Raw genomic sequence first — 72,089 nt, 5'->3', positions numbered from 1 at the left:
GATTGGGCTGTGGCCAAAGGACCCTGGGGTCTCTTCCCAGCTCTTGCACCCTGGGTAGGCAGGGGTCAGGAGTTGACCTGGGTTCCCGCAAGGCTTAGACCCATTGGGAGGTGTCTGTGGCTTTCAGTGGGTTGAAGCCCTGTTCTCTCTGGATCTGACCCGGCAACCCAGGGCGACATAAGCCCTTCCCAGGCCCGTGCCCTGTGACTCAGCTCTTAGCCCTTTAACGCACCCTGTAACTCCCGCTGGTTTTCCTGGAGTACTGTATCCTCTCTCTGGAATCCCATTTCCCCTGCAGAAGTCACACATTCTGTTCCCTCCAATATAGAGTTGGGGAGATCTGAGTCCACTTCCCTGCTCTTGGGCTGCTCCCAGGCCACCAAGCAACAGCAACCTCCACCCTCATTGTCCCCTATACCTGGTCATTTCAAGACTATTACTGGAGGATTTCAGCATCTGATTCAGCTGTCCCTGCAAGAACATCCACACATGCATTGGTATGACTCATTGAATATAAGGCCCTTTGTAGATGTAGGTTTAAACCACTTCACATTTAATGATATAATAAGTTATTTGTGTCCTCAAATACAAGATATGTTGGACTGTTTTCCAGTCTCCTAGATATTGTAATACCTCCCTCCTCTGTGTTACCTGATCAGCTCATCCTCATTTTTTCAGTTCTCAACTCTGGTTAAGGTCTCTGGTTCCCCCCAATTGGCATTATTTTTGCTCCTTTAATTTGTTCTTGCCCCTATACTCAGCACCATTATGGTAGTTCTGTTTTATCTGTTTGCACATCTGTCTGATATCTTCAGGTCAGCGACTGTGTCTTCTCCCTTCTTAGGGCCAGCCCCTAACTGTAGCTCCTGATCTATATATTAAATGCTCAATAAAAGTCTGTGGAATGAATGAAACAGTCACACCACACTCAGTGAGTCACAGATATTACTTCAGCAATACAAACTCCTTTATATAATAAAGTTATTAAAGTCATTGAGAAAACATCAAGTTATCCAAAGAACAACATTGCAAGTGAACTAAAGGACTGTGTCTCAGATTACTTGATAACTCAGGGGATAAGAATTCCCCCAGTCCTTCTAATCTTATGTTGCTTTTGGAAGTGATCATAGCCCTGAGAAACAAAAAGGTCAGTGTACTGGGGGATCAGAGTGGAAGCCACAGTGGCTACTGGACAATCGAACCCTCACTGGACCCGAGCTATGGTTGTCACAGGAGCTGGGGGACTGGGGTTCTACTACATCAGGGTGGAGTGTTGCTGTGCTTTGATTGTCCCTACCAAAACCCATGCTGAATTTCATCCCCAGTGTCAGATATGAAGAGGTGGGACCCTCAAGAGGTGATTGGGGGGCTGGGGATGTGGCTCAAGTGGTAACGCGCTCGCCTGGCATGCGTGTGGCCCGGGTTCGATCCTCAGCACCACATACAAACAAAGATGTTGTGTCTGCTGAAAACTAAAAAATAAATATTAAAAAAAAATTCTCTCTCTCTCTTAAAAAAAAAAAGGTGATTGGGTCATGAGATGTCTGCCATAAATGGATTAATCCATTCATGGATTAATGGATCTGTTATAAAAGCCAGTTTGGCTGTGTCCCTTGTATGTGCCCCCTACACATCCTCATCAGGATTCTGCAGAGAGTCCCCATGAGCAAGAAGACCATCACTGGATACAGCCCCTCTACCTTGTACCTCTCAGGCTCTAGAACCATGAGCTAAGTAAATTCCTATTCTTTATAAAAATCCCTGACTCAGCTATTCAGTTCAAATAACAGAAAATAGACTAAAACAGGTAGATATCAAAAAAGTCACCTGCCCATTTTTGTTTAAAAGGATGCAAATTTTCTGACCATCTTTCACCAGGGAGGAATAATGAACATGTTTATCTTGTGCCTCATTCTGTTGTCATTCGAATGCCCAAGCCCGGAATTTGAAATTAAACTGTTTGCCCTTTGTGTCAAATCCAAACACCATCTTCAAGGAGATTCTGTCAAGGGCAGCATTGAGTTTGATCCAAGGAGGATCCTACTGGGCCACCTAGTTTGACCAAGACCTCCTTACTATAACGCAAGTTTCAATATTAGCCTCTGTCTCCCAGAGTACCCTCAGTGCCAGGGTAGCAGGGTCTAGAGGGGCTTGGTGCTCCATGGCTCCAACCACAGGAAAACTGAAATTAGCCTCATCATCTTTGAACCTATTCTCAACAGGTTTTGTTTCCTTTATTTTTAGTTTTAGGAATTTGATTGTCACAGGGTCCTGGTCAGGACTATTCTGGTCAAACATGCTAAGTTTCTCTCTCACTCTCAGTCTACTGTCTTTTAGTTCTCAGAGTTGATTCCAGAGGCACTTTATCACTCAGATACACCCCCAGCCATTTTTATTTATAATTTTGAGAGGGGATCTTGCTAAATACTTAGGGCCACGCTAAATTGCTGAGGCTGACCTTGAACTTGCAATCCTCCTGCCTCAGCTTCCTGAGTGGCTGGGATTACAGGTATGTGCCACCATTCCCAGCTCATGTTAGGTCTCTCTAAATTGGCATTTATAAGCAGTATTCTTGAGCTCCTTAGCAAATTTTTCCAGTTCCCTTCAGCAAAGCTGCCCTGTCCTATCCTGACACAGTGGGCACTGGCTCACTTGGGTCTATATTTGCATTTTGAAATGGATCACTCAGTAATTCTAGCCCAGATAAGAAGATGAGCATCTCTTGTTATGGAAAAAAAAAAAGAAGGTAGGGCACTGAGGGTCAGGCACTGAGGGCCTGCTGTGGAACCAGGCCTGTTTGGTCTGCAGCACAGAATGCCTGGTCACTGGCAAAATGAGTTTTACAAAAGAAACAGAGTTTATTCCCAAAGTGGCTGAGCATGGACCAGAAGACCAAGCCTCAAATATGCTTCCGTGAGGATGGTTTTTATTGTGAGATGAAAAAGCAAGATGAGTTAAGGTGTGGCGAAAGGTGATTGAAGCCATTGGATTAAAGGTGATATAAAATAAGTTGAAGGTAAGGGGGCTGGAGGTGTAACTCAGAGGTACAGCACTTGCCTAGCATACTATCTGCAAAAATAAAACTATAATAATAAAAACTTGTCAGGATAGAAATAAGCAGCATTGCTTTGCTTCACCATTGTACTCTTGATAAAGCAACTATTTTCAGTAGGTTCTCCTTTGAATCAGACAACTTCCTCATTTCCCAGTATTCTGCTAGTTATTTCTGATTGTCAGTATTGACAAGACAAATGACATGCCCAACTCTGTTGTGTCCTTTCCAGCCCACCTCCAGCTCTGGGTGGCAGTCTGGCTCTCATTCTTCACAGCTAAGTTTCCTGGGTTTTCTAAGAGGCTGCCTCCATGTGTCTCTTCCCATGCCTGTGTCCCACTCACTTTGGTGTCTATGCCTTCCACTGCCACTGGGTGACTGTTGACATGGCAATAAGAGGTGACCTTCACTGAGGTCCACCAGCTTCAATTCAAACGCTCCTCTTCCTCTGTGCCAGCTGCTGGTGCTGTTGATTACAGGGCAAACACCTGCCTTGGAGCTGAGGCAGCCATTTTTCTCACCAGTTCATATGATCACACCAGAAAGATTCCAGACATCCCACTCAGAGTTGCAGGCTAAGTTTATTGAAGAGACAGGAAAAGGGGAAAAAAGACACTGTGGAGGGAGAGAGTGGGTCCTCTCAGAAAGGGGGTTTTTAAGAATTTTTGAGTCCCATTTTTCTTGACTCCATTTCTCATGCTTCTTTTATCTGTTTATTACCCTTTGAATAGCTCTCAGCCAACCTGGGTTGTCCAGGTCACAAGAAGTGGTGGAGGTAGTTTTGGTGAAAAGGGAGGGTCCAGGTCACTTGTAGGGTGTGACATGATCTTGAAGCAAGTTTTTCTTTAAGGGGATGTAATTAATTATGGTTGTGGAAGGGGTTTTTGTTGGCAGGGGAGATCCTGGGGATCGTACCCAGGGGCACTTTATCACTGAGCCACGTCCACAGCTCTTGAGACGGGGTTTTGCTAAGTTGCTAGGGCCTCGCTAAGTTGCTGAGACTGGCCTTGAAACTGGGATCCCCCTGCCTCAGACTCCTGAGCTAATGGGATTACAGGCATGTGCCACCATCCTGTAACTTACCAAGCCTCCATCTTCCAGGTGCCTGCCTGTCAGATAAGGCTCCTGTGACTTTCAGTCTCCCTTCCTTGTCCCTGCCCTGCTCACCCATCATGGCTGACTAGCTACCTAACACCCTAGTCCCTGGGCTCTGTCTTTTCCTTTTACTCTTCTCAGCAACTGGCTCCTAAACCAGTAAAGTCATCCCTACCTTTTACTGACTCTACTCTCTCCTTTTTCTCTCCAAACTTTGTCCCTTTCATTAAAGATCTTCCTTCCCTCAGGGGAACCAGCTGGGGAGACCCATTCACCTTTATCTACTGGTCACTGTCTTAACTGCAGCTTCTGGTAAGTGGTAGTTCATGTCCATTTACTTTCTTCAGAACCTCTCTTCCTGTGCACTCTTCTGAGCCCAACACTGGCTCCCTCTGGCCTTTGCCCATGGTCTTCTAAGAACATTCTCTTCTGTTGTTTTCTTCCCTCACACTCTGGGCAGCCAGTTCTCACATTCTAGGTCTCTTTGTCTTAACCCTTTTTTGATAAAATAAAGGCAGACAGAAGGATGTCTCTGAGTGGGTATCTGTGAGATCAGAGCCCACATTAAGTACCTGGGCAGAAGAAGTTCTTTTGGGGGTCTTAGGACTAAAGATCCAGGCCGCACCCTACCTTATGGGCTATCACACTCTTTGGGATATTGGGATATCTTGTCTGGCCTTGATATGATCAGGAGGTGCATTCTGGCTTAACGTAGTTGTTTTATTTTTTTTTTTTTGTATATTAGTTTTGTTCTGTGTTTTTGATAGGGGCTAAGATATGAATTTGATGACTGCAGGGACAGTCCTATTATTATTTCACTGACTCTTCCTCCAGTCCAGTCATCAGAAAACCCTTTCACAAAATGAGTTCTGGAGATAACATTGAACATATCCAAATCCAGCATTCACCAATGTAAACTGCCCCTGGAATTCTTAGGGCTAGGATTTCCCTAGCTGCTTCATTTTGGGCAAAATTTTTTGTATTTATTGACAGAAATTTTTATATTCATTTTTGGCAAAAATTTTGTAATTATTTTTTATTGAGTTTACCTTCATATCTTATGGCACTTCTTAGATTAAATTCACTTTTGTGTTATGTGCACTTAAGTAGGTATTCTTTGTGTGTGTGTGTGTGTGTGCATGTGTGTGTGTTTGTGTGTGTGTGTGTGTGTGTGTGTGTGTGTGGTGCTGGGGATTGATCCCAGGGCCTTATACATGCAAGATGCAAGGCAGGCACTCTACCAACTGAGCTATATCCCCAGTCCCTTAAGTAGATATTTTTGTTTGACCAGCATGCCTAAATTAAAACATTTCAACAAATGGTTCTGGGAAAACTGGAAATTCATATGTAGCAAAATTAAATAAAATCTCTATCTGTCTAGATAGGGCAGAGGGGTGGGAGGGGAAGGGAGGGGGCAGGGGGTTAACAATGATGGTGGAATGTGATGGACATCATTATTCAAAGTACATGTATGAAGACATAAATTGGTGTGAACATACTTTATATACAAACAGATATGAAAAATTGTGTTCTATATGTGTAATAAGAATTGTGGTGTATTTCACTGTCATGTATTTAAAAAATAAAAGCAATTAAAAAAAAATCCCCAAAGCCTCTATCTCTCACCCTGAACAAAAATCAACTCAAACTAGAACAGAAACTCAGCATGTAATAGAAGAAAAAGTAGGCCCAAACCTCACCATGTTGGCTTAGGAACTGACTTTCTTCACAAGACTCCTAAAGCTCAAGAAGTAAAATCAAGAATCCATAAATGGGATAGACTCAAACTAAAAAGCTTCTTCATAGCAAAGGACACAGTAACAAGAAGGCAGAGCCTACAGAATGGGAGAAAATCTTTTCCACACACACATCAGAGCACTAATCTCCAGGATATATAAAGAACTCAAAAACTTAACACCTAAAATCCAAATAATCCAATAAATAAATGGGCTAAGGAACTCAACAGACACTTCACAGATTTTACACAATCGATCAATAAATATATGAAAAAATGTTCAACATCACTAGCAATTAGAGAAATGCAATCAAAACTACTCTAAGATTTCATCTCACTCCAGTCAGAATGGCCATTTTCAAGAATACAAGCTACAATAAGTGTTGGCTAGGATGTGTGGGGGGTGCTAGGGAAGAATGGAGGAATTTGGATTGGGGGGGCAGGGAAGGGGGGCATTTGAGGGTGGGAAGGATGGTGAAATGAGATGATCATTATTATCTTATGTACATGTATTATTGCACAAATTGTGTGACCCTGCATCATGTACAGATGGAGATATGAGAAGATGTGCTCCATTTGTGTACTATGAGTTGAAATACATTCTGCTGTCATGTATAACTAATTAGAACAAAAAGAAAGAAAGGCATGGCAGAAGAAAGATCTCACTCATGGCAGCCAGGAAGGACAGAGTTGGAGGCGGGGTTGAGGGGAATCAGGGATAAGAGGCACATCCTCAGTGAACTCTAACCTTGCCCCACCTGCCTATAGTTTCTACCTCCTCCTAGTAGTTAATTCATGCCATTAATCCTTCAAAATGGATTAATCCACTGATAAGATCAGAACCACTATGATCCAATCACTTCCCCAAAATCTGAACTCTGGACATTGCTCATTGGGGACCAAGCCCTCAACACATGAGCTTTGGGGGGACATTCCATATCTAAACAACAACAGTCATATAAACAGATGACTTTGGCTTGGTTCAGATTTTCATGAATATAGTTTGTATTCAACTCTCATTTTGTAAGTTAATATTACCATATTACTCTTTCTCATAAGTAAAATTTAATGTAATATACCTCACAAATGAGCTAATTTAAATTTGTTGGTAAGATAAAATTAAAGATGTCTAAAATTGTAAATATTTTTTTTTTTTTGCCTAGGTTGCTGGCCATTCAGGATTATATTGATCTGTTAGTTGTTTAAGATTCAATGTCCATTGCTTTCTGTTTTAAATACACTATCAATGTTTAGGTTTAACAAATAAATAAGGCATTGATTATGCTTGTCTGATATCTTGGTTTTCATGGGTAATCTAAAAATGGGTGAATTAGGTAAATATAGGGGATAAATGTTTATGTAGATGGAGATAAAACATCTGAGTCATTTATATATTACAATGCTGACAAATCAATTGCTAAATATAAATTCAAGCAGTCTTGGATTCCTAAAGTTAAAACAAGATTCTATCTATCTATTTTTTTTTATTATCCATTTTATTTATTTATTTATTTATTTATTTATTTGATTTTCTTTTTTTTGTTGGTTGTTCACAACATTACAAAACTCTTGACATATCATATTTCATACATTAGATTCAAGTGGATTATGAACTCCCAATTTTTACCCCAAATGCAGATTGCAGAATCACGTCGGTTACACATCCACAATTTTACATAATGCCCTATTAGTAACTGTTGTATTCTGATACCTTTCCTATCCTCTACTACCCCCCTCCATTTCCCTCCCATCTTCTCTCTCTACCCCATCTACTGTAATTCATTTCTCTCCTTGTTTATTTTCCCATTCTATCTATCTATTAATTAAATGTATTTTAAAAAACTGTTGGTATAAAGGAAAATAACTTACTATTGCTTTTCCCTGGATCTTTACTTAAAAATAAGGTTTCTCTACTGGCAGTGGTGCCCACCTATAATCCCAACAGCTCAGAAAGCTGGGCCAGGAGGATCTCAATGACAAAGCCAGCCTCAGCAATTCAGTTAGGCCCTAAACAATTTACTGAGACACTGTCTCTAAATATAATATAAAAAAGGGTTGGGGATGTTTGGCTCAGTGGTTGAAAATCCCTGGGTTCAATCCCTGGTACCGAAACCAACAAAAAGGTTTCTAAGAGTTTACGTTCTAATTAACATGTATTAAAGTGCAATTCTAGGGCTGGGATTGTGGTTCAGCGGTAAAGTGCTCCCCTAGCACAGGCGAGACCCGGGTTCCATCCTCAGCATCATATAAAAAATAAAGGCATTGTGTTGTGTCCATCTACACCTAAAAGATAAATATTACAAAGAAAAAGTCTGTTAAAATGCAATTCTATACAGAAAGAAAAAAGACAAAGACTTTAAGCTGCATTTTGATGAAAATACTGGAAAGTGTAGTATTTTATCTTGTTGGAAAGGAGTAATTTGTCTAAATCTTAAATGGATTGTTTCAAAATGTAAATTTACATGTAAGAGAGAAACAAGTCAGAACAACTTTTTACTTCAAACAAAATGTAAGGGGAAAAGATACAAAGAAAGGTACCAGGATGAGGATATATCTTTTAGAGAATGTTTTTGAATGAAGCAGGATTCTGTATAATAAAGTATGATTTTTGTCCTAATGTAAAATGACTGGATTGCTTCATATGGGAAGAAAAATAGGACAAAAGCTCAAAGGATAAAGGTGTAAACAAATTGCAGATTGTCTAAGCAGGTTGCAGGTTTCTGAAGGACAAATGTTATAAATGAAATGTACATGTAATTATGCTGGATGTAATTAAGAAAAAATGTTTGCAGGGCTTTCAAAAATAAAAATTTAATCCACTGAATTTAAAACCAGACTCTAGGTTTTTTATAATTGTTTGTTTTGGTACCAGGGATTGATCACAGGTGCACTTAACCATGGAGCCAAATTCACCCACTTTTTATTTTTTATTTTGAGATAGGGCCTTGCTAAGTTATTGAGGCTGACATTGAAACTGTGACCCTCCTGCCTCAAGGTCCTGAATCACTGTTGTGTACCAGTGGTCGGGGAGGGGGACTGGGCAGGTGATGTGGTGAGGGGTTGATGCCTACACAACCTTGCTGAATTTTGATCCCACCCTAATCTTGTTCATCTTTAAGGACAGAAGCCTGAAGACCAGAAGTCCTCCTCAAGTGGGCTGGCCAAAATGGGTTGGATATAGGATGGATGCCCGAGTGACCACCTGATAACCTCCAAATTTATTATAATTCCATCTGCATGGTAAAATGACACTCTCCAGTGCCATGAAGGTTGACAGTCGTCATGATGATGACCAGAAAGAAATATAAAAGGAGCAGAAAGAGGTGGTGCTCAAATTTCTAGAGGGGGAGGGATAGACTAGTAAAAAAAAAAAAAAAGGAATATTCTTATCTCATTTATTTTATCCTCTATCTCGGATTTTCCATACCCAAATGAGCCAAGAAACTGATTTTCAAGGCCTTGTCTTCTGTTTCTTTTATTCTTTGACCAACAATAAACCTTTTCTTGCTCCTGAGTTGGATATGGGTCTTATTTATTGGCTCTGTATTTCTAAGAGGGAAAAAGGACCCAGTTTGGGGTCAAAATTGGTAATAATTGCTGTAATTTTTTTGGTACCAGGGATTGAACCCAGGGGCACTTAACCACTGAGCCACATTCCAAGCCCTTTATTTATTTATTTTTTTTAGTTGTAGGTGGACACAATACATTTATTATTTTTATGTGGTGCTGACAATTGAATCCAGTGGGTCACAGATGTGAAGTGCTTTGCTACTGAGCCACAATTCCACCCCCTTTATTTTTTAAAATAATGGCTGTTCTTTATAGACAAACATGATTTTTCTTTTTTTTCTCTCCTCTTTTCTTTCTTTCTTTGTCTTTCCCTCTCTCTTTCTTTCTTTCTTTTGAGATGAAGTCTTGCTGTGTTGCCCAGGTAGGTCTCAAACTCCTGGATCAAGTGATCATACAACCTTGGCTCCCCAAGTGGGAGGGTACCTGCCACCATGCCTGGCTAGTTTCTATTGTTTGATCCATTCACATGTGAGTTCCAGTCTGATGCTCTGATACCAAATGTACTTTGAATTCAATCAGCTAAATGGGAGGCAACATTCTTTTCCAAGGTGTCTTTGTCAATGTATTATTTCTAAGAATCTAATATTTGCTTACAAATATACTATATATATATATATATATATATATATATATATATACCTAGTGGTAAAGCACATGTTCAGCATGCTTGAGGCCCTGGGTTTAATAATATAAAATAAAAATAAACAGAACACAAACCAGAAAAACAAAATATTTAATTGAAACAATTCCAAATATGGAAGTAAAACAAGCTGTGTTAGTACTTATGACCAGATTCCCGGTACATCTTTATTTCCAGTTTATTGATTATAAATTCAGATTGCTGTCTAGCTGCCAAGAAAGCTTTTATTTTGCATGGAGTACTGAAGTCCTTTCAAAACCATCCAGGGATGTTTGGGAAAAGAAAATGTCAAGTTGTTACCATGTAAGAGCGGTTGCCCATCATTGTTAGCCTCAGGGACCAATTAAAGCTGGGTTAAGAGACCTTTTTTGGGATCAGGTCTTTCTGTTGTCATGACTAGTTTTATAGTGAATTTTTTTAAGTATTAGATACCAATGAATCACTGGTACCTCTGAGTAACAGCTGAGTAATCTTCTGCAAATGACTGGGCACCCTTGTATTCCACTGCTTATCCTCCTCTGATACTGGCACTCCTTCTCCAGCTATTGCCTGGCACTGAAATGACTTACCGGCTCTCCAAACTCAGCTTCCAGGACACCTGGGGACATTCCATGGGGGAAGATATAGACACAAAAGTCTTAAGGAACACTAAGTTGCAGATGATACTCAGCATTCATGGATTTGTTCCTGCTTATCATTTCTTCCTCTTTCTTGACCCCACCTAGGAAGAAGAATATATTTACCAATTATTCAGTTCCTCATTAAATGAGGAAGAGAGGAAAGAAGAAAAGTTCCAAGGTAGCAAGTGATAACCTTTACTCTTCTGTTTTTTTAAATAGAAGAGTAAAGGTCACCTTTATTTTATTTTATATTTATTTTTATGTGGTGCTGAGGATCAGACCCAGTGCCTCACATGCACGAGGTAAGCACTCTGCCACTAAGCCACAATCCCAGCCCCACCTTTACTCTTTATCATGAGTGGTAACCTTTATCCTTTATCTGGAAACTGATTGCCAAGAGTAATATTAAAGATCACCATCACAGTTACTGTGCAGGTGCAGCTTGGTGGTAGAGCCCATGCTGTGCTTAACATTCAGGAGACCCTGGCTTCAATCCTAGCATGAAAACAACAACAACAAAAAAAACCAAATAAACAAAAAGGAACCAAAATAGAAAAACAACAAAAACCCCCAGATTTCCAGCACCTGTTTCTGCCCCCTGTAGTAAATGGCTAAAAAGAGGAAGAAAGGCCCTATAAAAGCATTTCAGATAGTGCCAGTTCAAACTGATTTTCATGTTGGATTATAGACAAATCAAGCCCCAGGCCTTTGTCACATGAACACCAGAACTACTAACTCACTAGAATAGTTCTCCAATTGTGTATTCCTATCATATATGATTAAAAACCTGATATTTTTTATTTTGATTCTATTTTTCTTTTTTTTTTTTTTTTTTTTTTTTTTTTTTTTTTTTTTAGTGAAGCTAGCCAATCCTTAAAAAACAAATACAAAATGACTTCCTTGGTATAATGAGAGCAATTAAGATTAGAGAAGGGAGGAAGAGCAGGAAGAAAAGACTAGCAATAAACAGAGACATGAAGGGGGAGGGAAAGGGAAAGAAAATGGGAATTACATGGAAATGGAGGGAGAGCCGCATTGTTATACAAAAATACATATAAGAGGCTGTGAGGGGAATGGGAAAATTAATAAGGAGAGAAATAAAATCTATTTTTCATTATGAGCCTGTTAAGATTGTGTTATACAAAGGGGGAAAGATGTGTTAAGCAACTTTATGCTGAAAAAGGTTTTTAGAAGGCTGCTGAGCTTCGTGCTATTAACCTATGTGACTTGTAAACATTTCTTTAATTTAAATAATTAGAATCAATCCTTCAAATTTGAAATAGTACTAGAACAAATCCTTCATGGATTTAAGATAGCACTCTTGCAGACATCAAAATCTACATGTGCTTGAGTCCGTTATATAAAATGGAATAGTATTTGCAGAATCTATACATCTTCCCATATATTTAGGTCATTTCAAGATCACTTTTAATACCCAATACAAAGTAAATATTTGGTAGATAATTGTTATACCACATATGCTCAGTGTAGACACAGTTTCCCTCCTGTATAAGGGTTCTCTAGAGAAACAGAATCAATAGGAAGTATAATTATAAAAGGGGGACTTATTAGATTGGCTTACAGGACCAGAAGCTGGATAGTCCACAATGGCCATGTGCAGGCTAGAGAGCTGGAAGAACCAATAGCTGCACAGTCCAAGAGGCTGAAGCCCCAGAACAAGAGGGATCAACAGTGCTACCCTAGTCTGAGAACAAAGGCTTCTGGAGAATAATCCCCAAATCCACAATTGGAAAATGCCAAAATGTAAAATATTTCTGCACATGTATATTTTGGAATATTCAACCTGTACATGTTTTCTGTATGTTGTTTATTTACATATTCTGTGCACATTTTTCTCTTGATCTGTATTCCCTTTTCTTATTGATTTATAAGAGTTTTTGTATGTGTGAGATTTCAATGTTTTCTATGACTTTTTTTTTCATTTTTCAAACCTATTTTAAACTGCATTAATTGTTTTAAAAGTAAGTGATATAAAATGAACATAAACAAGCATAGGTTCAAATATTGATACTTATATATCACAGTATGATTTTTTTTATAATCTGTTTTACTTATTTAATTAGTCTAAGCTACTTTATAGGTATCATCACCCTCTTTAAGCCTTTTATATGAACAGAAATTCTAACATACTCACATGATTGGCTGATTTAATTTTCTTTCATTTTTTGGGTGGATATTTTAAAAAAACTATTGATATTTAAAAATTTATATTGGTATACAAAATAAGGAAATTAGAAATATTTGTCATTCATTTTTTTAAACTTCCCAAAATTGAATACCAACCATGATGTAAAATTACATATTCCTTGAGTTTGATTATTCATTGTTTTTATAATAGTAACTTGAATAGCAGGTAGTTATTTCCTAGGGTGTTTAAACGTTGTAAAAATCACCCACAAGTGTGGCAAGTTATCAATATTTGAGTGACCAGTTTGCTTTCAGACTATTTTTTTAGATTGAAAGATTTAAAATTTTTAAAAAACAGAACAGTGAAATTGGTAAAGCAAGAAATCTGTGAGAATGAAATGGAATGATACAGGAAGTTCTCTTTTTAAATGCCCACAATATGTTGAGAATTCAGTAACATTGGATAAAGTAGTAATAATGAAAGTAATTCAGCTGGGCCTCAAAGTAACTCTGGGAGCTTCATACAGCCAGTGCATCCCATTTATTGGGCAAACAAAGAGGCAGAGACACTAATTAACCTTTTTAAGGCCACCCAGCTAATAAATCAAAGAACTTGTGTTCCTAACACCTGTGTCTGTGCAATACTGAAGGAGAAATGTGAAATCTTGCCTTATAAATAAATAGAAATCAAATATGGAGCCATAAGTTGTTCAAAAGGAAGATTAGGAAATAATTTCATAGTGCATTGCCATTGTAATGGGTTGTAATCACACTTATATTCCACAAATTTTCTATTTTAACATGGTAGAATGTATGTGTTCATCAATGTTATTATCATTTCATAGGATACGTTAGTAAAACACTTTGAACTTCTTTTTCCTTTCTTTTTTTGTGATGCTGAGGATACAACCAAGGGCTTTTCCCATGCTGAGCAAATGCTTTACCACTGAGCCGAATCATAGCCCTGCTCGTTTTTGGAGAATTGCTTATTACCCCAAACTGAGATGTTCAGCAGCACTGGCAATCTCTAGACACATGTAATTAATCAAAATAAAATAAAAGAGAATATTCAGTTCTGCAGCTGCACTGACCTGATCTCAAGTGCTCTGTAGTCATCTGGGACAGCATTTTTGATGGTGCTCATTTTTCTGTTATCACAGGAAGTTGTGGTGGCAGGGTGGTGCAGAATGGCTCATTTTCCTATGTTCTACTTTCTGTGTCCAGTGTCCCTTGATTCAGAGTGCAGAGGAGAGGTAGCTCTTGCTGGATTAACTTTCTCTCCACAGTTATTGCAGCTCAGCTTCCTCCCAGTTACCTCTTGAGGCTCAGCAACTCCCATAAAGATCCAGCCATTCATGAAATTTATTTGATATTAGGGACATTAAAGATGGCCCAAAACTGAGAAGGTGGATTTTAGGTTCATTCTGTGTATTAATTTGTAAATTACCTCTCTAAATCAGCACATTATTGAGTTTCTGCTTTGGAGCCCCCCCCTTTACTATCACCTGCCATACTTTCTCTGGTGTGTTAATCTACTAGGCAAATCTGATGGTGTAGCTCTCAGGCTAACTTTAAGTCTTTCTTGGATTCTCGTAACTTTTGAGATAAAGTTCAAATTCCAAATTTGGTGTCTGAGGGTCCTCGTGGACCTGGATACTCCCCATTCGCTTCAGTACCTTCACAATCCTTTCTTAACTGCTATGTCCCCACTGGAAGCCACACCTGGCATCTGCCCCTTTATCTAAGCTGTTACTATGCCCCCTGCTGGTCTCTAGTAGACATAGCAGTGGTTGAAGGACTTCACTTTTGCTGAAAAACCATCTCAGGGCAGATGGCTGTCGTATAAGTGCTTGACCTGTAGGCAGTTGGAAGTTATCGAGTAGTTATGATAGCTGGTGCTCAGGAAATACTGAACCAGTCACTGATCTTCAGTCTTCTTTTGTTTATAAGGATAACACCAGTACATATTTTTGTTTAAAAACAAGCAAAGGGATACATACACAGAATTAGACTCTTGAGTTTAACCACCTTCACCTTGGAAGGTGTTTGCAGATGGCCTGGTGTCTTTCTCTCACAGAATCCAATTTTTAAAAAAGTCTTTTTAATTATAGAGATTTTTTTTTTACATGCTGCAAAGCCAACAGGATGGACTAATGTGTTCTTGATCACTGACCATAAGTTAGATCTTCCTCGTCCACTTGGATCTGAACCTTCAGTTTTCCAAGACATACATTTTGTGTTGAGATTTATTCTGAAATGAACTGTCCTGTTTTCCCCCAGATATGATTTTTTTCTCCTTGAAATTCATTTTTTAACAATATGTGTGTTAGGGCTTCATTCAACTCTAAACAACAGAAACCCCAGATCTCTGCAGTTTAGCTCACAGCTCATCTCACCACCCAGGAGGCCCAGAGGAGATGAGAACCCAGGGCTGATGTGGCACTGGGGTGAGGCTCTTGGGAACCAGCTCTCCCTGCTCTGCCCCCTCAGCCTGTGACCTCTTCCTCGTGCTCACAGGAGGGCTCAGATACAGCCTCCACTGTCCAGGCAGGATGAAGCAGGAAGGACAGATGATGGAGAGCAAAAGGCCTTCTTTGGAGGTTCTGCCATTGTATTCAGAGGGAAACCAGAACTGCTCTCATGTGGCTTCTGCTCAATACAGAGCGGTGAAGAAGTTTACCTTGCTTTCTGCAATAGAGGGAGAGGGTAGAGCTGCAGGAGGTGTTGACTGTACCAGCCCACAGAGTGTGTGGTAGGGGTGTCTCCAGGGACATGGATTTTGGATTGATAAGGATTTTAATTTGGATTCCTCATATCTAAACAAGATTAACTTACTAACATAATTATATATTTAGTGAGTCATTAAATTATCAAGATTGGATTCTTTTTTATTATAAGATTGAAGACCATGGGTCCTGGAGGGGAATGCAGAGAAATTGAATAAGGTGGGCTCAGCACCCTGAGGCCTGTGGGCCAAAGCTGGCCCATATCAAGTTTATCAGATAAAGTTTTGTTGGTGCACACACATACTTACTTGTTTATATGTGTCACAACAGTAGAATCCAGTAGTTATGACAGAAACTCTCTGTAGCACAAATGCCAAAATATTTACTGTCCACCCATTTGTGGAAAAAGTGTGCCAAGTTCTTGCCAAGGACATTTCTGAGGAGCCAAGGGCAGGAGACTGTTGTGGCTGAGGTCTAGCTCAGGCAAGCTCCACAAGGCAGAGGCAGAAAGTTACAGCAGATATGTCTTTGGTTTACTGCATTTGATCTGGAATGGTGTGCTGTGCCAGAGAACTAGGGAGCTCCCTCAGCTGTGCCTGTTGCATGGAATTAAAAACAAAATTTTAGTAGCTGCTGGTATCAAACTGTGGAGTACTCATGAGTTAAGCAGTATTATAGGGTAGGATGTGGTCACTGTCCTCTGTCTTTTTCTCATGGTCTGAGGATGGCCCTTTGATATTTTTGTTCATCAGTTTGTTTATTCATTTATTCAGCTGATGTTAATTGTTTATTCATTTATTCAGCCTACAATGTGCTGGGTATTGACTAGCTGAACATGTCTGCCCCATGAAACTTACATTTTCTCAAGGGAGAGACCAGAAGCTTAAATGAGACATTAGTAGTTATTAAGCAGTGGTAAGTGCTGCAGAGTCACAAAAGAAGCAGAGAGGAAGCTGTGGTTGGGATACAGCTGCAGGTCGGGTCTATCAAGGAAGCATTCACTGAGAGGGTGATACTTGAGTAAATACCAGGAAGAGAAAAAGGCTGTACCCTCTAGGTTTTAGGGATGAGTGGACAGGGGAGGGATAGAATGACCCTGATTTTCCATAGAGCCCCCTGTGAGTGTAGGAACCAGCAGAGGGAGAGTAGCAGGAGGTGAGGAGAGACAAGGAATGGGAGATGAGCTGTTGTGATTATAGGATGTACTGAGCACTTCAGATCTTGCTCCTAGGAGAGGGGGGTCATGGAAGGTTGTCCAGTCAGAGGGGTGTGATCTGACTTATGTTTCACTGGATCCCTCTGAGGGATGGAGCATCTCTGTGTTCCAGGGATAGGGTGATGGCAGTGGAAGAAAGAACAACAGATGAGGTTTTGGTTGTACTTCAAAGGTAGAGCCACCATAATCTGCTAAGGAGTGAGATGCAGAGTGTAAGAGAAAGACATGAGCAAGGACGCACCGTGGCTTTTGACAACTGGATGCATGGTGTCACTGCCAACTGTGATGGGCAGAGGTGTAGGTGGAGCAGGAAGGGGATATAAGGAGCCCACAGTCATGTGTGACACTAGGACTTTCTTTTGGTCTAAGTGTGGGTGTCAAGCAGCCAGTATTATACATGAGCCTGGAGTCCAGGGGAGAGGACCCGGCTAGAACTGTAAATTTGTGGATTAAGTTCAAAGTCATGAGACTAGGTGAAGTCACCAAGAAAGGTGCTGTGTGTGAGTCTGGGCACCTTGGTGTTGGGCAGTTTGTTAGTCCGCATTCTCTCAGTGTGCCAAATAATGAGATAATCCATTTAAAAAGGGACAGATTCATCTGAGCTCAAAATTTAAGTTTCCCATCCATGATGAGGCAGACCCTTTGCTCTTAGGCATGGGGGTGGTGGATGGAAGAGTTGGGAGCAGTTGATCAAGCAAAACTGGTCACCTCAGTCAGGAAATGAAGGAGAGAGGAAGGGCTTGGGTCTCACAGTCCCCTCCAAGGACTTGCCCCAATGACCTAACTTCTACTAGGCCCTGCCTTTGAAAGGTTCCACCACCTCCCAATAGCTCCACTCTGTAGATAAAACCTTTAACACACTGGCCTCTGGGAACACTTGGTGTCTAACCATAACAGGGGTTTAGGAGGAACCTCATGGCCTGTCCTAGAAGCTGGGTCAAGAGTGTTCCTGGGGCCCACAGGGGCTGCCTCTGTCGAATTAGTCCAATGTGCCAGCTGGGTCATGTTTCTACTCAACAGTTGTCCATTTCCTTACAGAATGAGGAGAAGCCTGTGCAAATGATGTTTCAGAAGTCTACTTTTAAAATGACCTATATAGGGGAAATATTCACCAAGATTCTGGTCCTTCCCTACGTCAGCGAGGAGCTGAGTATGATCATCATGCTGCCCGATGAACACATTGACTTGAAAACGGTAAGGAGCACTAAGCCATAACGAGGCCGTGATGCCAGGGGAAGGGCATTTGGGTTTCTGGTGTAGCTGCTTTCTCCAGTTCCCAGTTGGCCTTTTATTTTATCTTATTTTTTTGTGTGTATGCTGGGGATGGAACCCAGGGCCTTGCAGTTGCTAGGTAAGGTCTCCTGCTGAGCTGTCCCTGAGCTCTGTCTAGTTACCTTGGTTACCACTAGCACCACCTCTGGCCAAGGTGAGGCTCCCACTCACAACATGGAGCATCTCCATTATTGCACGTGGCCCTGTGACAGCATGAGCTCGGTCTTGACATGTTCAACTCCCTTCTAGGTGGAGAAGGAACTTACTTATGAGAAATACAGAGTGATGGATGGGCAGAACTAACATCATCAAAATGGTGATATTACCAAAAGTTCTCTATAGGTTTAATGCAATGCCAATCAAAATCCCAACGGCATTTCTTGTAGAAATAGATAAAGCAATCATGAAATTCATATGGAAAAATAAAAGACCCAGAATAGCAGAAGCAACTCTAAGCAGGAAGTGTGAATCAGGTGGTATCGCGATACCAGATTTCAAACTATATTACAGAGCAATAGTAACAAAAACAGGATGGTACTGGTACCAAAACAGGCGGGTGGACCAATGGTACACAATAGAGGACACAAAGACTAATCCACAAAGTTACAACTATCTTATATTTGATAAAGGGGCTAAAAGCATGCAATGGAGGAAGGATAGCATCCTCAACAAATGGTGCTGGGAAAACTGGAAATCCATATGCAACAAAATGAAACTGAATCCCTTTCTCTTGCCATGCACAAAAGTTAACTCAAAATGGATCAAGGAGCTTGATATCAAATCAGAGACTCTGCATCTGATAGAAGAAAAAGTTGGCTCCGATCTACATATTGTGGGGTCGGGCTCCAAATTCCTTAATAGGACACCCATAGCACAAGAGTTAATAACAAGAATCAACAAATGGGACTTACTTAAACTAAAAAGTTTTTTCTCAGCAAGAGGAACAATAAGAGAGGTAAACAGGGAGCCTACATCATGGGAACAAATTTTTACTCCTCACACTTCAGATAGAGCCCTAATATCCAGAGTATACAAAGAACTCATAAAATTAGACAATAAGATAACAAATAACCCAATCAACAAATGGGCCAAGGACCTGAACAGACACTTCTCAGAGGAGGACATACAATCAATCAACAGGTACATGAAAAAATGCTCACCATCTCTAGCAGTCAGAGAAATGCAAATCAAAACCACCCTAAGATACCATCTCACTCCAGTAAGATTGGCAGCCACTATGAAGTCAAACAACAAGTGCTGGCGAGGATGTGGGGAAAAGGGTACTCTTGTACACTGCTGGTGGGACTGCAAATTGGTGCGGCCAATTTGGAAAGCAGTATGGAGATTCCTGGGAAAGCTGGGAATGGAACTACCATTTGATCCAGCTATTGCCCTTCTCAGACTATTCCCTGAAGACCTTAAAAGAGCGTACTACAGGGATACTGCCACATCGATGTTCATAGCAGCACCATTCACAATAGCGAGACTGTGGAACCAACTCAGATGCCCTTCAATAGATGAATAGATAAAAAATGTGGCATTTATACACGATGGAGTATTACGCAGTGTGGTGAGCCGCTTCGGTGGACTGTGGTCGCCATTACAAGATGGCGCTGGCCTCGTTGTGGTCTGTGACAAACAACTCCTTATTTGGGAGAGTTGGCGCATGGTTCTTTAACACCCTATGAGAAAGCTCCACGTGGCAGCTTTGCATTGGGCCTTGGGATACTTTATTAAGGCTGGGAGGGGCTTCCGGGAAAAGTAGAAGAAAGTTCGAGGATCCGAATAAACGGCTGAAAGAAGATTCCTGGTGTTGCGTCTTCCTTGCGGGCAAGGGGGTCGCGACAAGTGGTGCCGAAACCCGGGAAAACCAGGACTCTCAGTCGTCAGGAGTGGTGCACCAGATCGTCCCGGTGAGTGGGACCCCATCGTCCCGGAGAGCGGGACCCCATCGTCCCGGAGAGCGGGACCCCATCGTCCCGGAGAGCGGGACCCCATCGTCCCGGAGAGCGGGACCCCATCGTCCCGGTGAGCGGGACCCGCAACCAAAGCGGAATCAGCTCCTCTACAAAGAAAGAGAGAGCCTCATATTTTATTGCAGCTGCACTGTATACTTTCATTGTTGTTTTCTGTGTGCTTTCATTTTTGTTTTCTGTGTCTGTTTTGTTGTTGTGTCATGGGTGTCACATCTTCAAGTCCACTTCTTCTGGCCCTAGACGGCCTGTTCCGCTCCAAGGGCCTGAAAGTGAAACATAGCACTTTACAGAGATTTTTACAGAAGGTGGATATTGCTGCACCGTGGTTTGCATATTCGGGCAGTCTTACTATACCTAGTTGGGATAAATTAGACAAAGATATCGATTTTGCTTCTGAGCAGGACATATTAGAGGGTGGGGTGATACCCCTTTGGAAAATAGTCCGTAGTTGTCTCACAGATGACAGATGTCATGACGCACTTACTAAAGGACAGGAAGTTCTAGAACAATTACATGAGGAGAGATCAGAGATGGCAGGAAGTGAGGTATCTCAGGGGGACGGGAGCGTGCGGAGCGTGAAACAGGGGAGGAGACGATTGTCTCCGGCAAAAGGTGAGGTATCTCGGGAGGATGGAAGTGTGCGGAGCGAGAAGCAGGGGAAGAAACGCTTGTATCCAGATCTCAGTGCGCTGCGCACGCCCCCATGTGAAAGTGGGTCAGAGGAAGAGGAGGATGAGGAGGAGGAGCTTGGGAGGCTGTCTCGCCAGCTAGGGAGTTTAGCTGTAGGAGAAGGAAACAAAGATAGACAGGGGCTCAAGAAATGTGATCCTCCGGATCCACCACCGTATGGTGGGGGTATTTCGGGGAGAGCTTTCCATGCTCAAACATGGAAGACTGTTAACGCTGAAATGGGCCTTGCTTATCCAGTTTTTCAGGATGAAAATAGGGGAAGATTTCAGGAGCCTTTAGATTTCAAAATTGTAAAGACCCTGGCGGAGTCTGTGCGCACTTATGGGGTGGATGCCGCCTTCACACTAACTCAGGTGGAGAGTCTGTCTAGATACTGTATGACTCCCTCTGATTGGGCTAGCCTTGTTCGGGCTTGTGTTTCTCCAGGTAAATATTTGGACTGGAGAGCATTTGTGCTAGAGGGCGCTATAGAGCAAGCCGCCCAAAACCATGCGGCAGGACATCCTCATTGGGATAAGGACATGCTTTTGGGGCAAGGTAGATTTGCTAATCAACAGACAGGATTCCCTCTTGAGGTATATGATCAAATTAATAACATTTGCATTCGGGCATGGAAGTCACTTCCAAACAGAGGAGAGGTATCTGGTAATTTGACCAAGATTATACAAGGCCCTACAGAACCCTTTTCAGACTTTGTAGCAAGGATGGTGGATGCCGCTGAAAAGATTTTTGGGGATCCTGATAGAGCCATGCCCCTTGTCAAGCAATTGGTCTTTGAGCAATGCACCAAGGAATGTAAAGCAGCAATCACTCCTTATAAGAACAAAGGCATAGAAACATGGATGAAGGTGTGTAGAGAGATTGGAGGACCTTTAACTAATGCAGGTCTTGCAGCTGCTGTCCTTCGGATTGCAAAAGGGGGCGGTCCTGCCGCCGGAACATGCTTCCATTGTGGTCAACCCGGTCATTTTAGACGTGAATGTCCCAAAAAAGACACTTCCAACAAAGACAATTTTACTGGACCTCCTCACGGTGGCCCTTCCAATGGCCTTTGTCCACCGGGATTGTGTCCAAAATGCAAAAGGGGGAGGCATTGGGCAAGAGAGTGTAGATCAGTGAGGGAAATCCATGGACAGCCTATTTCAGCTGGGCCAAAAAACGGCCGACGGGGCCCCCGACCCCAGGGCCCACAAATATATGGGGCAGTGGAGAATGTCACACCCGAACACGAGACATGGCCATCTCTACGCCATCCCATGAAACGCGGAGAGCCACTACAGGTGCCGCGGGATTGGACCTCTATTCCACCTCCAGACTCGTGTTAACACCTAAGATGGGAGTTCAATTGGTGGAAACTGAGTTCAAAGGGCCTCTACCACCTGGCACTGTAGGTTTGCTAATTGGACGTGCATCCTCTATTTTACAAGGTCTTCATGTTTTCCCCGGAGTCATAAGTCCTGATACTGTTGGGATAGTAAAGGTTATGGTGGAAGCTCCAAGGGGCATTGTGTCCATCTCCCCAGGGGATCGGATTGCTCAATTACTAATTTTGCCTAGTTTACATGATCATTTCCCTGCAGACTTAAGGTCACGGACAGGAAATGAGATTGGTACCACCGGAGGGAATTGTGCTTATTTGTCACTAGATATGAGCAATCGCCCTACTTTGGAATTAAGTATAGAGGGTAAATCTATTGTGGGCTTGCTTGATACAGGGGCAGACCGTAGCATTATTGCACTTAAGGACTGGTCTAAGGGATGGCCAGTGCAGACTTCTGATCAGTCTCTGAGAGGACTTGGATATGCCCAAGCTCCTCAGATCAGCTGCAGGCATCTATTCTGGAAAGACCCAGAAGGACATAATGGTACTTTTCAGCCTTATGTGCTTGATTTACCTATCTCTTTATGGGGCCGTGACTTGATGAAAGACATGGGGTTCACTCTTAGTAATGACTATTCCCCAGTGTCCCAACAGATTATGCAAAATATGGGGTATAGGCCAGGTCTAGGACTAGGAAAACATTTACAGGGACGTAAGCATCCTGTACAAGGTCATCAAAAGCTTGACAGATTTGGTCTGGGTTTTTCCTAGGGGCCGCTGGGGCTCAAATATCCATAACATGGCTTACCGAGGAGCCTGTTTGGGTGCCTCAGTGGCCTCTTCCCTCGGTTAAATTGGCAGCAGCCCATGCTCTAGTTAAAGAGCAACTTGACTTGGGTCATATCCAACCCTCTACTTCTCCATGGAATACTCCCATATTTGTCATTAAGAAAAAATCAGGGAAGTGGCGCCTACTGCATGATCTACGAGCAGTTAATGCTCAAATGCAACTTATGGGGCCCATTCAAAGAGGGCTGCCTCTGCTCTCCTCTGTTCCTCAAGGCTGGCACATTATTGTTATTGACATTAAAGACTGTTTCTTTTCTATTCCTTTGCATCCTAAAGACTCACAGCGTTTTGCCTTCACCCTTCCCTCGTGTAACCACGAGGAGCCAGATCAAAGGTACGAGTGGGTAGTGTTGCCGCAGGGAATGGCTAATAGTCCCACGATGTGTCAGATGTATGTGGGGAAGACACTCGCACCTCTCAGGCACAAGTATTCCTCCATCAAGATCATTCATTATATGGATGATGTATTATTGGCTGCTAAATCAGAGCAGACAGTTCATGAGGCCTATGAAGACCTAGTGAAGTTGTTAGCTCAATTTGGACTGCACATCGCACCTGAAAAGGTTCAAACAGGGGACTCTATTAAATATTTGGGAGCAACAATTGGGTGTGACAAATTACGACCACAAAAAATCACCATACGAACTCAGGATCTCCAAACTCTACATGATTTTCAGAAACTGCTGGGAGATATTAATTGGATACGAGGATATTTACATATTTCTAATGTTATGCTACAGCCTTTGTACGCTACCCTTAGGGGTGATCCAGATCTTACCTCCCCTCGTAGCCTCACCAAAGAGGCTAGAGCGGCCCTTATGTCAGTAGAAGAAGCTATACAACATGCAACTTTATACAGGCTCCAGAGTGATAAACCTTTCCAGCTATGTGTGCTTGCCACTATGCGGCAACCTACTGGAGTACTATGGCAAGAGGGACCTTTGCTATGGATACACCCACATGTATCCCCAGGAAAATCCTTAGAATATTATCCTGATGCTGTTGCAGCATTAGCACTTAAAGGGATTCAACAAAGCATTCAATTTTTCGGACAATCACCTTCTTCTCTTATTATACCCTATACTAAAGCTCAACTTAGTGTTTTGTGTGCTACTCTAGATAACTGGGCTATTTTATGTTGCTCGTTTCAAGGGGACATTGATAATCATTACCCTTCTCATCCGTTACTCCATTTTGTTAAAGAACATCCTATCATTTTCCCCAAAGTAACTTCATCCAGTCCGATTCCGGGGGCTGTTAACATTTTTACTGATGGTTCCAAGTCTGGAATGGGAGCTTATGTAATTAATGATTCTCCCCCTGTTCAGCATCAATTTGCTCCTGGAAATCCACAGTGGGTAGAACTGCAAATTGTTATTGAGGTTTTTAAGCAGTGTTCTTTTCCCTTTAATCTCATTTTGGATTCCATCTATGTAGTACAAGCACTAAAAATCTTGGAGGTTGTGGGAGCTATTAGTGATGCCCGTAATGTATCTGCTTACTTTAATCAGCTTCAACAGCTTATCTGTAGCCGCACTGCTCCTTTTTATCCACTGCATATTCGGGCTCATACCTCTCTCCCTGGTCCGTTATCGCAGGGTAATGCCTGTGCAGACTTAGCCACTAGAGGTCAGTTGATCTGTTTGGCTTCCTCCTTAGAGGAGGCTAAATTATTTCACCAAAATTTCCATGTTAACGCTTTAACACTGCGCAGGCGTTTTTCCATTTCGAGAGCAGATGCTCGGCAGATAGTATTGCACTGTCCCCATTGTGTCACGTTTCTTCATCCCCCTACTTATGGAGTGAACCCACGGGGATTGAAACCATTGGTTGTCTGGCAAATGGATGTGACACACATACCTGACTTTGGTAACCTCAAGTATGTCCATGTTTCTGTTGACACGTTCTCCGGAATTATTCATGCTTCTGCTTTATCAGGAGAAAAGGCACGTAATGTCATTACTCATTGCCTGGAGGCCTGGGCGGCGTGGGGTGCGCCCACGTCCCTTAAGACTGATAATGGACCTGCTTATACTGGCAGACAATTTACGTCCTTTTGTTCTACTATGGGAGTACAACTTACTCATGGTTTGCCTTACAATCCTCAAGGGCAAGGCATTGTTGAACGTGCTCATCGCACCTTAAAGGAAACTTTACAAAAACAAAAAGGGGGAATAGGAGTTGAACATACTCCTAAAGAACGCCTGTCCTTAGCTCTCTTTACCATTAATTTTTTGAATTTGGATATTCATGGTCGCTCTGCGGCCGATAGACATGTGTCCCCTCAGCCCTCTGTGATTGGCTATGTTAAGTGGAAAGATGTTCTTACGGGCCAATGGAACGGCCCTGACCCCGTGCTGACATGGGCACGAGGATCTGTATGTGTTTTTCCTCAGGATCGCACGGAACCATTGTGGGTCCCTGAACGACTGACAAGAAGAGTCTTGGCGCCAGCTACTCAGCAACAAGAATTACCACGGCAATCCCGCGATGAGGATCTTCATTCTGCTGAGTGCTCTGGCTCTGGTGCTGATGCCGATGACGCAGACGACACCAATGCAGTGGTGGGCAGTGGCACGGGCTTGGCCAATGCCGATGCCGGTTCATGGTAATTCTAGTGTCCTTCCCACTCTTTTTTCTACCTCATGTGAGATGTCTGCTCCCTGTGCCTCTCCTAGAGGGGACGTGGAAAGCATTTTCAATCAGTCTCAAGTTAATCTCACAGGAGTTTTTTGTTTTAGCCTTGGGAACGCTCATTGTATCAGTCTTAAGACCAAGAATTTGACTAACTGGGAGGATCCATTGCGGTCCAGTCAGGTCTCAGGGAGCATTCTCAGTGCTGTATTGAGCCAAGTAGTCTCGGGGGAACAATCTGGCTCAGGAACCCCTGCAAGTAGCTCTGCTTTAAACATAACTACCTTGGCTATTATCTCTGAGGTACTAATCCCAGTGCCTCCTTCTTCTAATAATCTTTATAATGCCACTCATTTTAAGGCCTCTCCTTACTGTACCCCTAATCTCGGTTTCCCCCCAACATTCACGCCTTGTCAGGATCATTCTTGGGAGAAACGTCAAGTTGCTAAAGGTTTCTCCTTTTCCCCCTCTCTTAAGAGGCATGTTTACAACTTTAACAACAGTGCCAACTCCTCTACAGGAGCGGGTTGGTCCTGGTTTCAATGGCTGATTTCCAACAACAAGGGGGCTTCAGCTGATATTTCTGCATTGGCTCGATTGCTGGGGGCCAAAAGTTGGCTGGCTAATGTTTCTGGCACTGTTTACGAGAGTGAGCGAGGTAATAGACTCACATCTGTTTCGTTCAACTCTCTGTTAGATAATGCCACATTGCCCCCTGCAGCGGTTTGTGTTCAATCCCCGTTCTTACTCCTTTTGGCTAATGACACCTCGTCAGAGATGCTGGATTGTTCTAATGTTACCTGTCTCTTAGCTGAATGTTGGGATGGTTCCTCGACTGTGGCAGTGGTTATGAAAATTCCAACTTTTGTCCCAATCCCAGTCACTGCGGACCCTGACAAATTCCCCATTGTTGAGCTACTTAGAGTCCGCAGGGATTTTGGAATCACGGCTGCTATAGTGACAGCCGTGGCGGTATCTGCTGCTGCAGCGGTCGCGGCCGGAGTGGCCATGGCCAATCAAGTGCAGACTGCTGCCACTGTTAATCAAGTTGTTCAACAAACTTCCACCATACTTGAATCCCAAAATACAATTAATCAACATATTTTGTCAGGGATTTTAGCTGCCAACCAAAGAATAGATTTACTCCAAGCTCAGGTAGAAGAATTGGCTGACCTAGTGCTTTTGGGCTGTGTTGACCAACGTGCACATTTATGTATAACCTCTGTCAGATTTAATGATTCCAGGAATGCTTCCCGTATCATTGGCGAATACTTGGCCGGAAATTGGTCCATGGCAGCGGAAGACCTGATCCAGTCTCAACTAACCCAGATAGCTGTCTTGAATAGTACCCATGTCGATCCCATAACTTTGGGTCAATTCACCGATTGGATATCTTCTGCCTTTTCCTTTTTTAAAGAGTGGGTGGGGGTAGACATTTTTGATGCAATGTTTTGTTTCGGTATGGTTCTCTGCTTGTGGTTTCTCTGTCGCCTCAAGGCCCGCAATGCTCATGATAAGGCTATGATCATACAAGCTCTTGCAGCTTTAGAAAATGACAACTCACCTCAAGTTTGGCTTGCGCAAATTAAACAGTAAATCTTTGACATGGTCGTTGCACCCCAAGTTTTACGGACATTGCACTGGGAACGACATGTCTCTTCTTGCTATTCTCTTAGTGTTGGAAAGCCCTTGCACTCTGCCGGCTTTACTGCCATTGCACACAGATGGGTTTCCACACTAGTGCTTTTCTATCGCTTTAGGACCCGTGCCTTTCTTTTAGGGTGTTACCAACTTGTTTGTCGTTGTATTTCTAAACAGCCACAGTTCAGCCTCGGCTGTCCCCCTTCGTCCACCATCGTCACGATACAGGATGCGAGGCAAGGCACTGCACTTGAGTGATCCTTGGAGTGGACCTCAAGGAGAGCACGTCCTATTGCATGCGGGTTAGACGCGTCCACGCCCCGTCCCACGGAAAAAGCGTCGGCTGATATGGTCTCAGATCTGGGGAAGGCGCCTCCTTGGGGCTGAGCCATACTATGCAGCCCTTTCTGCACAGTGGGATAGGACCTCTACTCTCGCCTGTATTGTTTTTAGAAAACAAAAGGGGGAACTGTGGTGAGCCGCTTCGGCGGACTGTGGTCGCCATTACAAGATGGCGCTGGCCTCGTTGTGGTCTGTGACAAACAACTCCTTATTTGGGAGAGTTGGTGCATGGTTCTTTAACACCCTATGAGAAAGCTCCACGTGGCAGCTTTGCATTGGGCCTTGGGATACTTTATTAAGGCTGGGAGGGGCTTCCGGGAAAAGTAGAAGAAAGTTCGAGGATCCGAATAAACGGCTGAAAGAAGATTCCTGGTGTTGCGTCTTCCTTGCGGGCAAGGGGGTCGCGACAACGCAGCACTAAAAAATGACAAAATCATGGAATTTGCAGGGAAATGGATGGCACTAGAGCAGATTATGCTAAGTGAAGCTAGCCAATCCCTAAAAAACAAGTGCCAAATGTCTTCTTTGATATAATGAGAGCAACTAAGAACAGAGCAGGGAGGAAGAGCAGGAAGAAAAGATTAACATTAAATAGAGACATGAGGTGGGAGGGAAAGTGCCGGGTTTCTGTTCTCGCGACTAAAAGGCTCAGGGGTCACTCTAGTTAAACTGGGCTAACTGGGCTGCATGAAATAACCACACAAGAGACACAAATACCTTTTTCTTTGGGGTTGCTGTGACGGCTCCTCTGACCTTAAGGGTCTGCAGAAAGAAAGAGAGCGAGAGCACGTGCTGACCCCTTTTATTGAGGAGAAACTATTCAAATGAGGCAAGGGGTCAGGTTTCAGGGGGCTGAGTCTGTCTTCATGATGTCCACTGTCAGCAGGTTGACTGACACCTGGGTAGGCCACACCCAAGGGCACAGGAAGAGAAGGGGACACACACAAGGCGCTTCCATGGAAGATTCTATCCTAAACAGGGCAAGGGGTTATATTACAAAGGAACACATGAGCATAGCTTCACCCATGGGGTGTAGCAAGACACACCCATTTCTGTGACTGAGTGCCTCAGCACCCAGCTGGGGAGTGTAACTCAGTCACCCGTAATGTTGGCCTCCCACAGGAAAGGGAGAGAAAAGGAAAATTGCATGGAAATGGAAGGAGACCCTCATTGTTGCACAAAATTACATATAAGAGGTTGTTAGGGGAATGGGAAAATAAACAAGGAGAGAAATGAATTACAGTAGATGGGGTAGAGAGAGAAGATGGGAGGGGAGGGGAGGGGGGATAGTTGAGGATAGGAAAGGTAGCAGAATACAACAGTCACTAATATGGCAGTATGTAAAAATGTGGATGTGTAACCGATGTGATTCTGCAATCTGTATTTGGGGTAAAAATGGGAGTTTATAACCCACTTGAATCTAATGTATGAAATATGATATGTCAAGAGCTTTGCAATGTTTTGATCAACCAATAAAAAAAAATAAAAGATAAAAAAAAGAAAGAAAGAAAGAAAAAAGAAAGAAAGAATCCTTGGGGACCATGAGATATGTGAATAAAAAACTTGTTTCTTACAAAAAAAAAATAAATAAAAATAAATAAAATCAAACTGAAAAATGAGCTGTTTGCCAACAACCTTTATCTGTGGTTTGGATATGAAATGTCCCGCAAAGGCCCAGGTGTCTAAGTTTTGCTCCCCATCCTTGCAAAATTGGAGTTTTGACAAGTGATAGAAACTTTTCTTTCCTTTCCTTTTCTTTATATTATTTTATTTTTATCTAATGTGTCTCCATGTTCTCCAGGTTGGCCTTGAACTTCTAGATATAAGTGATTATCATGCCTCAGCCTCCAAAGAGCTAGGACTATGGGCTCATGCCACCACACCTAGCTTCAGGTGGTAGAACATTTAAGAGCTGAGGCCTGGTGGGAGGAAGTTAGGTCCTGGGGTCATGCCCTCCAAGGAGATAGTGGAAATCCACTCCCTTTCTTGCTATTTCCCACTATCATGAAGTTAATCACTTTTCTTCTCCATGTATTCCAGCAAAGTACCTAGTGAGAGTCAGAGTATGGCCTGCTCCCCCCAGGCCCTCTGCGGTCCTCTGCCTCTACTTCCTCAGGCCTGCACTGGCTGGCTCATGGCTTGAAGGACCCTCAAGCCTCCCCCATCTGGATGACCTGATGGTGGTGAAGACCTATGGGACCTAGCACCCTGGACTGCCAGTCTACTGCCTCAATCCTGCCCTTCCCAACCTAAGCCACTGCTGAGAGCTTGGAGCCTCTGAATGGTGTCAAGTGTGGTGTGGTTTGGCATGGCATGCTGTGGTGTTGCATGATGTGGTGTTGTGTGACATGTTACATACTGGAAAAATATTTTATCCCTGGGAAAATTTAGAACTTACCCAGAGATAAGGAAGTAACCAGAACTCATGTAGTAAAAATTTGGTATTAAAAACTCAATAGTAAAATAAATCCTAACCCAACTTAAAACTAGGAAAAAACATTTTAATGGGCATTTCTTTGAGAAAGATATATAATAGACCAATAAGCACATGAAAAGAAGCACAACATCATAACATATCAATGGAATACAATTCAAATCTGCAGTGAAATATCTCACCATGCGCACTAGCAACAATCAGACAATAGACATAGAGAAACTAAAACTCTCATTGCTAGTGGGAATTTAAATTCATGCAGTAACTTTGCAAATTAGTTTGGTAGTTCTACATAAAATTAAATGCAGAATTATCCTATCAACAAGAAATTTCACAGTTAGGTCTCTATTCAAGGTAGATTCAAGAAAATACGTCTACACAAAAATTGTTCACAAATGTTCATAGCAGCATTGTTCTTAACAGACAGATGATGGAACCAAGCCAACTAAATGCCTACTAATTGATGAAATTTAAAAATGAACATATATACACCCAATATTATTATGAGTATTTTTCCAACACAAAAAGTGATAAATGCCCATACCTTGAACTAAGAAGAATGATTCTTGAAAACATCAGGTTAGTAAAAGAAGGCAATAACAAAATACCTCATATTGTATGATTCCTTATGTGAAATGCTCTCAATAGGCAAATACATAGAGAAAAAAAATGGATTAGTGGTTGCCAGAGATTGGGGGAGAGGGAGGTGGGACTGGAGAATAATTATAAATGAGTATCCCATTTGTTTTTGAAGTGATGTAAATGTTCTGGACTCAGACATTGGAGACAGTTGTACAGCTCTGTGAACAACCTGAATTGTAGGATTTAAAGGGGTGATTATTGTTAAACCCTAATTTTGAGATTGAGAGATCTCTGAAATACATGGGTTTATCAAGCTGTGCACATTGCTAGCCTGGTCCGAGGGCAAATTCCCTGTCACTAGCAGCATTACCAGGTAGCAGCTGGAAAAATGTCCACTGGATCTAAAGATATTTTGTCATAAAAATCCAGGGATCAGGAGGTGCAGATTACTTTCATTAAATCTACAATGAATAGTGAGAAGAGAGATATGACCTGGGATAGGAAGAGAGTCAGTAGAGACATGTTTCTATAGCCTCTTGGTTGGTTGAGTCGATAAGCAGAATAAAATTTTGTCTCAATGGCTGATCTTAAAATATATCAAAAAATATGCTTCAGTTATTTTTTTCTTTGTTGTGTTAGCTTGAAACTATCAGTTATACTCTTTTCTTTCCTTCATTCTGCTGAAAACTGAATTTAGAATGTCTCAGATTCCTTCTTTTTCCAATATTATGGTATACATATTCATCTTTTAACAAGCATTATTTATCTGTTCATCTTCATGTTTATTCATTGATTTATTTTGTATACAGAGATTAAAGCCAGGGATACCTAACCACTGAACCTCATCCCCAGATACTTTTATTTTTGATTGAGACGGGGTCTTGCTAATTTGCTTAGGCTGGGTTTGAACTCTGGATCCTCCTACCTCTGCCTCCCTAGCCGATGGGATTACAAGCATGTGCCAAAGAAAAAAGGTGCTATTAAAAAAATGGTATGGCACATAGGGTACAAAGTTTATGGAAGCCCTCATTCTTGGAGTAATGTAAATGGAGGATTGGCACCTAAGAAAATGGCCTGTTAAATATTTTTCCTCACCATAATTCAGGCACTCAGGAGAGAAAACTAATTTTCATTAATTTGAAAACAGACAGGTATCTGCTGATGGACAAACTTCTAGGAAATTCTCCCTGCTTCAGAGGAAGAGATATTTGGTCTGTTCTCTTTCTTGGGCAACATGTCAACATGAAGTACTTCCAATTGCTTGAAGCTGGTACAAAGAGGGATGGGAAAGAGTGTGGAGCTTGGATGACATGAACTACTAAACCAATGTGCTCCAGGTGGTCCCTGCCTCAGAACCTGCTGATGGACACACTTGAGGTCCGAGCCATTTTGATTCAGTCTGTTTCTGTCACATTGCCAATGAGGAGTAGGACTGCTTATATACCAGTTCCACAGCCTAAGCACCAAAAGTTGGAAAATAGATCAGCTGCTCAGATTTAGGAGAAATGTGTTCTCTATGAGGTTGCTGCACTGGTAATAATGAGTGGTGTAGAAACTGGAAAACAAAGTTTTTATTTTTATTTTTCTGGTGCTGGGGATTAAGCCAGGGTCTTGTGCATAAGAGGCAAGCACATTACAGCTAAGTTATATACATACACAGCCCTTGGAAACAACATTTTTAAAAAATTGTTTTTAGATAATTATGAGCTCATAGTAATTATGCAAAAAAATTGTTTAATTGTAGCAATTTCATACATGAATGTAAAGTACTTTAACTGAATCCACCCTACCTGTAACACACTCTCCCTCACCCCTTGTAATTTCCCTCACCCTTATCTTCCCTATTAGTCCATCTTCTACTTTCATGTCATTTTATATTATTCTCTAGATTCTACATATGAAAGAAAACATGAGATACTTGTTTTGTTTAATATGATGTTTTACAGTTGCATTCGTTTTCCTACAAATTATATTTACTTCCTTTTTATGGCTAAATTAAACTCTACTGTATATATATACTTACGACATTTTTTTTTTATGAAGTTATCTGTTAATGAGCACCTAGGCTGATTCCATAACTTGGCTTTTGTGAACTCTGCTGGGACAAACATGGGTATGCAGCTGTCTCTGTACTATGCTGACTTTGATTCCTTCACATGTACACAGAGGAGACTGGTATAACTGGATCATGAGGTCGGTAGCACTACCTTTAGTTCCTGAAGAAACTCCTTACCATTTTCCATAGTGATGAGGCTAATTTATGTTCCCACTAACAGGATATAAGGGAAAGGGACACATTCCATTTAGCTGAATCTCTCATTTGTGTCAGGCAGGAGCCTCAGAATACAGACCTATACGACTTTCCTCCCCTAAAATCTCAGCCTGTCATTCTGTCTTTGCTTTCTGGAAGTAAGGAGGCCCAAAGTTGTAGATTTTGTGTCCTTCCCCAGTTCCCACTGTGTTATTCCCATGGGACTTTGCAGCCTGCCTTTGGCTGTCAGTTTAGAGTGCTTTCACTTTCAGAATCCTCTAGAAAACATGCTGTGTGCAACTCCACCTCAATGTCTCCCTTGGTGTTCCAGTGCAAACCAGTGTGTGACAGAGGCCAGGCTAGGGGAGCAAGAGCAAGAGGATTAGTGACCTGACCCAGGTCACACTGGATTTCTTCCCTGGGGCACTGAATGCTGATTGGAAGGTAGGAATTCCCAGATCTAATCAGGCCTGGTAAAAGGTCTCTGGGAGTGCAGAAGCCCCAGAGTGGACCTGAGAGAGGCACAGCTGTAGATCCTGGTCCTGTGATTCAGAAGTCAGCACAAGGCTAGCAGCACTGAGACCTGAGGGAGAGACTGTGTGGAAGGTGGCAGGTGAGGACTTCTCTGTGCAGGGGCTGAAGTGACAGTGGATCAAGGCAAGTTTTAGAAACCCCAGGCCACCACTGGGAGAAGGGATGCCAGAGACTGAGATGAGAAAAGACAAGTCAATGTAATTGCTGTGTTTAGAGAAACAGCTACTTGGGAGATCATGGGGGTCAATGGTGCAGGAGGACCTTGCTTAGGGCAAGTCCCAGAGAAGGGCAGCATGATTTCATGAAAACAAAGATGCTGCACAGCCTCCTGGCTTTTCTGCTTGCCTCTTGCCTGCCCATGGCCCTGACCCTCACCATGTTGGGTGTTCATGCTCCAACACCACTCCAACCTACTTGCCTTATTTTCTCATGTCTCCTCTCTCCTCAGGGAGTCACAGAGTAACTTCTGCCTTACTTTTTACTGTGCTTTTAAAATCTCCAGTATCCAGTTCAAAACCAGTGCACCCTTTATTTATCTGAGATTTTCCCCTAATTGATGGAAATCTTGCTGTTTCCTGAGCATACTTGCAGGTGCTTAGAATCAGGATGCCAGGTACCTTTCCTGCAGACAGTGGCCAGTCTTGTGGGTCCAACAATAAATGAGACAAGGAATTACAATTAGCAGTGATGAGTCAGGGTGGGTAGGAGGGAGCTCTAGACTAAGACATCAGAGGCCTCCTGGTGCTGAGCCTAGAAGCGAGCAATGAGTGATTGGAGCATGGTGACAGGGATGGAGTAGGAAGCCTTTTAAGTTGGATATCAGTGTTTGCCAAAGCTCAGAGGTGATTGGGGGGGATCAGGGTGGGTAGAAGTGGATGCTGTGACAGAGGAGGACTGCAGCAAGGGATGGGGCCAGGCAGGTGGGATGCCATTTACAAAACACATTTTGAGCTTATCCCTAGGGTCACTGGAGATTTAAGGGAGAGCTCATAGGATCAAGATAGCACTTCCCTTTCAGTATTCTGTGTGTCTATCTATCTGGGGTCCTAATTGGGGGAGCCCATGTTCTGAGGCTCCCCAGCCCACTTGATTTGCATTTTAGTGAGCAGGGGCAGATGGTACTGGGGATCTCTGGGTCAGGGAGCTCAGAGGCTCTGGAGAGGAGCCAGGTGGTTCAGACTATGCATAGGATCACAGGGGCTGGAGAAGTGGGGTGGGGTAGAATGATTTGGGAGGGGGCTAAATGCTTGCTTGGACATAGGATTGGGGGATCTTTGAGAAATGGGAAGGAGTCAGGGAGGTTTCCCAAGGTCTAGGGCTAGCCACCCGTGAGGGAGGGTCTCATGCATAGAGCTTCCCCATGGTGTTTACACTCCACTGTCTCTGGCTTCAAGCAGCACCTCCTTGCTCTGGCTTTGACTACTCACTCTTCTTTCTTTGACCTGTCAACTTCTGTTCTCCTATGCATGCTTTTCTGCTCTTCCTTTCCTAGACAGTTTGATGTTCTACAGACACCAGCCCCTTCCTCACATGTCTAATCCACTCCCATGGTTTTCACTGGTACTCAGAAATTTTCTGAATTCACAAGAAAAATGAAAGCCAAACAGACCACACACAGTGTCCTCAGCCCCATTTCATTGTGTTTCTCTGTCTTCTTTGTCCCCAGACTCTGCATCATGGATTCTCTTTCAAAAGCAAATGGTACCTTTGCCATCCAGGTTTTGAAGATGCTGTGTCAAGACAGACCTTCACAAAATGTGTTTTTTTCTCCCCTGAGCATCTCCTCTGCCTTGGGCATGGTCCTCCTGGGGGCAAATGGGAACACCAAAGGCCAGATGGCTCAGGTAAGCCTGCCTGTCACCCAGGAGGAGAGACTGGTCTGCAAGGGTTGTCCTTTATCACCTCCTTGAGTTTTTCCATAACTGTTGAGGAAGGAGGGGTGAGCCTGGACCATTTCAGGGAGGGGATACAGAATGAAGAGAGGTGAGGAGTTTCCTCCAGTGAGATGTTGTGGTGGTTGCTTGCAGGGGGTCACTGTGTAATCCCTTTTTCATTTATAACTTTACTTGAGTTCATCAAGAAGTTCCTTAAAATTGTGGCCTTGGAACAGTTGTTCACTTATGGGAATCAGTCCTTTGCTCCTCCCCCAGCTGAGGGATGTTTGGGAAGTGATGGTAAACTGGTCCTACAGTACTGCAAGTCTCAGGCCTGGGCATGAGCCACAGAGGAAAAACAACTTGCTACTCAAAATTGTGTTTCACAGAGGAAATGACTCAAAGAACTTCTATTGCTTCTTGTGACAAGAGACTTAAGAGATATGAGCTACTCAGCATGTGTCCACTGTGACTCATGTTTATGCATAAGAAAACATCTGTAGAGTGAATAGAGTAACAAAAATATGATTGTGTTAATACAGAAATATTTACAAAAGATTGTTGTTACATTATGCCTGTTGCTCCTGCCTGTTACTACTGTTGTTTCAGATCTGCCTCCAAGGTTGAAAAGACTGAAACTACATAAACCTTCATTACCAATTTCCAAAATGATTCAAATTGGTTACTTGTAGAATTGTCATTCTGCCAATTTCTTTCCTGGTAAAAATTAATTTACTAAAAGGTTTTTATTTTGGGTTTTAAATTATTCAGGAAACTTCAGTTTGTGTAGGATATAAGATGTTTATATATTTTCTGTCGAATTTAATTGTCAAACCAAGTCATATTGACCTCTTAGCTGAATACCTCATATAGTCCATTAGAGGGCAGTCCAGCTGATACAACAGGTTTGTCAATTTGGTTGTACATCTTTGCTAGGCGACAGGACTTTTCTTCATATTTTCTGGCTAATATCTAACAAACAAAGCATGTATGTTGACCAACTGGATGACTGAGAAAATAAATGTCATTTAAATTTAATTATGTTGGGAAATGGAAGTAATTTTACAAATTCTAGAAAAATTAGTTTTATAGCTTTTTTCAGTACCAACATTTAAGATTGCGTCCCAAAGTTGTGCTGCACTGTCACTTATTTATACAATGTCAAAAGCTAGTGCTGAGTAAATCTAAAGAAAAAAATAGACAATATGTTAGTTATTTGATTGCTACATAAAAGAGTTATTTCTTAAGAAACTGTTTTTAATAAATAGTAGGTTAATTTTCATATTGTTGGTATTTTATTTGTAGTGTTATTGATTTTTAGTTTCCTACATTGAGGTCATTAAATATAAACTGTGGGATTTCTTTATTTCAGAGTCAAATGAAACTCTTCTTCTGATGCAATATGACACCTTTATTGAAATATAAAGTATCATATAGTATACATATATTATCTCTCTCTAGGATACTGTTTAAGAACTAATTTATTCTTATTAATGGTATTACTCATTTTATACTATCATGATGATTGCATTCCTGTCCAAATTTTTTTTTGATTTTTACTTTTTAGAACTGCATCTTTTTTGTAAATAAATAGATGCAAGTTATTTCAGTATTTTGAACTACATCATTTTGTACATAAATAAAGGCAAGTTATTCTCTATTTCTGACAACTTTATGGTGTCTGTGGGATGCAGGAATTAATAGTCCCTTTTCTGAACTTCTCATGCCCCTTTCATTTTGTTTTATTGCTCATCTATAAATTATGTAGAGAGCTTACTGCAGGTGCAAGAGCCATGGCTTTTACTCAGCAGTTTCCTGGCCCCTCTCTCCACCTATCCCACCAGTGCCACTTCTCAATTAGAATCAACTTCCTCTCAAAGGATAAATTCATGCAGTATTTGAGAAGAATTGCTTGAAAATTCTTGTGGAGATCAAGATCAAAACTGAGAGGGTTTTCTTGCTTTCCTTCACAGGCAATGTCTTTAAACACAGAGGAAGACATCCATAAGGGCTTCCAGATGCTTCTCACCCAAGTGAACAAGCCTGGCTCAAAGTACTTGCTTACAACAGCCAACAGGCTCTTTGGAGAGAAGACTTGTGATTTCCTCTCAGTAAGTTGAGTCAGCAGAACAATAAAAGTTGTATTTGAAATACCTGGTGATATACAACCCAGAAGAGAGACCCTAGAGACCAGGCAGGATGGTACACTTGGGAGGCTTAGATGGGAGAATGGAGAGTTAGTGGCCGTCTTGGGCAACCTAGTGACACCCTCATCTTGAAAACAAAATGAAAAACTGTCTTGGTACAGCATTTGCCTACTATGCTCAAGGTCCTGAGCTCAATCCCCAGTACTGCAAAAACTTGCAAAAAAAGAACAATATTCTTGAGAACTTGAGAAACTCAGAATAAACTATTTTTTAATAAGGAATCCAATTATACACTCATAACTTGTATTATTTCAATTTTGGCAATATCTAAAATTTCATTTATTTTCTCTAGTTTTTCCAAGCTCAGAAAATATCTCCTTACAAATGAAAAGGTTTCATAATCAAGTAGCTTAATTTTTGATCATGATTTTAATTTTTAGAATAGCCTAAAGCTAGCATTCATAATGCTTTGAAGCTCACTGTCATTTTATTGAGCAACCTGACCATTTGAACTATTTCTCTCCAAAGACATTTAAGGCGTCCTGTCTTCAGTTTTACCATGCGGAGCTGGAGCTGCTGTCCTTTGCTGAAGCTACAGAGGAGTCCAGGGAGCATATAAATACTTGGGTCTCTAAAGAAACAAAAGGTCAGAATTATAAGTTATTTCCCTCTCCTCCCACCCCACCTCTGTTCTCCTCTCCTCTCTCCTCTACCTCTCCTCCTCACTGCTAATGTCACTGGTGTTGCAGAAACATTAGAGCAAGGTTGCCTGGCTGAGCCTCTTGGTGCCTGTGAACCTAGTGGCTCACAGAAGATCTGATCAGTGCTCAGGTTTTCAAAACCAGACAATTAATGCTGTCTGTTTTCCCAGGGCCAGAGTGGCTGATGCAAGTGTCAATAGAAACTTGTGATTCAGATTTCCCATATAATACTTTACATGTCACTGGCCTGTATTGTTCACAGAGCAGGTGACTCTCATCTATGAGAACAGATCAATGGCCAGATCTTCCCAAGTCATGACCTTGGCCCTGCTCTTCCTGGGATCAGTTTGGACTTCATTCCTCCCACTTTTAAGGTGAATTCTCCTACTTCTTCTTTCCTATCTCTCACTTAAGCACACTTCATCAGATTTGAGAAGCCTAGACTTGATTAGTCAACTACAGAATCACTTTCAGGGCTGATCCATTCCACAGATTGAAAACACCCTGCTTGTGAGGTTAAAACATACTAATTTCTTTTTAGGGTGTGACAGGTTCTAACCTTTGTCCTCTAGATCAATAATGCTTTGATGTTTGAACCATCCAGGCACTTATACACCACTAGGAATGTCTCTATTTCTGCTAACAAATGAGTTAGTAAAAACTAGAGGTAGTACTTTCCACTATTTCTTCTCGGAATCTTTTCTTCTTGTGCCCTCTAGAGGCAGCAAATTAGCAGGAATGCTCTTAGTTCCTTGGAACTATACCACTTGATATACAGGGAAAAAAAGGACATACCTTCACCTACGCAAATCATTACCTGTTCCAGGGATTCCAGGTGCCAGGAGGGTGATATCATATTATCTCTTCTGTAGTTTCCAGAAACTCCTCCCATGTCCCTACTTTGGAGCTATTCAATTCTGTGTGCCTCAGGAATATTGCAGGTAGCTGTACAATGTTAGAACTGGGCCTGACCACAGAGCCTTAGACCTGACGCTGCTCTTACCCACACACAACAGGTAATGTCAGCTCCTACCCAGCCCCTCTCTTCTTTGCTGCTTGTCTTCTTCTCCATCCTGGTGTCATGTTTCTGCTTTGTCCCAATCTGCTTTCCTCCAGTGACATAGAAATCTTTCAATATCTTCAACTTGGTGGCTCTTCCAGTGCCTGTTGTCATGAATACCACTCATAGCTGGGATTTTTGACTTTTATACGTATCATCCAAACTCAGCACATTTGAAAGCAGAATGTTTGGATCTCCGAGACATCGTGTCATGCTTATTCACTAAAGATTCAAAAAAAGTAACTGACAGAGTTTGTGCTTTTCTTAAAAGGTAAAATTCCAGAGTTGCTACCAATGGGCTCGATTGATGAGCAGGTCAGGCTGCTTCTTGTCAATGCCATCTACTTCCAAGGAACGTGGGACAAGCCATTTGACAAATCAAGCACGGAAGAAATGCCTTTCAAAGTAAACCAGGTAGAGAGAGACTTCAAAAATTATGCTAGTCTGATGAAGAAATTGCATAGAAAATTTAACTTTGTAAAGGCATAAATGGTTAATAATAATTTCAAACTTATTATCTCTCTTAATGAATTTTAATCTCAGTGGAAAACTGATTTGAATAAATAATACGTGGTATCTATTATGATTTCTAGCCTATTACGACTCTAACTGCCTCTGAAGAATTATCCTACATGTATTGGTTTAACCTTATTCTGGACACAAATATCTTCCTATAGACAATAGTTGCTATTATATATATTAGACATGAGACAGAGTACAAAGAGGGAATATGAAAGCACATGTCTTGAATCAGGATTTTTGTTTTGTTTTTACAATTTTGTGCAATGAGGGATCAACCTCAGAGCTTCTGCATGTTAAGCAAGTGGTGTACCATGAAGCTACACCCCAGATTTTCCATCTATTATTCTTTAAATTAAAATAATCTCATATTTAGTTACGGGAGTTGTGACTTAGTGGTACAGTACTTGCCTATCATGTGCAATGCTCTGGGTTTGATCTTCAGCACCACATAAAAATAAATAAAATAAAATAACTAGTTATTGTGTCCAACTACAACTAAAATATTTAAAAAATAATCTCACACTTGAATTTTTGTTATTTATAATTTATCATTATTGGTTCAGCATCTGCAGCTTCTTATTATTAAAAATGACTGCAAAGGTCCTGGGCAACTGTGAGCTATAAGTTTAAGTAAAACAGATATTAGAGTACTTTGCTTAATTCTGTAAACCCTAAAGATGCCATGTAATGCAATAAGGAAGCTTGTATGTATTAAGCTCCTCCCCTTATTTATAAGGCATGTTTCAGATAACTATTTATTAATTTCTAGCAGTGCTGGACCACAGAAGAGTTCAGAGTTTTGTTTCTCCTATTAATACTGTTTTAAATGCTGTGCTCATGTGGTCAATCCTCTCAGGAGGAGGAAAGGCCAGTGCAGATGATGTGGAAAGAAGCCAATTTTAACTACGTCTACATCAGTGAGGCCCAGACACGGGTGTTGGAGCTGCCCTATGCTGGCAAGACGCTGAGCATGATCATCCTGCTCCCAGATGAGGACGTGGACCTCAGTGTGGTGAGTTGGGAGGGGCTGCACTCCTTTGAACTCACAATTTCTGTGGGAAGAAGTGGGTACACCCTGTGCCTTTCCTTCACAGTATCTCCAACCCAAGAGCCCAAATGGCCCAGCCCTGTCCTCCTTGCTTCCTTGTGGTATGATCCCTATTGCAAGAGAGTCAACCATCCTCTCAAGGGTGGCAGTGCACTGTGAAGACCTGAATGGTCACTGGGAGCAGAGCAGCTCCCATGGGCTTTCCCTCTGTCCAGGTCCCTAACTGTGAGGATGAGTTTCCACAAACAGTGCCACATTCCACCATAGGCACTTGTCCCTCTCCTGGAGAGGCCCACACTGAGAGCCCTTCCTTTGCCCAGTGTCTTTGGCTTGTCAGCAATGGTTTATTGTATGAAAACTAAACCTCATTCAAAGCAACAACAAAAACAAACAAAAAAAAAACACACAAGAAAATCACCCTTGACTTGGCATAGATGCTTTTCACAAATAAACATGGCTTGCTAGTGGATGGATAAGGAGGGACAGCCACAGTCTTCCTGCAGGGAAATATATATGAGATAGCATGTGGGGTGGTAGAAAAGCCAGATCCCTCACAAGTTTCTGGGCAGCTGAAGGCACTGCCAGTCCTGTGTGGACAGTCAACAAGGAATATTCATGGAAATGTCTGTGTGTCTGTCGATACCCACCATAGTCTGAATATGAACCTGTGATTCTGGTCTTTCAGGTGGAAAATAACCTGACTTTTGAGAAATTCATAGCCTGGACAAAGGCAGCCTCTTTGCAGAATACTGAAGTGGAAGTTCTCCTTCCGAGATTTAAACTGCAGGAGGATTATGACATGGAGTCTGTGCTTCAGCGTTTGGGAATGGCCAATGCCTTTCAACAGGGCCAGGCTGACTTCTCTGCCATGTCAACTGAGACAGACCTGTGTCTGTCCAAGGTTGTGCACAAGAGTGTTGTGGAGGTGAATGAAGAAGGCACTGAGGCTGCGGCAGCCACCAACATAGATATAGTGGGTTACTGTGATTCGTGTTCACCAATGTTCTGTGCTGACCACCCCTTCCTTTTCTTCATCAGGCATCATGAATCCAACACTGTTCTGTTCTGTGGTAGGTTCTCATCTCCCTAAGGGTTGTACTTCCTCTCCATTGAGATTTTCCCTTTTTCCATGTCCCCAGATTTTCACTACAGTTCATAAGGATGGGCCTTTAGGTGAACACCAAGTGGAAAAATGAGGGCAGGGTCCTAAGCCTTCTGAACAACTTGCCAGTGTGATCTGATGATGCACCACACTGAGCTGTCCCCATACTGCCCACTCATTTGTACCATAGAACCAGGGTCATGGCCAATAGACTGTCCTGATTCCCTGTTGTATTATGTGTGCAGTACAGATTGCATAGGATAGCTTGCAAACTTTCCCCAGATGACCCCTAACACATTTCCCACTCATTCCACATGCAATTCCTTCTACTTATCTTGTGCTTTCCTGGTACTTCAAGGAAGGTGTGTCTCAATGGTAGAGCACTTGTCTAGCAAGTTAGGGTTAGACTCTCATCACCACATATAAATTAAAATAAATAAAATAAAGATATTGTGTCCATGTACAACCAAAAAACCAAAAAACTTTAATGAACATTTTGTCTACCTTTGGCATTCACGAATCACCATTGCAATGCATAGCATTGCAATATATTCTAGGAACACAAGGGGACAGAATCATGGTCCTTTGGCACCTGCTCTTTAATATGTATTCCCAATTTATACAGTGTCTATGACAACCAGATTTCACAGTTGAATAGCTTTGAACTACCACATACCCCCATTGCAGCTAGGATACCTTGCCTGGTAGTATTGCATTTCTCAACCTCCAACCCAAACACTTACATGCCATTAGTGCTTAAGGTTCCATTAATGTCATCTTCTCCAGGACATTTTCCCATTCTCCATAATCAGAGGTACATCTTTGAACTTTCACAATAACTGCCCATGATAGATGCACTGCTTATTTATTAATCATTTTTGTTCTTAGTCTTTGGACTAGGCCTTAAAGTCTCCAAGATTTGTGATTATATTCTACATGCTATAGTGTGGTAATAAATAATTTGATCCTATATGACCTCTGTAGTAATTTTTTAGTTGTTAAACATCAATAACTTTGTTGTTCCTTTTAGATATTTTTATCCCAATGACATCCACATTTTCACAGTTCAGAGCCATCTAATACATGGTGCAAAGGTGTTGTGCAACCACAAGTTTTACTGTGTGCCCAAAGGTTTTCATTGCCTCCAAAAGAAATCTGTATCCACTAAGCAGTTAATCCTTATCCCTTCCTCCCTCTAGTCACTAGCAACCATGATTCTGCTTTTTGTGTCCATGGATTTCCCTGTTCTGCATATTCTGTATAGACTGAATCATAAAATATATTACCTTTTGTGTCTGGCTTCTTCACTTAGTGTGATGTGTTCTAGGTTGAGTCTTTTGTGGCATGTATCAGTATTTTATTACTTTTTATGATTGAATAATATTCCAGTACCTAAATATGACACAATTGTTTTATTCACTCATCCATTGATGGACTTTGGATTTCTATCCCCTTGTGGGTTTTTTTTTTAGTAGTTCTGCTATGAAATTGCATGTTCGTGAATTTGCTTGAATACCTATCTACACTATTCTGTGTATATACAGATTTAGGAATAGAATTGTTGTTCATAAGATAATTCTATTTAACTTTTGAAGAACCACCAACCACAGTGCCTAAACCGTGTCACATTCCTACCAGCAATGTATGAGATTCCAATTTCTCTGCATATCCTCATTCACACTTGTTATTTCTTTTTTCTTTATTTAAAAATCATGAACACACTAAAGGTGATTCTTTCCATAGTGATCTATTCTCTGCCTTATCCCTGGTCCAGAGCCCTGGAGCTGGTCAACCATGGATGGAGACTCTGCAACTGGGAGCAAAAGGAAATCTCCTTCTCCTGGTCATTCTGGTCAGATGATTTCGCCACAGCAATGAAGAGCTGACTAACACAAAGGTGCACAGCTGATTGCAGAAAGCCTACAATAAGTGGTCCAGCTACATTCCTGCTAAGGGGGACCACCCTCTCGTGATCAGACTTGATAGTTTTCCATTGCTTTTAGGATAAAGATTAAGCTTTTTTTTGAGAGGTAACCAGATAGTTCTTGATTTAACCTTTTCTCCTATCCCCCTTTGCCATTTCTCAATATCAATCCTTCACTCCAACCTTATAGAATTTTTTGCAGTTTCCAACTATTCCATACTCTGCCTTTACTCTGGGGCTGCACAGTTGTGACCAATGATAATTAGCTTCCCGTTATTGTGACAAAGTACCTGTGATAATCAACATGAAAGGACAAATCCTTTATCATGGGTCACAGTTTCAGAGGTTTCAGGCTTGATTGGCCTCTTTGGTTGCTCTTGGGCCTGTGTCAGGACAGTTCATCATGGTGGCAGTAAGTGATGGAGCAAATATTCTCACTCACTGTGGCCTGGAAAGCAGAGGAGGTTGCTGGTGTCCTGAATATTCCCTTCCAAGACACACCACCCATGGCTTAACTTCCTCCACTAGGCGCCACCTCCAAAGATTCCCCCATCTCCCAGGATCACCACAGGTTGATGAATGTACCTTCAACCCATGGACCTTGGGGGACATCCCAGATCCAAACTACAGTGCCATCTTCTCCTTAGGAAACTCTTCCTTTCCAGTAGTCCTCTCCCACCACCTCCCTGCCCCACCCCCTCACTGGCTAAGCTTCACTGGTCCTTTCCAGGGTTAAAGACTCCCCTGTGTGCTTAATTATTTTGCAGAAGAAGTATTTAGTGCAAGGGGAGTGGAGGCAGGGGGCATTGTTGAGAGCAGCTTTATCCTATTATACACGCAGGTTGTCTACAAAGGGCACTAAATCGTCCCAACAGGTAGTGGGCATTTCCCATTGGCCAAATAGGGTATGTTTCTCTAGTTCTCTGTGGTAGAGATGGAAGTGGCTGAGGTTGGCTAATGATTCTATCTGCCTTCCTCAGGGGATTCTCTCACCCTTCAGTGTGGATAAGGCCTTTGCCTTGTCAGACAATATGGTCTCCAGGAGCCAGCACTTAGCGGTCACCGAAGGCCCTGGTTGGCTCAGCTCTGATGCCTAACAAGTGGCCAAGTTCTTGGGTATCCACATATCTTCATGGGCCCTGAAAGCCATGGCCAGCCTTTGTGCAATGAGCACCATCCAGGCCACACATGATGTCTCCCAAAGGTGCCACATCCTCAGAGTCCTCAGCATTGTCCTCAGCTGGGATGGGCAAGATTGGGCTAGGAGACTGGCAGCCCACAGGGTCCTGTGTCCAACCTGTCGCTGCCACCATCAAGTTATGGGGGGAGTGAGAGGGGAGTCTCACCCATCCTTCAGGGCCTTGGCCAGCCTCAGTTTCAGTCTCCCTTCCTTGTCCCTCCCCTGCTCACCCATCATGGCTGACTAGCTACTTAACACCCTAGTCCCTGGGCTTGTCTTTTCCTTTCACTGTTCTAGGCAACTGGTTCCTAAACCAGTAAAATCATCCCCCCTTTACTGACTCCTCTTTCTTCTCTTGCTCCCCAAGCTCTGTCTTTTTCCCTTTCATTAAGGTTCTTCCTTCCCTCACCCCTGAGGGAACCAGCTGGGGAGACCCTCTTCATGTTTGTCTACTGGTCTTTGTCTTAGCTGCAGAATCTGGTAAGTGGTAGTTCATGTCCATTTACTTTCTTCAGAGCCTCTCTTCCTGTGCACTCTTCTGAGTCCAACACTGGCTCCCTCTTGTCCTTGGCCATGATCTTCTAAGAACATTTTCTTTCATCCCCCAACCACCTCATAATATGAGCAGCTGGTTCTCAGATTCTAGGTCTCTCTTTACCCTTTTCTGATAAATCAAAGGCAGATAGAAGAACGTCTGGGCATTTGTGGGAACAGAGTCTACACTAAGTACTTGGGCAGAAGAAATTCTGTTTTGGGGGACTCTCAAGAGAAGGGCCTTTGATTTAGAGGGCCACATCCTACCATATGACCTGTCACAGTCTTTGAGATACTGGGATATCTTGTCTGTCCCTGATGTGATCTGGAAGTACACTCTGCCTTAATGTCTTGTTTTTTGGTTTTTTAAATTTGTTTGATTGTTTTCATTTGTTTTATATCATCACAACATTGTTGATTAGGAAATTTTTTACAATACAACAAAAAATACAGAAATGTAATATATGGATGCCACTAAACGCAGCATGGTGACTTTCTTTCCTCTTTAACAGACCATAATGCCCACTGCTAATAAAACAAAGACAATGCATATAGGCAGAGACAAATCAGCCATTAGCTTCACAATTTGTCTAGAAATGATCTATATATGCATTTTCCAGTTGCTACTTATGATAAAATATAAAAAGGGAGTTAAAGGAAATTTCCCTTGTTGATTCCTATTATATAAAAGATGCTATATTCTATTGTAGCAGGGCCACTATATGAAAAATAAGTAAATTAAATGTTATTACAAAAATGAAAGAGTTATGAGATTCTGTTTAAAGAGGGCACTAAATGAAAAAATACTAATGTAAAGATTCCAAAACCAAAAAAGAGGTTGTTATTAAAAAGCTCTAGGTACATTGTAAGCATATAGCATTTTATTCCCATGTGTTTTTTCAAACAATGGAAATGTCAGAAATTAGGGTCAACTTGTTAAACTAAATTACATTATTGTATAGGCTGCATTGAATGGTACTGTATTATCAGTATCACAGAGAAGCACAGTTTGCTTCAGATGATGGCAGTTTATCCTCCATGAAAACCTTCCAGAGTCCCTTTATTTTGGAATATCCTATGAACAATTAGACCACCAGAGCATGATTTTACATTGGTAAAATGTTCTCTTGAATAAAATAGAAAAGATATTTTGAATAAAAATTTTAAGAAGGAAAAGAAAATGTAGAAAAATACTTAGAGCTCTTACTTTCTAAGTACACAATTCCCTACCGAATTCAAGGCATCTTAATCTCCATCAAGAACAACAACAAAATAAGTTTTGTAGTCTGTTAAATCTATCATTATGGATAAAACTGGTATAAATTGGTCAAATGAAGCCAACAAACACATAAGGTTTTGGACACCATTCCATATCCAAATGACAACAGTCATTCAGTTTCCTGTGAATGTAATTTTTATTCAACTCTCATTTTATAAACCAATAAGTACATATTATCATAATTTCTGCTCATAAGTAGAATTCAGTGTGAATATACATCTCACAAATAAGTTAATTTAAATTTGTTGGTAAGATAAAATTCTGAATGTCTAAAATTAACCAGGAGCAGTGGCTCACAGTGTGAATATACATCTCACAAATAAGTTAATTTAAATTTGTTGGTAAGATAAAATTCTGAATGTCTAAAATTAACCAGGAGCAGTGGCTCACACCTGAAATCCCAGTGGCTCCAGAGAATGAGGCAGGAGGATTTTGAGTTCAAAGTCAGCCACAGCAAAGGCAAGACACTGAGCAACTCAGTGAGATACTGTCTCAAATAAAAAAGTAGGGCTGGGGATGTGGCTCAGTGGCCAAGTGCCATTGAATTCACTTCCCAGTACCCACCCCAACACAAAATAAATAAATAAATGAATAAAATGTCTAAAATTCTTAATATTTTTCCCAGGTTGCTGGCCATTCGGGATTATATTTATCTCTGTTAGGTGTTTAAGATGCAATGTCCATTGCTTTCTGTTTTAAATACAATTTCAACTTTTATGTTTGACAAAGAAATAAGGTATTGACTATCCTGGTCTGATATCTTGGTTTTCCACGAGTAATTTTAAAATGGGCAATAGGTAAATATAAGAAGGTAAATGCTTATAAATGAAGATAAAACATATGAATCATTCATATATTACAACAATGACAAATCAATTGCTAAATGTAAATTCAAGTAGTCTTAGCTTCCTGATAATAATATCTATTAAATGTATTTTTATAAATGATTGGTATATAGAAAAACAACTTACTTTTGCTCTTCCCTGCATATTTACTTAAAAATAAGGCTTTACTGAGTACAGTGGCACCTGCCTGTAATACAAGTGGTTAGGGAAGTTGAGGCAGGAGGATTGCAAGTTCAAAGCCAGCCTCTCCAATTTAGCAAGGACTTCAGCAACTTCCTGAGATCCTTTCTCTAAATAAAATATAAAAATGGCTGAGATATGTGGCTAAGTAGTTGGGTGTCCCTGGGTTCAATAAAAAAGGGCTTTAAAGAGTTAATGTTCAAATTAACATGTGCAATTCTATACAGAATGAGAGATAAAGGGAGAAAGATCTTAATGTGCATTTTGATGAAGATATTGAAAAATGTAGTATTGTATCTTATTAAAAAGAAGGAAATTGTCTAAATTTTAAAGATTCATATGGTTTGTTTCAACCTATAAATTTAAATTTAAGAGAGAAAAAAGGCAGAACAAACCTTTTCTCTTATTTCAAACAAAAAGTTGGAGGTGGAGGAGATACAAAGAAAGTTAGAAGGATGAAGATATATCTTTTAGAGAGTGTTTTTGAATGAGGAAAGATTTGTATGTAAATTATGATGTTTGTCCTAAAGTAAAATGACTGGATTGTTTCAAAATGGGAAGAAAGATAGACCAAAAGATCAAAATCTAAAGGTTTTAACAAGTTGCAGAGAGTCTAAGCAGGTTGCAGGTTTGTGAAGGACAGATGTCATAAAGGGAAATGTATGTGTAATTATGCTGGCTATAATTAAGAGGAATTATTTTCAGTGTTTTCAAAAATGATAATTTAATCCTCTGGATATAAAACCAGGATCTGGGTGTCTATGGGTTTTTAAAATTTATTTATTTATTTATTTATATTTGTTTTGTTCTTCTACCAGGGTTTTTCTTTGATCTTAGGTGCACTTAACCACTGAGCCACATGCCCAGTCCACATTAGCCTTCAGGCTATATAAAGAACTTAAAAAACTTATCACCAAAAAACAAATAACTCCATCAATAAATGGTCTAAGGAACTGAAGAGATGCTTCACAGAAGAAATATAATCAATCAACAATTATATGTAAAAATGTTCAAGATTTCTAGCAATTAGAGAATTGCAAATCAAAACTATTCTAAGATTTCATTCCATTCCAGTCAGAATGGCAATTATGAAAAACACAAGAAACAATAAATGTTGGCAAAGATGTGGGGGGAAAGGTACACTCACACATTGCTGATGGGACTGCAAATTGGTGCATCCATTATGGAAAGCAAAATAGATATTCCTGGAAAACAGAGTGCAACCACTATTTGAACCAGCTATTGTACTCCTAAGTTTATATCTAAAAGGCTTAAAATCAGCATACTACAGTGATGTAGCCACATCAATATTTACAGCAGCTCAATTCATAGTAGCTAAATTATGGAATGAACCTAGGTGTCCTTCAACAGATGAATGGATAAAGAAAGTGTGGTACATATACACAATGGAATATTAGCCTTAAAGAAGAGTGTAATCATGGCATCTGTAGGAAAATGGATGGAACAGGAGAATATGCTAAATAAATAAGCCAATCCCCCCAAACTAAAGGCTGAATGTTTCCTCTAATATGTGGGTGCTAATTCACAATGGGGTAAGGGGGCTGGGGAAGAATAGAGGTACTTCAGATTAGGCAGATGGCAGTGAATGGAGGGGGAGGGGTATGGGGGAAGGAAGGATAGCAGAATGAATCAGACACTAAAAACCTATGTGCATATATGAGTACACAACCAGTGTGAGCCTAAATCATGTACAACTAGAAGAATGAGAAGTCATACTCAATTTATGTATGATGTGACAAAATGCATTCTACTGTCATGTATAATCAATTAGAACAAATTTTAAAAAGAGAGAGCAATGTAATCAGATTAAATTTCTAAAATGAACTGTCATGAAAATATGGGGTTGAATAGGATGTTATCATATGTCCAACAGAGAAAATGGGATCTTTAATGAGGGATGAGGATTAGTGGAGATTGAGACACCTGGGAATATGCAGACATGGGAGTCAAAGGGTGACACAGGCTTCTAGCTTGGGGGTACAGTGTCATTTGTGCGACAGCAACTGAGAAATGATAAGGCATGGTCAGGAGCTTTCTGACCAGGGAGTTGACTTGTCACTCTCTCCCCTTATTCTCTGCTAGGACTTTCATGAAAGAATTTGGAGTTTTTTGAAAGAAGAAAACTCACAAGCAGTGTGATGAGAATAATTCTGGGAACTGTAAGAACTTATAGAGGCCACAATTACATAAATGTAGGCTGCCAACTGTCCTAGGTGTTAGCTTTACTTAATCCATAGGTGGGTGACCCTTTCAGATACATAGAGACTATTCACAATCATCATAATGTACATGATTTCATGGGCCTTAACAATCCCCAGCTGGGCAATGCTATTTATTATCAAGAGATGTAGGCTTAAGATTCAAGCTGAAGCAATCTCTAGGGCACATTGCTATGCTCTGTAATTTAGATGTGGTCCTTAATCTTTTATAATTTAGAGTCTTAGAAAAGTCATCATGACAATACATACAGATGACTTAAAGATTTCTAAATATCTACACAGATTGAGAGGTTAAATAAAAACACTCTTGAATTTGGTGTCCTAAAACCCTATAGTCACAGCTATTTGGGGGAACTGAGGCAGGAAGACCACTCGAGTATAGCAGTTGGAGACCAAGTGACACTATCTCAAACAACAGTTTTTAAACACTTAGACATTGTAATTGAAAGATAAATACTTTATGTCAGAGAGAAAATTCACTAATAACAGCCATGATCAATGCTATCTCCTGGGAGAACCCTCCTGATCAGAATGAACCAACAAACAAGTGTTATTATAGCACTTTTCATGGTATGCTTCATATTTTAGTTAAATTACCAGGATCCAAAAAAAAGACACCAAGATGAATAAGAAGTCGGTCTGTCCTCAAGGAGCTTATGGTCAGTCTCTGCAACTTTCAGACAGGAACACCAAAGGTATCTCAAAGAAGTATGTTATAAGTGTTAAAGGAGGTGCAAGATAAAACAACAAAGGGTTAAGAATTTGAATGAGGATAGCTGTCAATAAGGTCAAGATGCAAATGGAGCAGGCCTTTGATAGGGGACTTAGAGGGTCAGCAGGGTGTCAGGAGGTACACATGGTAGAAACAATAATTCTAGGGAGAAGAAGAGGTGTCAACAGGTCTGCTTCACTAGAAAAGGGTTTCTAGGTCACAGCACCATTAACATTTTGGGTCAGATCACCTTTTGTTATAGGCACAGTCTAAAGTGTTGTAGATGTGTGGCAAAATCCTGACCTCCAACCAAGAGATGTCAGTGGCACATCTGCCCCCAATTATGAAAACCAAGAATGTGTCCAGAAACAGCCAAGAGTCCCCTAGGGTGTGGGGGCAAAATCACCTTGGACAAGAACTACTGATATAGAATATATGCAAGCACATAGACACATTCATACAAGGATACACCTGTATACAAATGCATGCATATATGTGTGTTTCAGGAAAACCCAGTCCCAGTGTATGACAACAGGCTACCAAAGGTGGAAGATGTCATGAGAACAAAGAGACAGACAGATCTTGGGTTGCACTAGGGGCAACTTACTAAGGACTCATGGACAGAAGCATGTTTTGTGCAGCAGCAGTGCAGGAGAATCCTTGCATTCCAAGGCAAGGCAGGAGGGAGGGGGAATGCTAAGCTAGACAAAGAGGAGCCATGACAACTGGGATGTACTTGACTTTTCTAAAAAACTACTAAAATACCCAACATCATTTCAGAAAAAAAATACAGGCATCAGAGGCCAGCACTATATGCTCAGCTATATTAATGATCTGGTTTGTCCTATAGGGTCTGGGATACATTCCAGGGTCACCTGATAGCAAAATGGTAGTTATACTAAGGTGAATACAGTCAAGTGAAGCTATATCCCTATAATACACACACACACACACACACAACACACACGACACACACACACACAAAATGCAAAAATGTATACCAGAGGTGAGTTGTAGTGAGGGGACCTCAACCTAGATGGTGTCAATGGAATGGCAAAGAAGGAGTGACCCAGAGGGATTTTAAGAGCAGCTTTGTTAAATGCATTAGCATATAAGGTATTGCACATATTTAATGTATAAAATTGGCTGAGTTTTGACACATTTTTATACCCAAGAAATCAATGTTACTGTCAAGATAGTGAATAGATCCACAAGTCCCACAAATTTCTTCATTTCCCTTTATAATCTCTCATCCTTCTCTGGAGCCCAGTCCTCAAGCAGTCATTAATCTTTCTGTTACTGCAGATTGGTTTGCAATTATTAAAATTTTATATAATTAAATCATACAATGCTATTCTTTTTTGGGGGGCCTGGCTTCTTTTTTTCCCATCAACAGAACTATTTATTTTTCTGTTTTTTTTATATCAGACTCGGAATTAAATTACCTTCTACAATTCTATTTTTTTCCATTCCATGTTATTTTATTCAGTGAAATGGTAAGAGGACTTTATTAATATGGAGACATTATCAATTTATTAGCTATAATAGACATTGCTATTATCTATTTTCTTTGTTTTTCTTCTTGGAAGTTGATATCAAAAGGGTAGTGTTCAGAAATTAATTTCAGCAGCTTTTGGGAAAACCTGCACACAGCAAAAACAGAATGTAAATATCTCACATGAAGATATCTCACAGCTTTTTAATTTATTTTAGAATAAACTATCGGGAACTAACAAATGAGGTACATATGCGTCTTTTTGCAATAATTGGATTCGTGGCAAAGTAAAATTTTACTTTAATTCATTCTCAAAACTGCATGTTAAAGTTTTATGCTTATTCCCTTACTTTAAACCTACATATGAAGTTTGTGAAGTTTCCTTCATTAGTCAAAATGAGAATTAGGCTTTTTCTCTAAAGCAATTCTATGCTATCACTAATGTATTTTTATTTATGTATTTATTTTTTGGTACTGGGGATAGAATTCAAGACTTCTCACATGCTAAACACACACTAACATTAAGCTATTTCTCCATCCCAATCATTATTTACATTTTTCTAGGACATATAAGGCATCTTTGTAGGAGATACATAAATGAATTCAGTTGAGGTTCACACTATATGTATTTCTAACTTCATTTATCATCAGCAATTTAAAGCAACATATAATATAAATCTTATCTCCATATACTCTAAACAAGAGTTATTGATATTGATAAAATTCATTCATTCAACAGGTATTAGCACTTACTCAGTGTCAGACAGAGTATCATTTGACAATACATGCAATGGGATAAAAGGACTATGTAGTTTCACTCCTATTAATGCAAAGGAATTTGATCTATAAAATTATGTATACTAACTACAAGAGGAAAAGATTTCTGCTATGTTCTTATCAAAATATACTAAAAACCTTTCTCCTCATTCTGCTTGAACCAAACAGTTTCTTTCCACATTTCTTGATTCCATTGAATTGGTATTGAATGTGTGGAACTGTGTTAAATTGTGGGAATATAGATCAAAACAGGAGAGTCAAGGTCCTTGTTCTCATGATGCTTACAATCTTTAAATTATATGTGAATATAAGCCATTAAAATACAAATACCAGGATGGACACATACTAACATTGGTATCTCATTTCAAAAAGTAACCATGAAATTTTATTTATTTATTTTTAAATTTTTATTGTTGGTTGTTCAAAACATTACATAGTTCTTGACATATCATATTTCACACATTTGATTCAAGTAGGTTATGAACTCCCATTTTTACCCCGTATACAGATTGCAGAATCACATTGGTTACACATCCACTGTTTTACATATTGCCATACTAGTGTCTGCTGTATTCTGCTGCCTTTCCTATCCTCTACTATCCCCCCTCCCCTCCCCTCACCTCCCATCTTCTCTCTCTACCCCATCTACTATAATTCATTTCTCCCCCTTGTTTTTTTTTCCTTTCCCCTTACTTCCTCTTGTATGTAATTTTGTATAATAATGAGGGTCTCCTTCCATTTCCATGCAATTACCCTTCTCTCTCCCTTTCCCAACCATCTCTAATTCCTGTTTAATATTAATCTTCTTCTCATGCTCTTCCTCCCTACTCTGTTCTTAATTGCTCTCCTTATATCAAATAAGAGATTTGGCATTTGTTTATTAGGGATTGGCTAGCTCACTTAGCATAATCTGCTCTAATGCCATCCATTTCCCTGCAAATTCCATGATTTTGTCTTTTTTTAATGCAGAGTAATACTCCATTGTGTATAAATGCCACATTTCTTTTATCCATTAATCTATTGAAGGACATCTAGGTTGGTTCCACAGTCTAGCTATTGTGAATTCTGCTGCTACGAACATCGATGTAGCTGTATCCCTATAGTACGCTTTTTTAAGGACTTCAGGGAATAGACCGAGAAGGGCGATAGCTGGGTCAAATGGTGGTTCCATTCCAAGCTTTCCAAGAAATCTCCATACTGCTTTCCAAATTGGCTGCACCAATTTGCAGTCCCACCAGCAGTGTACAAGAGTACCCTTTTCCCCACATCCTTGCCGGCACTTGTTGTTGTTTGACTTCATAGTGGCTGCCAATCTTACTGGAGTGAGATGGTATTAGGGTGGTTTTGATTTGCATTTCTCTGACTGCTAGAGATGGTGAGCATTTTTTCATGTACTTGTTGATTGATTGTATGTCCTCCTCTGAGAAGTGTCTGTTCAGGTCCTTGGCCCATTTGTTGATTGGGTTATTTGTTTTCTTAATGTTTAATTTTTTGAGTTCTTTGTATACTCTGGATATTAGGGCTCTATCTGAAGTGTGAGGAGTAAAAATTTGTTCCCATGATGTAGGCTCCCTATTTACCTCTCTTATTGTTTCTCTTGCTGAGAAAAAACTTTTAAGTTTAATTAAGTCCCATTTGTTGATTCTTGTTATTAACTCTTGTGCTATGGGTGTCCTATTAAGGAATTTGGAGCCCGACCCCACAATATGTAGATCGGAGCCAACTTTTTCTTCTATCAGACGCAGAGTCTCTGATTTGATATCAAGCTCCTTGATCCATTTTGAGTTAACTTTTGTGCATGGCGAGAGAAAGGGATTCAGTTTCATTTTGTTGCATATGGATTTCCAGTTTTCCCAACACCATTTGTTGAAGATGCTATCCTTCCTCCATTGCATGCTTTTAGCCCCTTTATCAAATATAAGGTAGTTGTAACTTTGTGGATTAGTCTCTGTGTCCTCTATTCTATACCATTGGTCCACCCGCCTGTTTTGGTACCAGTACCATGCTGTTTTTGTCACTATTGCTCTGTAATATAGTTTGAAATCTGGTATCGCTATACCGCCTGATTCATACTTCCTGTTTAGAATTGCTTTTGTTATTCTGGGTCTTTTATTTTTCCATATGAATTTCATGATTGCTTTATCTATTTCTACAAGAAATGCTGTTGGGATTTTGATTGGCATTGCATTAAACCTATAGAGAACTTTTGGTAATATCGCCATTTTGATAATGTTAGTTCTGCCTATCCATGAACAGGGTATATTTTTCCATCTTCTAAGATCGTCTTCTACTTCTCTCTTTAGGGTTCTGTAGTTTTCATTGTATAAATCTTTCACCTCTTTTGTTAGGTTGATTCCCAAGTATTTTATTTTTTTTGAGGATATTGTGAATGGAGTGTTTTTTCTCATTTCCATTTCAGAAGTTTTGTCGCTGATATACATAAATGCCTTTGATTTATGCGTGTTGATTTTATATCCTGCCACTTTGCTGAATTCATTTATTAGTTCTAGTAGTTTCTTTGTAGACCCTTTTGGGTCTTCTAGGTATAGAATCATGTCATCCGCAAATAGTGATAATTTAAGTTCTTCTTTTCCTATTTTTATGCCTTTAATTTCTTTCTTCTGTCTAATTGCTCTGGCCAGTGTTTTGAGAACTATATTGATTAGAAGTGGTGATAGAGGGCATCCCTGTCTTTTTCTGGATTTTAGAGGGAATGCCTTCAACTTTTCTCCATTCAGAATGATGCTAGCCTGAGGCTTAGCATAGATAGCTTTTACAGTGTCAAGGTAAGTTCCTGTTATCCCTAGTTTTTCTAATGTTTTGAACATAAAGGGATGCTGTACTTTGTCAAATGCTTTCTCTGCATCAATCGAGATGATCATATGGTTCTTATTTTTAAGTCTATTGATGTGGTGAATAACATTTATTGATATCCATATGTTGACCCATCCTTGCATCCCAGGGATGAATCCTACTTGATCATGGTGCACAATTTTTTTGATGTGCTTTTGTATTCGATTCACCAGAATTTTATTGAGGATTTTTGCATCTAGGTTCATTAGAGATATTGGTCTGTAGTTTTCTTTCTTTGAGGTGTCTTTGTCTGGTTTCGGAATCAGGGAAATGTTGGCCTCATAGAATGAATTTGGACGAGCTCCCTCTTTTTCTATTTCCTGAAATAACTTGAAAAGTATTGGTATTAATTCTTCTTTAAAGGTTTTGTAAAACTCCGCTGTATACCCATCCGGTCCTGGGCTTTTCTTGGTTGGTAGTCTTTTGATGGCTTCTTCAATTTCATCCATTGATATTGGTCTGTTCAAATTGTGTGTATCCTCCTGACTCAGTCTGGGCAAATCATATGACTTAAGAAATTTTTCGATGTCTTCACTATCTTCTATTTTATTGGAATATAGGTTTTCAAAATAATTTCTAATTGTCTTCTGTATTTCTGTAGCATCTGTTGTGATATTGCCTTTTTCATCCCTATGTTAGTAATTTGAGTTCTCTCTCTTCTTCTCTTCGTTAGCATGGCTAAAGGTCTGTCAATCTTATTTATTTTTTCGAAGAACCAACTTTTAGTTTTGTTAATTTTTTCAATAGTTTCTTTTGTTTCCATTTCATTGATTTCCGCTCTGATTTTAATTATTTCTTGCCTTCTGCTACATTTGCTGTTGTTTTGCTCTTCCTTTTCTAGGGCTTTGAGATGAAGTGTGAGCTCATTTATTTGTTGGTTTTTTCTTTTTTTGAGGAATGACCTCCAGGCGATGAATTTTCCTCTTAAAACTGCTTTCATTGTGTCCCATAGATTCCGATATGTTGTGTCTGTATTTTCATTTATCTCTAAGAATTTTTTGATTTCCTCCTTTATGTCTTCTGTAACCCATTGATCATTCAGTAACATATTGTTCATTTTCCATGTGATGTAGGATTTTTTCTTCCTTCTTTTATCATTGATTTCCAGCTTCATTCCATTATGATCAGATAAAATGCATGGTATTATCTCCACCCCTTTATATATACTGAGGGTTGCCCTATGGCATAATATATGGTCTATTTTTGAGAAGGATCCATGTGCTGCTGAGAAAAAGGTATATCCATTTGATGATGGTTGATATATTCTATATATGTCAGTTAAGTCTAGGTTATTGATTGTGATATTGAGTTCTATAGTTTCTTTATTCAACTTTTATTTTGAGGATCTGTCCAATGGTGAGAGAGGTGTGTTGAAGTCACCCATAATTATTGTGTTGTGGTTTATTTGATTCTTGAACTTGAGGAGAATTTGTTTTATGAATGTCGTAGCACCATTATTTGGTACATAAATATTGATAATTGTTATATCTTGTTGGTGAATGGTTCCTTTTAACAGTATATAATGACCTTCTTTATCCCTTTTGATTAACTTAGTCTTGAAGTCGATTTTATTCGATATGAGGATGGCCACCCCTGCTTGCTTACGAGGACCATGTGCATGGTATATTTTTTCCCATCCTTTCTCCTTCAGCCTGTGTATGTCTTTTCCAATCAGATGTGTCTCCTGGAGGCAGCATATTGTTGGATTTGTTTTTGTAATCCAATATACCAGCCTATGTCGCTTTATTGGAGAGTTTAAGCCATTAACGTTTAGAGTTACTATTGATATATGGTTTGTACTTCCTGCCATGTTTGATTATTTATCTCTTTTTTTTCCCCTAATTTAGTTTGTTTCTCCATGATTAGCTTTCCTCCCATCCTCTGTCTTTACTGAGGCACTTCCCGCTGATGGTTTTGGTTATTGTTTTCCATTTCTTCCTCGTGTAGTGTTTTGCTCAAAATGCTTTGCAATGCTGGTTTTCTGGCTGCAAATTCTTTTAACTTTTGTTTATCATGAAAGATTTTTATTTCGTTGTCATACCTGAAGCTTAATTTTGCTGGATACAGAATTCTTCGTTGGCATCCATTGTCTTTCAGTGTTTGAAATACATTGTTCCATGACCTTCTTGCTTTCAGCATCTGTGATGAAAAATCCGTTGTTAACCTTATTGGGTTACCCCTGAATGTAATCTGTCTCCTTTCTCTTGTAGCTTTTAATATTTTCTCTTTGTTCTGTATATTGGATATCTTCATAACAATGTGACTTGGCATTGGTCTACTGTGATTTTGTGTGCTCGGTGTCCTGTATGCATCTTCAATTTGTATATCTGTTTCCTTTTTTATTTCTGGAAAGTTTTCTGTAATTATTTCATTCAGCAGGTTACTCATTCCCTTGGTTTGAATCTCTGTCCCTTCTTCTATCCCGATGACTTGTAAGTTTGTTTTTTTTTTATGTTATCCCATAAGTCTTGGATGTTTTTCTCGTGATTTTTTACCAGCCTTTCTGAGTTGGCTAGACTCTTTTCAAGATGATATATTTTGTCTTCATTATCTGATGTTCTGGCTTCTACTTGCTCCACTCTGTTAGTGATACTCTCAATTGAGTTTTTAATTTGGTTTATCGTTTCCTTCATTTTTAGAATTATTGTTTGATTATTTTTTATAATCTCTATCTCCTGATAAAGATGCTTAACTTCTTCTTTTAGCTGTTTATGTAATTCATTCTCAATGTGTTCTTTCGCTGCTTGAATTTGCTGTCTTGTATCCTCTTTAAGGTTCCATTCCATCTGTCTAAGGTGTTCCTTGTGTTCTTTATATGACAATTTTTCTGATGACTCTAGGTCCTCCTGAATATTTAGGCAGTCCTGCATTGTTTGTACTCCTTTTCTTCCTTGCTTTTTGAAGCTGCTCATGTTACTTCTTGTTCTGTTTGACTGCTGAGTTACTGTTTACTCCTATAAATTTATTTGATGCTGTACCCGCAGGTTTCAGTGAAGTTATCTCCTCCGCCGCAGCCTGATGATGTCAGTTCTCTGCCATGGTGGTGTTTCTTGCAAATGGCGACAGTTTGTTTCCCTTTGCCAGGCAACCAATGCAATGGGTGGGTCCTTACTGTCTCTCCCAAGCCCAGTTTCAAGCCTGTGGCCACTACTTATGAAGGCTCAGTAGGCATTTACCTCCGTAGGATGAGAAGGGCTGACCAGTTGTTTCAGCCAGATGGATTAGTGCTGAGTCACAGCTGTTTGTCTGCGGGAAGCAGGCGAACAGGAGCTTGAATTCACCTTCTTTTCCTATTTTTATGCCTTTAATTTCTTTCATCTCTCTAATTGCTCTGGTCAGTGTTTCAAGAACTATGTTGAACAGAAGTGGTGAGAGAGGGCATCCCTGTCTTGTTCCAGATTTTAGAGGGAGTGCCTTCAATTTTTCTCCATTCAGAATGGTGCTATCCTGAGGCTTAGCATAGATAGCTTTTACAGTATTGAGGTATGTTCCTGTTATCCCTAGTTTTTCTAGAGTTTTGAACATATAGGGATGCTGTACTTTGTTGAATGCTTTTTCTGCATCTATCGAGATGATCATATGGTTCTTATTTTTAAGTCTATTGATGTGGAGATTAACATTTTTTGATTTCCGTATATTGAACCAGCCTTGCATCCCAGGGATGAATCCTACTTGATCATGATGCACGATCTTTTTGATATGTTTCTGTATCCGATTTGCCAGAATTTTATTGAGGATTTTTGCATCTATGTTCATTAGAGGTATTGGTCTGTAGTTTTCTTTCTTTGAAGTGTCTTTGTCTGGTTTTGGAATCAGGGTGATGTTGCCCTCGTAGAATGAATTTGGAAGTTCTCCCTCTTTTTCTATTTCCTGAAATAGCTTGAAAAGTATTGGTATTAGTTCCTCTTTAAAGTTTTTGTAAAACTCTGCTGTATACCCATCCGGTCCTGGGCTTTTCTTAGTTGGTAGTCTTTTGATGGCTTCTTCTATTTCCTTAATTGATATTGGTGTGTTTAGGTTGTGTATATCCTCCTGACTCAATCTGGGTGATCATATGACTTAAGAAATTTATCGATGCCTTCACTATCTTCTATTTTATTGGAGTATAAGGATTCAAAATAATTTCTAAATATCTTCTGTATTTCTGAAGTGTCTGTTGTGATATTGCCTTTTTCATCCCGTATGATAGTAATTTGAGTTCTCTCTCTTCTTCTCTTTGTTAGGATGGCTAAGGGTCTGTCCATCTTATTTAATTTTTCGAAGAACCAAGTTTTGAGTTTTGTCAATTTTTTCAATTGTTTCTTTTGTTTCGATTGCATGGATTTCAGCTCTGATTTTAATTATTTCTTGCCTTCTACTTCTTTTGTTGTTGTTTTGCCCTTCTTTTTCTCGGATTTTGAGATGAAGTGTGAGATCATTTATTTGTTGTTTTTTTCTTTTTTTAAGGAATGAACTCCAAGCAATGAATTTTGCTCTTAGAACTGCTTTCATTGTGTCCCATAGATTCCGATATGTTGTGTCTGTGTTTTCATTTATCTCTAAGAATTTTTTAATTTTCTCCTTGATGTCTTCTATAACCCATTGATCATTCAGTAACCTATTGTTCATTCCCCAAGTGATGCATGATTTTTCCTTCCTTCTTTTATCATTGGTTTCCAGTTTCCTTCCATTATGATCAGATAGGATGCATGGTGTTATCTCTACTCCTTTATAATTTCTAAGAGTTGCCCTGTGACATAATATATGATCTATTTTTGAGAAGGATCCATGTTCTGCTGAGAAAAAAAGTGTAACTGCTTGATGTTGGCTGGTATATTCTATATATGTCAATTAAGTCTAGGTTATTAATTGTATTATTGAGTTCTATAGTTTCTTTATCCAACTTTTGTTTGGAAGATCTGTCCAGTGGTGAGAGAGGTGTGTTAAAGTCTCCCATAATTATTGTATGGTGGTCTATTAGACTCTTGAACTTGAGAAGAGTTTGTTTGATGAACATAGCTGCACCATTGTTTGGGGCATATATATTTATGATAGTTATGTCTTGTTGGTGTATGTTTCCCTTGAGCAGTATGTACTGTCCCTCTTTATCTCTTTTGATTAACTTTGGCTTGAAATCTATTTTATTTGATATGAGTATGGACACTCCTTCTTGTTTCCGAAGTCCATATGAGTGATATGATTTTTCCCAACCTTTCACCTTCACTCTATGTGTGTCTTTTCCTATCAAATGCGTCTCCTGTAGGCAGTATATTTTTGGATCTTTTTTTTTTTTTTTGATCCATTCTACTAGCCTGTGTCTCTTAATTGGTGAGTTCAAGCTATTAACATTTAGGGTTCTTATTGAGATATGGATTGTTTTCCAGCCATATTTGTTTATTTATGTTACTTAACATGGTTTGTTTTTCCTCTTTGATTATTTTTTCCCTTTACTGTACTACCTCCCACTGTTGGTTTTCATTGTTATTTTCCATTTTCTCCTCCTGTAATGTTTTGCCAAGGATGTTTTGAAGAGATGGTTTTCTAGCTGCAAATTCTTTTAACTTTTATTTATCGTGGAAGGTTTTAATTTCATCTTCCATTCTGAAGCTTAGTTTCACTGGATACACAATTTTTGGTCGGAACCCATTTTCTTTCAGCATTTGAAATATGTTATTCCAGGATCTTCTAGCTTTCAGAGTCTGTGTTGAAAGATCAGCTGTTATCCTGATTGGTTTACCCCTAAATGTAATCTGCTTCCTTTCTCTTGTAGCTTTTAAAATTCTCTCCTTATTCTGTATGTTGGGCATCTTCATTGTAATGTGTCTAGGTGTGGATCTCTTAAGATTTTGCACATCTGGCATCCTGTAGGCTTCTAGGATTTGGGATTCTGTCTCACTCTTCAAGTCTGGGAAGTTTTCTCCTATTATTTTGTTGAATAGATTGTTCATTCCTTTGGTTTGGACCTCTATACCTTCCTGTATCCCAATGACTCTTAAGTTTGGTCTCTTTATGTTATCCCATATTTCTTGGATGTTCTGCTCCTGGTTTCTTAAGAGTCTCGCTGAGCTGTCTATGTTCTTTTCAAGTTGAAATACTTTGTCTTCATTGTCTGATGTTCTATCTTCTAAGTGTTCTACTCTGCTGGTAGTATTCTCATTTGAGTTTTTAATTTGGTTTATTGCTTCCTGCATTTCTAGGATTTCGGTTTGTTTGTTTTTTATAACCTCTATCTCCCTGTGTAGTTGATCTTTTGCTTCTTGGATTCATTTATGTAATTCATTGTCAAAGTTATCTTTCATTGTCTGATTTTGCTGTCTAATGTCTTCCTTGAGACTCCAGATCATCTGAAGCATGTATATCCTGAATTGTTTATTTGACATTTCATCTGCTGCAGTTCTTACCTCTTCTAAAGTTGAGTTGACCTGCATTGCTTGTGGTCCTTTCTTTCCTTGTCTTTTCATACTGCTCGTGTTTCTTTCTGTTTGGTGAAACTGTTGTGTTATTGAATTTTCCCCCTATATATTTATATTGCTCTTGTATAGTTGCAAAGTCTCCCTTTGTGGAGAAAGACAATGTTAACATTTCTCAATATCAATAGTACAACATCTAAGCACACGTTCTCCTTATTACTACATTTATAGCTAGACTCTATCTCTACAAATGTTGGTTTCAATTATCATTTACAAATATAGTCATTAGTTTCATGAAAGGCATACCAATTCTGGTAGCTTGAAGAAAACTGAATTTCAGGTGTAGGATGTTATGTTTTTGGGGAAAGGAGTGAGGGTATGGGGTTAATCTAACTTAGTAACTTTGGAGAGCTCTAACCAATAGATGGGTAATTTATGGAAGAATGTATAGATTCAAATTCCTATCTGCATTTATAAGATTACCCTACTTATGAACAGTAAAATTTAGGGGGTTGCAAGTGGGATAGAGAGAGTAAGAGGGAGGAAAACAAATAACAAGGAAAGGAAGATTAAAAAGAGAGCGGGAAAAAGAAAATACGAGAAAAAAGAAAAGAAATAAAAAGCGGGAAGGGAGGTGGGGCATATGCAATTTCTCTATAGTATATTATTCTGGTGATTCAGTTTTAAAGACCTTTTTCATGCACAATTTTTGGTTTCACATATGTTGAGGTTGTGAAGACCTGAGGGGGAAGGGTAGAGCAGACTGGGTGAATAGCTGAAAAGAGAGAGAGAAGAGAGAAAAAGAAAGAAAGAAAAAAATGTCTCTCAGAACTGTTTTCATTTCTTCCAGTTGGTGGCATTGTCTATTCCTAGCTTGAGTCTCTGGGTTCAGGATGGTGATGGTAGTCAGTGTGAGAGGACTTGAGCTTCCACCTGTGGCCTCCTTTCTCTTATTCTCTGAGATGTAAACCAGGTGCCTGATCCGCTGCAGAACGGCACTGGTAGCCATGCCAGCCAACTGGTTGGTGGGTTTTAAGGGTTGGTGGGATTTTACAAGATGACTTCCATCAGTTTTTCTCATAAAGTGTTTGATGAGGTGGGGTGTTGGGGAAACCTTATGTTTGTCAAGAGCTTGGTCAGGTGACTGCATGGGCGGGCAGCACAGCCCCTCCTCCAATTGGAGTGGTCTGTCTACTGCACTGGCTAGAGGCTGGGCTCCTCCAACTGGGGAGGTCTGTCTACTGCGCAGGCGGGCCACTGAACTCCTTCTCCGGGTCATGTGGTCTGCCTACCGTGCAGGCAAAGGCGGTGGCTGGGCCCCTCCTCCAATTGGGGTGGTCTGTCTACTGTGCCGGTGGGCTGCTGGGCCTGTTCTCCAGGTCGCAGGTCTGCCTACTGTGCAGGCGTGGGCAGCCCCTGGGCCCTTCCTCCAATTGGGGTGATCTGTCTACCATGCCGGCGGGACGCTGGGGAAGCACAGTCTGCCTACCTTGCAGGCAGCAGCTGGGCTCCTCCTCCAAATAGGGGTGATTTGTCTACCAAATCAGGGGGCCGCCGGGCCTGGCTTCTTTAACTCAGCCATATGCTATCATTTACATGTCTTTTCCAAAATTCATATTAATTTATTTTCTTTTTTTGGTATTGGAATTAAACCCAGGGATATTTTATCACTGAGCCATATCTCAGCCCTTTTAGTTTTAATTTTGAAACAGGATCTCACTAAGTTGCTTAGAGCCTCACTAAATTGCTTAGAGCCTCACTAAGTTGCTTAAGTCCTTGCTAAATTGGTGAAGCTGTCTTCAATTTAGGATCCACTTGCCTCAGCCTTTGGAGCTGCTGGGATTACAAGCCTGTGGCAACAACCCTACTGTCATATTGAAATTGAACTACATTTGTAACAGTGTTAAGAGGTGGGGTCTTTAAGAGGCCATGGCTGTGCTCTCATGAATAGATTCTTGCTATCAGTGTGATAACAGCCTCCTGATAAAAGGGTAAATTCAGGATCCTTCTTGTCTGGTGTGCTCACTTGCCCTTAGTCATATTATGATTCAGCATGAAGACCCTCACCAGAAGCCAGCAGCATGCTCTTGGACCTCCCACTCCCAGAACCATGAGCCAAGTAGACTTGTATTTTTTACCAATTACCCAATGTGTGTTGCCATGATGTAGTATCAGAAAATGGACTAAGATACTTTAGTTTGAGGCTTATCCTTGTTACTGAGTGTATCAATAATCAACTATTTATTTTTTGTTGAGTATTATTGTGCCTGATGGATATATAATTTTGTTTATTCCTTTCTCTGCTGATATTCACTAACCTATTGATCAATTTTGCTATTACAGGTAAAACTTTGAACTATTCTCTTCAAGTCTTTGGGTTTCTTTCTAGTAAATAGCTAAAAGTTAAATGGCTGGGTTTTATGTGAGGTGTATTTTTTATCATTTTAGGAAATTGTTTTCCAAAGTAGTTAGTGTACTATTTCACATTTCCCCCAGCTGTGTGAACAATCTTTTTCTCTTTAATCATTGGTTTCAATGACTAATGACGTTGAACATTTTTTAGTGTGTTGGTTTTTTCCTCATTGTAGGGCCTGTTCACATCTTTCTGTCCACTTCACAAATTTGGGGTATTTGTCTTCCTACTATGTAATATGTTTTATGCACTAGAAAAAAATATCCTTTTTCATATATATATCTTACAAGTAATTTGCCCTGGCCTATGGCTTGCTTTTGAAATGCAAAGAGTGTGTGTTTTGTTTTGATTTGTTTTAATAAATCCCAATGTATTGTGCTTTTATTTTATAATTTGATCCTTTTGGTTTTGTATGCCATGGTAAAAATATATTTGACAAATTCAATGTTACTCAAATTCTTTTCTTGTATTTTATTTTGAAAACCATACAATTTTTTTTAGCTGTAACATTTAGATCTTTTCTTTCTTTCTTTCTTTCTTTCTTTCTTTCTTTCTTTCTTTCTTTCTTTTTTTTTTGGTTCTGGGGATTCAAGAAAGGGCATTTTTTTATGGAGGCAAGCACTCTATCAACTGAACAATATTCCCAGACCCCTGGATTTCTGCTTTTTTTTGTAGTAAATTTTTGATATTATAATTACATAAATAGAATAAACATTGAGATTCACATTTTTGCATATTTGTGTCCAATTGACCCATGGCTACGTACTAAAGAGATTATAGATTGTACTTTCCTCATAGATTTGTCTTAGCACATTTATTTTAAACAAATTCATTGTACATGTGTGGGTCTATATCTGGGCTCTCTGTTCTCTTCCAGATGTCTATATGATATAGACACATTTGTAGATATTTATATATCTCTTTAATTTTAGAACCATATTCTTGATCACTGGAGTTTTATTATGACTTAAACTGAGGTAGTTAAAAGCTTTCAAATTTTTACTTATTTTCTAAGTTGCTTAAATAGAATTAACCTAGGTCCTTTGCATATCCATGTAAACTTTAGAATGAGCTTCTAGGTTTCTATAAAAAGGCTGCAAAGATTTTGATTGGAATTACATTCACCAATGGATTAATTTAAAGACAATTTCACATTAACAATACTGAATCTTGTGATCCACGTGCATGTTCTTACCTTTTCTTACCATTTCTCACCTTTCCTTTCTCTGAGCTATTCTTGGAGTTTTCAGTGTTTATGTCTTACATATATTTTAACAAATTTATTTCAAAGTATTTCATACTAATTCTAGTGAAAGTGATTTTTTAAAAAAAAATATTTTCAGTTTCTGATTATTCATTGTGGGTACATAGATGTATAATTGATGTTTTTGCATACTATAGCCTTTACTGAAATTTTGTTAAATATTAGTTTCAGTAGCTTCTTGCATATTTCTTAGAATTTTCTACATGGATGGTTATGTTGTCCATGAAAAAAGGCAATTTTAGTCTTTGCTGCACAAAACTGGATCTTCTGGTAGTACTACCTTATTTCTTGAGGAACCTTCTTATCATTTTCCATAATGATGGAGCTAATTTACATTCCCACCAACAGCACATAAGGGAAACAGACACATTCCATTTAGCCAAGTCCCTCCTTTATGTCAGGCAGGAGGCTCAGAATACAGACTTACAGGACTTTCCTCCCCTAAAATCCCAGCCTGTCATTCTGCCTTTACTTTCTGGAAGTAGGAAAGCCCAGAGTTCTAGCTTCTATGCTCTGCCCCAGCCCCCATGGTGTTTTCCCAGCCAATGCCCCAAGGGACAATGTAGTTGGCCTTTGGTTGTCAGTTTCAGAGCACTTTTCTGTTTACAAATCTTTGTACACAATATGTGGTGCCCAAGAAGAGTGGCCTCCCCTGAATCTGGCATGGTGTTCCAGTGTATACTGGTCATTGAAAAAGGTAAGGCAGTGTACTGAGCAGGTGACAGTGACCCATTCCTGGGCAGAGAGGAGACCCTTTCCCTGCCTTGATCCAGGTCACCCTGAATGTCCTCCCTGGGGCAGTGCCCTGCAGACTGGAAATCCCACAGCCAAACAGGGCTCATAAAAGGTCTCTGGGAGTGCAGTGACCCCAGAGTGGGCCTAGAGAGGCACAGCTGCAGAATCCTGTTCCTGTGATTCAGAGGGCAGCACCCAGGCTAACAGGACTGAGACCTGAGGTAGGGCCTGTGTGAAAGGTGGCAGGTGAGGGCTTCTATGACCAGGCCCAGTAGTGGCAAGGCACCAAGAAAGGCATGTTTTGCAAAACCCAGGCTGCTTCTGGAACCAGAAACTGAAAAGAAAAAAACAAGAGAACCACAGAAGGTGGTGCCACAATGTGTTAACAGAAATAGCTTCTTGGGCAATCACAGCTGTCAGTGGTGTAGCTAGACCTTGATCAGGGCTGGCCTCAGAGAAGGGCAGAGTGGTTTCAATAAGACAAAGACACTGCACAGACTCCTGGCTTCTCTGCTTGCATCTTGCCTGCCCCTGGCTGGCCCTGGCTTTCACCCTGGTGGGTGTTCATGCTCCCAAACCACTCCCACCTACTGGCCCTCTTTTCTCATCTCTCTTGCCTCCTCAGAGAGTCACAGCATTACTTCAGCCTTACCTCTTCTCTGTGCTTTTAAAATCTCAAGTATCTAGTTCAAAATCCCAGCACTCATTATTCATCTGAGACTTTCCCCTAATGTCCCCTGAATTGATGGAGCTCTTGGTTTTCCTGAGCATGCTTCCAATGCTTAGAATCAGGATTCCAGGCACCTCACCTTCAGAGAACAGGCAGTCTTGTGGGTTCAACAAAGGATGAGAGAAGGAATTACAATAAGGAGTTATGAATCAGGGTTGGGGCAGGTGGGACTCCATAATAGGACATGAGAAACATCCTAGTGGAAAGCTTAGGAGGGAAGAGTGAGTGATTGGAGCCTTGTGACATGGATGGAGTAGGAAGCCTTTATCATAAGAGAGTTTTCCAAGGCTCAGAGGTGATTGGGGGATCAGGGAGGGTAGAGGTGGAGGCTATGAAAAATGGAAGGCTGGAACAAGGGTGGGGTCAGGCATATGGGAAGCCACTTAGAAAAGGCATTTTTGAACTTATCCTCAGAGCTACTGGAGATTTAAGGAAGGGGTCATAGGATCAAAACAATACTTCCCTCTCAGGATGCTATGTGTCTGTCCATCTGGGGTCCTGATGGGAGAGCACATGAGGCTCCCTGGCCCACTTGATTTGAATCTTAGTAACAAGGGCTGATTGCAATAGAGAGTACAGGGGCAGGGAGGTCAGAGACTCTGGGCAAGAGCCAGGAGGTTTGGACTAGGCACAGAGTCACAGGACCTGAGAAGTGGGGAGGGGTAAAAAGATTTGGGAGGGGTCTGAAGGCAGGTCTAGACAATATATTTGGGGGGACTTGGGAGAAATAAGAAGGAGTCAAGAAGGTTTTCCAGGGTCCAAGACCAGCCACTGTTGAGGGAGGGTCTCACTGCATTGAGCTGCCCACTGGTGTTTTCAGTCCACCTCCTCTGGCTTCAGCTACCACCTCCCTGCTGTTGCTTTGACCTGTGACCTGCTGTTCTTTCTGCATGCCTTTCTGCTCTTCCTTGCCTTGCCAGTGTACTGTTCTTTAGGGACCATTCCCTTCCTCACGTGCATAATCTACTCCTATGGTTTTTGCAGGCACTATTAAAGTTTCTCAGTTCACAAGATAAATGAAAGCACAACAGAGACATCTCTCAGTCTCATTTCATTCTATTTCTCTTTCTTCTTTGCCCTCAGACCCTGCATCATGGATTCTGTTTCTGTCCAATGGCACCTTTGCCATTCAGGTTTTGAAGATGCTGTGTCAATATAAACATTCACAAGATGCATTTTTTTTTCTTCTGATCAACTCCTCTACCCTGGCTATGGTCCTCTTGTGGACAAAGGGAAACACCAAGGTCCAGATGGGTCAGGTAAGCTCGCCTATCACCAAGGAGGAGGGACTGGTCTGCAAGGGTTGTCTACTATCCCCTCTTTCATTTCCAGAACTGTTGAGGAGGAGGGATGAGCCTAGACCATTTTAGGAAGGGGGGTTCAGGAGTAAGGAAGGTGAGGGTTCTCCTCCAGTGAGTTTTTGTGTGTGTTTGTGTGTGCGTATGTAGGGGTTTATTTGGTTGTTACACAGGGGAGCTATTTCCTTAGAAATTGTTTTCAATAGTTACTTAGTAGGTTAATTTTCCATGTTGTTGGTATTTTATTTTTAGTGTTGTTGACTTTTAGTTTCCTACACTGAGGTCACTGAATGTAATCTGTGTGATTTGTGTATTTTACAGTCAATTCATACACTTCGTGTGGCCTCATACATGACACATTTTTTTAAAACTATATAGTACCATTTCATATACATATGTTATCTCTCTAGAATACTCTTTAAGAACTGATGTATTCCTATTAATCATATTGCTCATTTTATACTTTTAGTTCCTTTCAAAGATTATCATTATACTTATATTCCTATCTAATTTTTTCTTGAATATTTAGTGCTTTAACTGCATATTTTTTGAAAAATAAATTTTAATGGAATATTTTTCTCTATTTCTGACATATTTAAACTGTTTGTTGGAGGACTAAAGAATAGTCCCTTTTCTGAACCTCTCTTGCCCCTTTTATTTTTTTTCTATTGCTCATCTATAAATTATGTAGAGAGCTTACTGCAGGTGCAAGAGCCATAGCTTTTGCTCAGCAGTTTCCTGGCCCCTCTATCCATCTATCCCACCAGTGTCACTTCTCAATTAGAATCAACATCCTCTCAAAGGATAAATTTATGCAGTTTTTCAGAAGAAAATTGCCTGCAAATTCTTGTTGAGAACAAGACCAAAACTGAGAGGGTTTTCTTACTTTCCTTCATGGGTGATGTCTTTGGAACACAGAGGAAGACATCCATAAGGGCTTCCAGATGCTTCTCACCCAAGTGAACAAGCCTGGCTTGAAGTATTTGCTTACTATCGCCAACAGGCTCTTTGGAAAGAAGACCTGTGATTTCCTCTCAGTAAGTTGAATCAGCAGAACAATAAAAGCTGTATTTAAAATACCTGGTGATATACAACCCAGAAGACAGACCCTAGAGACCAGGCAGGATAACACATTTGGGAGGCTGTGGCAAGAGGTTGGAGAGTTAGTGGCCAGCTTGGGCAACCTAGTGACACCCTTATCTCAAAGACAAAAGGAAAAACATGATTTGGGACACAGTTAAGTGGTACAGTATTTGCCTAGCATGCTCAAGGCCCTGGGTTCAATACCCAGTACTGCAAAACACGCAAAAAAATGAAAAAGTCCTATAGAAATTATGAAATTAAACTATTTTTTATAAAGACCCCAATTCTATACTCATATCTTGTATTATTTCAAATTTGGCAATATCTAAAATTTCATTTATTTTCTCCAGTTATTCAGGGCTCAGAACTTCTCTTCACAAATGTGGAAGTTTCAACATCTAATAGATTAAGATTTGATCATGTTGTTAATTTTAAGAAAAGCCTAAAGCTAGCACACTCAGTGTTTTGAAGCTCACTGACAATTTTATTTAGCAACATGGCTTCACTGAACACTTTTCTCTACAAAGACATTTAGGAGTCCTGTCTTCAGTAATATCATGCAGAACTGGAGCTGCTATCCTTTGCCAAAGCTACAGAGAATTCCAGGAAGCAAAGAAACACATGGGTCTCAAAAGAGACAAAAGTCATAATTATGGGCCATTCCCTTCTCCTCCCACTCCAGCTCTGACCTCCCTTTCCCTACTCTCTCCTTCCTTGTCACTGCTAATGTCACTAGTGTTGCAGGAGGTCAGAACAGGTTGCCCAGATGAGCATCCTGGTGTTTGGTTCTGATAAAATAAGGATTGATCAGATCTTCTGTGAGCCCACTAAGGTTCTCAAAGGACTAATAGTATCTGTTCTCCTGGGAACAGTGTGGCTGATACAAATGTTAAAGAAACTCATAGGCCAGATTTCCTGGTTAATATGTTACATGAGAACATACTGTCGCTTGTCTGAGATGTTTACATGGCAGGTGACTGGCACCTCTGGGAGAAGATCAATGGCCAGAGGATCTCCAAGTTATGCCCTTGGCATGGAGTTCAGTTTGTTCTTGGAGTCAGTTTGGACTACATTCCTCCAACTTTTACATGTGAACCTGACTTCTACTGCTTCTTTCCTGTCTCTCACTTAAGCGACCTTCATCAGACTTGAGAAGCCTAGACTTGATTAGTCAGCTACAGAGCCTCTCTCAGGGCTGATCCATTCCACACACTGAAAACACCCTCCATGTGGGGCTAAAACTTACCCATTGCTCTTTCAGAGTGTGACAAGTTCTAAGCTTGGTCCTCAAGATCCATGATGGTTTGATATTTAAACCATTCAGATACTTTTGCACCACTAGGAACATCCCTATTTCTGCTAATAAATGAGACCATAAAAAATAGAGGTAGTCCTTTCCACTATTTCTTCTTGAAATTTTAATTTCTTGTGTCATCTTGTGGCAGAAAATTCCTAGGGATGGTCTTTGTTTATTTATAAATTTTGGAATGTAGTGTGATAGTAAAAGCAAATGTGACTCCATTTTGTTTTGTGACTCCATTTTGTAAAACAACCAGGCCATGCAGAATGGTCATGACTGGGGCAAGATGTTCTTGTCATGTATGTAAGAAATAAATAATAAAACAAAACAAAACAAAACCTTTAAGAACACAGAACTACCTAATGGGGCATTGTTTCTATAACTAGAGTGACAGGGCTCTGTTTCTGTACCTGGGATGATTGGGCTAACTGTGATTGGTTAGGCTTCCCATGGCTTGACTGCCCTCTCCTGCTTCTTTAACCTGGCTTGCTTGCATTGGCTGGACACCCTCCCCCCAAAAAAAAAATCTCTTTTGTGGTTTTCAGGCTTATAAGGAGAGCCCTTGCAATTGTTCAGGGCTGATCAGGGGAACAGCCTTATGTTCTGGTAAGCCACCACCAGTGTCCTACAATAAATGCTTGATTCTACTGTATGTGAGTGGTCTGGAAGTCAGTTTATGAAACCCTGGGTTGAAGCTTTAACTATAACACCTGGAGGCTCATCCAGGATCCATTTCTCCCCTATCCTCACACCAAATTTGCCTCCAATGATGGTCTTTTGGACATCAGCCTGCAGTAGAGGGGAGCTCCTGAGTGTGTTCCTTAGCCTCACTCTGAGTATGAGAATGATTCCAATTCATCCTAGGAAGCTCCAAAAAGCCTCCTGCTTGCCTGTCAGATCTGGTGAGTGGACTCCTCTGGGGACAAGGTCAGGTTGGAGGCAGGCACCTACAAAGAGTCCCAGAACAGGAGGAGATGTTGTCACTGTCTCCCTGAAGACCTTCCTTGGGGCCTCACCTGTGCCTGGGGACAGGATGAGTCATGGTCTCTGCCCCACTAGAAGTCTCCCTTTGTGAC

The 72,089-nt window shown here is 40.5% G+C and overlaps 2 protein-coding genes across 2 annotated transcripts; both read left to right on the top strand.

The window, feature by feature from the left end:
* Window positions 1-24,976: 24,976 nt before the first annotated feature.
* Window positions 24,977-29,731, top strand: LOC308649287 (uncharacterized protein; the record flags this gene model as incomplete). The annotated part of the gene is made up of 3 exons (XM_081294925.1): window positions 24,977-25,518; window positions 26,789-27,003; window positions 29,568-29,731. 3 exons carry the CDS (start codon window positions 24,977-24,979, stop codon window positions 29,729-29,731), a joined length of 921 nt encoding a protein of 306 aa, XP_081151051.1.
* A 5,273-nt stretch (window positions 29,732-35,004) lies between these two features.
* Window positions 35,005-41,770, top strand: LOC308649099 (serpin B9-like; the record flags this gene model as incomplete). The annotated part of the gene is made up of 6 exons (XM_081294454.1): window positions 35,005-35,172; window positions 37,176-37,313; window positions 37,878-37,995; window positions 39,382-39,524; window positions 40,489-40,644; window positions 41,366-41,770. 6 exons carry the CDS (start codon window positions 35,005-35,007, stop codon window positions 41,768-41,770), a joined length of 1,128 nt encoding a protein of 375 aa, XP_081150580.1.
* Between the last annotated feature and the right edge of the window lie 30,319 nt (window positions 41,771-72,089).

The sequence above is a fragment of the Spermophilus citellus genome (genome assembly GCF_964194105.1).
Source record: "Spermophilus citellus genome assembly, chromosome: 5".
Classification (NCBI taxonomy): Eukaryota; Metazoa; Chordata; class Mammalia; order Rodentia; family Sciuridae; genus Spermophilus; species Spermophilus citellus.
This window is presented reverse-complemented; position numbering and strand designations above follow the sequence as displayed.